We start from the raw sequence: 72,089 nt of genomic DNA on the forward strand, positions 1-72,089 counted from the left end.
GTGGCCTTCCTCTGTTTCTCCCTATATAAATACTGCTAGGATTTAAATATAAAAATACTGTTTGGAATAGAAATACTGTTTGAATTTTAAAAAATAAATAAAACCCTGACTAATGACAGCAATTAATATGGCAGCCTCCTGATACTTTTGGTCCACTCAGAGAAGCTCTGCCAGATATTTAAAAGAGCTGGGTATTCCAGATAAATAAAAATAAAAGGCCCTCTGGATAGACGGATGAATCTCTCATTTTTATATCATCCCTATTCAAATGCCACGTCACAGATCCATTTGGTGACAGAGCCTTCTCAGTGGCTGTTCCCACCCTGTCCAAGTCCCATCCACGGGTGGCTAGGTTAGGTTGGTCCCTTCTCTGCACTCCATCCATCAGCAGGCAAAGGCCTTCTTGTTCAAGCAGGCTTTTCATGAATAACTGCTTGCAAGGTGCTTTCTTCCGTGTGTATGGGGGGGGGGGGCATTTTAGTTTTAACTTTTGTACATTATAAATAATTTCATTTTGCTTAATGTATGATTTTAAAAATGGCAGTCTTTTCATTGTGTTTTTTATTTTGTTATCTTTTAACTAATTTTGTGTTATTGTTCATGAGTCTCCTTGGGTCCTACACTAGGAGAAAGGTAATAATAAATAAATGGAATAAATAAATAATCTTAAGTTTTTCCTGTGTTGTTCTGATAATATTAGCAAATTCTGATAAGGTCTTCTTAAAACAACACAAAACAAAGAAGCAAAATTCTCACCTAACTGTAGTGCCAATCAGCAACAAAGCAGAAAGCTGTCATTTACTAGGAAGGGCACAATTATGCCTTTCATATAAGCTGTTCAAATTGTAGCCTAACCACCCACTCCTTGAAAAAAAAATCAGTTCTGAAGACCACTCCAATTTGCTTCAATATTAAACAGGCTTATCCTATTTCATATTTTGTCTGCATGCTTACACCCATCAACAGGGTTTAGAATGCCCTCTCTATATGCAACCATGCATTGAATAAGACAGCAGAAAAATCACACTTGAATTCTTGACCAACACAGTTGTAGTTACTGAATGGCACTTATCAGGAGTGGCATCACCTAGAGCAGTGATGGTGAACCTTTGAGAGACCAAGTGCCCCAACTCAGTGTGTTCCCACACTGGGTGTCACCTGGTGTTGGGGGGAGGACTTCTGGGGATGGGACTTCCGGGGGGCAGGACTTCCCAGGAGTGGGACGTCTCCCAGCTTTCTGGGGTGGGAAGGGTGGAGAAATAGAGCGCTCCTTCTTCCTCGCTCCTCCTGGCCTCTGCCATTATAGGGGCGACGATGCACATGCCTTCAGAGAGGGTTCTGCATGCCCTCTCTGGCATGCATGACACTGGTTCGCCACCACAGACCTAGTGCAATAACTCATGGTGTCACCCCACCTTTGACTTCCTCCCATACCACACCATACAGAATCCCGAGCAATGTTTTTTGTACTAATATTACTCAGTTATTCCCGTATATCAATGAATACAATGGCAATAGTTGCAATATAAACAACTAGCAAAATTAAAATTATACCTTTAAATTACATTATCATGCGCACAGTCTAAATGTATTTACATGTTCATAGTTGCATGTAGGGGTTTTTTTGTTTAGTTTTTTTTAATGGAATAATTTTAACATATACACAAACAGTGTTACACATACCTGTGCCCCCTCCTGCACGTCTGAATAGAGATTAGAATCAAAACACTATTTACAATTAGAAATCTCTATATAGGACAAGGATTTAATTACATTATTGACCTCATTGAACACCTTATTCCCTTTGACCTTCGCAAGCAAAATTTCCCAAGTTCCAAACTCCTTCCCTCCTTTCTCCAGTACATTTTAATCTTCTGTCTCTAAAAGTTTCAAACAGCAAGTTGTCTGCATAGTTGCATGTGGTTAAAGTGAAAATTTGGTAAGATGTCATGTTTTAAATATTTTTTGTAGAAAAATAATAAAAAAGTGGAGCCTTTCCTTTCTCCTTCCACTGAGCCACATCCACTCACACCATATTTTCAGTTTTTTAAAGGAATGCAGGTAAACACCACACCACATTTCTTCCAAAAGGCAAATGTTGGAGAGCAGTGGTGTCATCCCCTAGTGACACCCCTGGCACTTATCAACTCTAAATGATCTTGTCTATGAATCTTCAGTGAAAAACACATTGCAAGTCCAGGTCTAAATGCCAATTTTTTCTCCTTTCTCACCAACAGCATCAACAACATGCCTATTATAAGCTGCCATGAAGTAGCAGAACAGCCAGGGCAATCTATTTCTTGGAGACTATTAATATTTAAAATTTATGTTAAAACTCATGGGGCTGCCAAGGATAGAAAATAACCATTCTTGCTTTTTGTTCAGTTGATATGAGGAGGCAGCTATACAACTGAATTCTCGACTCATTATAAAGTAACAGTCCAGATCTAGGAAGAACTTAATGACTATATTACAATGAAAGTGCATGAAGCACGTGAAGACAGAATTTTCCCTGATGATATTTCATTCTGAGAGCTAGTGAAAAGTAATTTCATTTCACTGCAAAGATGGTCTCCTGGGTGCTATCAAGCTTCAACATCCACTGCAAACCTCCCTCTCTCTGATTCTGTCTCCCCGCCACTCCCTCCCCAACAACTGCAGACGGATCACATTTTCTGGTTACAGTAAATCTAGCCTCCCAATCCCTTCACACATTTTGAGTCCAAAGACATTAATACAGATTGAGTATCTCTTATTGAATCGTAGAGTTGGAAGAGACCACAAGGGCCATCCAGTCCAACCCCATTCTGCCATGCAGGAAATCACAATCAACGCATCCCCCTCATCCACAATTCTGAAATCAAAAATACTCCAAAATCCAAAATTGTCCACACAGGTGGCTGAGATAAGCGACACCTTTGCTTTCTGATGTTTCACTGGACAGACACTTTCATGTAGAAACCTTATGTATAAAATGACCTTCAGGCTATGTGTATAAGGTGTATATGAAACATAAATGAGTTTCATGTTCAAACATGGGTCTCACATCCAAGTTATCTTATTACATACATGCCAGTGTCCCAGAATCCAAAACATTCATGGTCCCAAGCATTTTGGATAAAGGAGGCTGGTAATACACTTCTTTAAAGCTAAAATGGCTCCATCTATGGGCACAGACATAACATTACATGAATTGCTGTGGGCCTGCAACTCTATCATGGTAAAATTTGTTCAGAGATTTGCCATTGCCTTCCCCTGAGGCTGAGAGAGTGTGACCTGCCCAAGGCCACCAGTGGGTTTTATGGGAGAGCTGGGAATTGAACCCTGGCCTCCAGAGCCATTGTCCAATGCTCAAACCACTACACCACACTGGCTCTCTTTGAAGACCTTGTGAAATGACAAATCCCAGGATTCCATAGGTTGCAGCTACAGCACTTAAAACAGTTGTCCAAAACATACTGCAGAAATAATCCAGTTTGAGAGCGTTTTAACTGCCTTGGCTCAATGCTAGGAAATCCTGAGAACTGAGCTCTGGCTCCTTCTCTGATAGAAAAGGCTAAATGTCTCACAAAACTACAGTTCCCAGAATCCCCTAGCAGTAGACTGAGGTCTAGGAAAGCTCATGCTGCCCACTTCTTCCTTTCAGTGAGTCTTAAAGGTGTTACAAGATATTATATATATGTGTGTATATATATATGTGTGTGTGTGTGTGTATTATAATATCTATATCTATATAATATATTATTATAAAGCGTCTGAGGAAGCTGACTTAAGTCTAAGGAAAGCTCATGCTTCCTTTCACTGAGTCTAGTCAAGGGTGCTACAAGCTCCCTAACAAGAAGACACAGATAAGGACCCCTTTAGCTCCTCCCACAGCCGCCATCTTAACCCCTCTTTGAGGCCTGAAGGCTTTTTTGGCGGTTAAAACTGCCCTATGAGGCCTAAGAGGCGAGGGGGGAGGGGACGACGCGAGGAGGCGGGCCTTTCTTCAATTCTCCTCCAATGGGCTACTCTGAGGGCTGAAGGGGCGGGGTTAGGCTGCATGCGCCTGAACCAATCATGCAGGGCTGTGTTTTTCTGGTAGCCAATGGGAGCCGTCGGTGCGTCACTCGCCGTCAACGGAGGAGGGGAACTTTCTTTTTTCCCGCGAAAACGTCCTCGCAGCAGCACCCAGCGGAAGGAAGGGAGAGTGAGGCTCGCCTTTGAAAGGGGAAAGGTGGGTATGACGGCATTCCCGACTTTAAGGAGAGCCTATGATGGGGTTTTCTTGTTAAGTTTTGTTCAGAGGGGCTTTTGATATTATGGCCATCCTCTGAGGCCGAGAGAGTGTGACTCGCCCAAGGTCACCCAGTGGGTTTCTATGGCCAGGATTCGAACCCAGCTCTCCAGAGCCTCAGCCTCTAAACTGAAAACTCTGGGTTAAAGGCGGCTTGGCATGCTGAGTTCCTCTCTTTCTCTCTCTCTCTCCCCCAACCTTTTCCACCTTCTGGCCAAGCTGGTTGGGGATGATGGGAGTTACTGTCCCCCTACTAGGTTTAAATTTGAACTTTTGCTACGCTCAGGAGTTGGGAAATTATAGTACAGAAGTACTGAGAGCAAAGGTTGTTGTTGTTATTCAGGCCATCATGGCAAAATCCTTTTGTTTAGGGATGTAAGCAGTTTGGAAATGGCTCCTAACTTACTGTTCTAACCCAAATGAAAGGGAAGTGCTGCACATAAACAGTTTAAGGGCAGTGAAACAAAACGTATAGGTAAAAGGTTGACTGATTGATTTGATGGATGGATGGGTAACCCCAGGGAGGATAGAGACATGCGTTAGGTGTAATGTTTGAACACCCAACGGATATATAGGGGTGGGAATGTTTAATTCAGTTTAACCAATGAGAAAGTGATTTGTAGTTCTCTTTGTTCAAAATGATATAAGAAGCTTGGTTCGCTTTGGATTCGGGGTTCCCAGGATTTGGAATATGAATTTCCTCTGGAACACTGTTGCAGCTAAATAAACTATGGCCCCGTACAGACAGGCCAAAATAAAGCTGCTTTGGGTCACTTTGGAAGTATGCTGTTTAAATGACACACGCATCTTAAGAGGCCAGAAGCTGTGGCAAAACTGTGCTCCAGTCCTTAGGACACATGCATCATTGAAACACCATACCTCCAAAGTGACCCAAAGCAGCTTTATTTTGGCCTGTTTGTGCAGGCTCAATGTTTCCTTTTCAAACACGACTCCTGGGTCTCTCTAAGGAAAAGAAATCCACAACACTTGGAAAAAGACCAGGGTTCGATTCCCAGCTCGCCCATGAAACCCACTGGGTGACTTTGGGCAAATCATACACTCTCAGCCTTGGAGGACAGCAATAGCAAGCCTCCTCTGAACAAGAAAAACCCATGGTAGGGCCACCAGAAGTTAGAAACAACTTGAAGGCACACAACATACACATATGTGTACAAGGCGTATTCAAAACATAAATTGGTATCATATTTAGACTTGGGTCCCATCTCCAAGGTGTCCTATATATGTGTGTGTGTGTGTGTGTGTGTGTGTGTGTATACACACACACACACACACACACACACACACTTGTCGCTCCATATTCGCTAGGGTTAGGGGCACAAGACTCCCCATGAATATGGAAAAAACCACAAATAACAAAAACACCATGCTTTTACCCGAGAGGACACTAGGTGCAACTCTATGGTCACCATTAACTTTAGGTTACACATTGTAAACCGCTTAGGGAGTGCTTAAGTGCACTGATAAGCAGTATAGAAATGTACTTGCTATTGCTTGCTAAAGTTGCACTGAAAGACACATATGCCTCACATATGTGTATGTGTAGAGATTCCTAGAAAGAATACTCTACTAGGAATCTGTAGGTCCTTCAGAGCAAGTCTTCGGTCAACGTCCGACTGACACTGACCATAGAACTGCACTGGAGGAGCTACAAATGTTTAGTATTCTCTCTAGGAATCTCTACGTCTTCCAGTGCAACCTTTAGTTAAAGTTGACCATAGAGTTGCACTGGAGGTCCTAGATATCCCTAGAGGGAACATGTTAATCAAATCCATGAATAGTCAAAGCCGCAAATATGGAGGAGTGTGTGTGTGTATATATATAATAAATGCAAACATAGGGACTCCAAAATATTTTTTTTTAAAATATCTCAAATCCAAAACACTTCTGGTCCCAAGCATTTCAGGTAATGGAAACTCAACCTGTATACAGTGGGCCCTTGCTATTCTTTGGGGTTTGCTTCCAGGACACACACACCCCTCTGTGGATACCAAAATTCAAGGATGTTCAAGTCCCATTAAATACAATGGACAATAAAATGGTGTCCCTTATATAAAGCGGCAAAATCAAGTTTTGCTTTTTGAAATTTTTAAAAAATATATTTTCAAGCTGTAGACGGTTGAATCTGTGGATGAAGAATCCATGGATATGGAAAGCTGACCGTCCTCACTTAAGAGTTAGATCCGTATAATTAACTGGATTTATGGAAGTGCTGGTTTACTATCTGGTCTCTGCTCTGCTTGGGACTAGTAACTATATTTAGCCCTATTTATTGTCTAAGGCCTGTTCCGCACGGGCGTAATAGTACGGACTGGGTCTGTACTAGGGTTAGAAAGGGGCATCCCTTCCGGACGCCCCTAACCCTAGTACAGATCGAGTCCGTACAAAATGGCGACACCCGTTCCACACGGGGGCTGCCATTGCTACGTCACCACCACGCCACCTCCAAATGAGGCGGCGTGGTTGTGATGTAGTGGCGCCGTGCCAGGGCGCATAGAGCGCCCTTTCTGCGGCGCCAGAAGGAGCTCCGAAACGGAGCTCCTGGGATTTGCGTCGCTGGTGCAGGCTTTAGATGGCTGCGCCAGCGATGCAAAGCACCCTTTCTGCTTGTCCCTGCCGCCGTTGGGTGTCCTTGGGGCATGAAGCCCCAAGGACACCCCTTTCCAGGCTGCGGGGAAGCGGCCTTTTGCTGCTTCCCCGTGGCCTGGAAAGCGGCAGATCGGGGCCCCAGAGGCTGCTGTTCTGGCAGCTGAGGCCCCGATTCGGCGGGGAAAGGAGCACCTACAGGCCGCCCCAAAGGGGCGGTCTGTACACGCCTATGAAAACTTTTTGAAAAATTCATTGGAGTGGCCATAAGTCGACAGGTGACTTGAAGACACATACACATTCGAGAATTAAAATCAGGGCATTTGCGGATGATGTTGTTATTGTTGTAGAAGACCCGGTAAATAATATGACAAAAGTGATGGAAATTATCGACGAATTTGGTAGGTTATCAGGATGTGTAATAAACAAAGATAAATCAAATATCCTGACAAAAAATGTTAGCAAAAAAGAACAATCTATACTGAGTAACCTAACTAAAATAAAGGTGATAAATAAAATCAAATATTTAGGAATAAACATCACCAAGAAGTCTAATGAATTATTCGAAAATAATTACACAAAAACCTGGAAAGAGATAAAAAAAGACCTGATTAGATGGAACAAACTAAATATTTCTCTATTAGGTAGGATAGCGGCGATCAAAATGAATATTTTGCCAAGAATGTTATATCTCTTCCAGACAATTCCCATAATGACGACAAGGAAAATCTTCAAAAATTGGAATAAAGATATTTCTGATTTCATTTGGAGGGGGAAGAAGCCAAGAATCAAACTTAAGAATTTGCAGGATAACAGAGAAAAAGGCGGTCTGGGATTACCCTCTTTGCAACTTTATTATGAAGCATGCAGTTTAGTTTGGATAAGAGAGTGGATGCTACTAACAAACAAAACATTGTTAGCAGTAGAGGGAGAGGATTTAAATATGGGATGGCACAATTACTTGGTTTATGGGAATAACCCGCTCAACAAATCCTTCACAAATCATGTATTGAGAAAACCCCTTTTCGAAATATGGAACAAATATAAGAGACATATAATACCTAAGATCTGTGGTTGGGTCTCTCCGCATGAGGCCATCTGTAGGAAAGAATCGAGCCCGGGGACCGAATGGTTAAGATATGAAGATCTGTGGGTAAAAACGAGAGAAGGGGTGAGAGTGAAATCAAGAGAAGAGCTGATTAAAGAAAGGGAGGGAACAAACATTAATTGGTTCACACATAGGCAAATCTATGAGAGATTTAAAATGGATGAAAAGACAATTGGGTTTGAGTTGGATATGAAAAAAATAGAGTTGAGTAAAATCCTGTATTTAGAAAATGATAAATTAATTGGAAAAACCTACGCAACATTGTTAACTCTAGAAATGGAAGAAGAAACAATAAAAAACCAGATGATAAAATGGGCTAAGTGTGTAGGCCACCCAATTATGTTAAAACAATGGGAAAAGGTATGGAAAAACCAAAAGAAACTAACCATCTCTCAAAATATTAGAGAAAATTTCTTTAAAATGATGTACTTTTGGTATCTATCCCCCTTCAAAATGGCTAAGATCTACAAAACCAACAAAGACAAATGTTGGAAATGTAGAAAGAAAAAAGGAACTTTTTTCCATGCATGGTGGGAGTGCAGTAAAGCGAAACACTTTTGGAACTTGGTTAACAACTCAATCAATCAGATTATGGGAACAAAGTTAATACTAAAACCAGAACTGTATTTATTAGGAATGTTGGAGGAAGGAATTAGTAAAGAGGATGAGAGAGCAATCTTTCATATGATTGCCCTTGCAAGGATTTGCTACGCACAAAAATGGAAAAGCGAAATGACCCCGACTTGCGATGAATGGTTATCAAAATTATATGAAGTGATGGGGATGGATATCAGGACTCAAAATTTAAACAGTGTACACAGAGACAAAAAACTAGAACATTGGAAGAAGGTGATAGCATTTTATGAAAACGAGTGGGGCAAGGAATCAACTACAGGTTTAATGTAAGAACATTATAACTTGACTGAGCAGCTTACTGTTTACTTTTTGCTGGCAGAGGTAAGGTGAAAAGCAATGGTCTCCCTCTTTTAACCTGCAACGGTTTATTTCTTAAAAGAAGCATTAAAAGAAGACCATTGACCAATTGATAGACAATTAAGATCAATAAGGATGTATTTGGTAGTTAGGAAGTCAACTTGTCTGTTAGACGTGTTGATGTTTGTATATATGTTTTATGTGTTATGGAGTACATGTTTTGTAATTGTATGTAATTATATGTTTTTTAATCTAATAAAATTATTTAAATAGAAGACACATACACACACATTTATTGCATGTTTAAACAGTGAAATAATCAAATCTTTCTCCAGTATGTTTTGTGTTCTAAAACAGAAAATAATGCAATAAAACAATGTCTGGAGACACAGAATATGAAACTAAGATAAAAGCAACTGCAAGGAATAAAGCTGTATTAAAAGCAGCAGGATGATAAAAGGGTATAAATATCTCAGAGTTCCAAAACAGTTATTATACTCCTGGGAAATTAAAAATGCTGGTGGTTTACAATAGTAATATTTGGAGAGAGTGGAGAATAAAGATAAATTGTACTTACAGAATTGCAGCCACAACAATCTACAGTTCTCAGGATTCCCTAGCACTGAGCCAGGGCAGTTAAAGCAGTCTCAAACTGGATTATTTCTGCAATGTGCTTTGGACCTAAGTAAAGCAAGCCTTCATTCAGATGGGGGGAAGGGAATGGACACCCAAAGAAAGGAGAGAGAACAGACTTAAGCAAAGTTGGGTTGGTGATAAGAGGCACCCACTTTTATATGCTCAGAGACACTTTCAGGATCACAGGACTTTAAACCTTGGTTCAGTGTAGGTCCTGGGCATGTCTATTTGCACCCTTTCAGGTCCTTTGTGTTTCTGTTTCACTGCAGAGTGAGACACCATGTCTGGCTTTGATGATCCTGGCATCTTCTATAGTGACAGCTTTGGTGGAGACACAGGAGGAGATGAGGGGCAGATCCGAAAGTCTCAGTTGCAGAAGCGCTTCAAAGAGTTCTTGAGACAATATCGGGTTGGAACAGACCGGACTGGTTTCACTTTCAAATACAGGTACCCTTTCTTCCCCTGAATAAGATTACTCTTGCTATACTTAATAGATGTGTAAATGCACTGCTAGTTAGCAGTATGGCTGTGTTGGCATATTTTAGCTGACTTGATAAAATGTTCTAAGAAGTATGTACTCAGCTGTTCGCTGTTTTCAGTTCGATATATCCTCACTTGTCCTGCTGTTCTCACTACATCTTAGAGATGAGCTCAAACGACATTACAATCTGGGCCAATACTGGATTGAAGTGGAGATGGAGGACTTGGCAAGCTTTGATGAAGACCTGGCTGACTACCTGTACAAGCAGCCTGCAGAACACCTCCAGTTGGTATGTGTGGGATGGGATGAGAAATGGTGTCTGCATGAAATATATTGTGGATAGACTGCTGCTTTGGGAACACATGCAGAGCCCAGGCCTTTGTGTGTGTGTGGCCCTTGATCCTCCAAACTCCCTAGATGGACTCTGTTCCTCTTTAAGTCTCCATGAAAAGTAATTCATTTTTGTATGAGGTTGCTGTGCCCTTCTGTGCTGTTTAACATGTATTTTTCAACACCAAGAATTGGTTTCTGCCCCCTTTGGTTTTATTTTCCTTTTATTTGGCGACTTTATTTTCCTTCTGGCTCCCAGAGGCTCCCAGTAAAAGAAAATTGCCCACTAAACTAGAGATGTAGTTACAGCTGCTTGAATATCAGTGCTTGCATGTTGGGCCTGTAGTCTGGTGAGCTATATCCTCTTTCAAAAGCTTAATTTCATTCTCCTCAACCCTGGTCCAGTTTTCTGTTTGTATGTTTGTTTTTTTCTTTTTAAAGTGTGGTTAATATTCTGTTACTGTGGAGTCTTTGGGCAGATGGGGATAGAGCAGCCTGAGTTTCATTTTAGTTTTTAAAAATGATAGTAACTATGGATCTGAACAGACAGGCCAAAATAAAGCTGCTTTGGGTCTCTTTGGAGGTATGCTATTTAAATGACACACACATCTTAAGAGGCCAGAAGCTGCGCCAAAGCTGCGCTCTAGTGCTTAGGACTGGAGTGTGGCTTTGGTATGCCTTCTGGCCTCTTAGGACTCATGCAGCATTTAAACAGCATACATCCAAAGTGACCCAGAGCAGCTTTATTTTGGCTTGTCTGTTCAGGCCCTTAGTTGCCATTTAAAGACTAACAAGTTAAATGCTGCTCTTTTAAGATGTCATTACACCAGTGGTTTTCAGCCTTTCATTCTCCAGATGTTTTGGAATTCAAGTACCAGAATCCCTATCTGTTAACCACATTAGCTAGAGCTTATGGGAGTTGGTGTCTAGAACATCTGGGGGACCAAAAATTGAAAACAGCTGCACTAGCTTCTCTGTTGTAGCTGTTGTTTTCATGGATGTATTTTGCTGTGACAGACTAACAGTTTACATGTGCAGAAAATAAAAGTCTTTAATATTTATACATAACGTATTTTAGGGTCCCTTGAACATGCAGCTAAATTCTCCATTGCTACTTAGCCTCCTAAGTCTGCTATTAATGGAAATGATAACCATTGTCTTCTATGCCCAAATTGCTATCCTTCTTTTCTCAGCTAGAGGAAGCAGCAAAGGAGGTGGCTGATGAAATAACACGTCCTCGTCCAGTGGGAGAGGAGGATCTTCAAGATATTCAGGTTATGCTGAGATCAGATGGCAATCCATCCAACATCCGCAGCCTCAAGGTGAGCTGAGCCTGCTTTCGGGAAGGAAAGGGTAATGTACTTAAAAGTAGAGAAGACCTTTGGAAAGCCATTAAGTTTGCTTGATGCCTAGTAGTGAGTCATTAAAGTGGGAGGCAAGTTGCAGTTAAGCAAAGTTAATGTTTTCCCTTTGTATCCTTCTTATCACTGCAAAATGGTACAGTGAGCCCACCTCATATGCGGATGCACCATACGTGGCTTTCAGCATACGCTGAAAGCCACTAGGGAGCCCGCGGGGCGCAAGGGGCGGTGCGTCCCATTGAGAATAATGGGACGCATGCCCATGGCATGCATGCACCACCGTGTCATGCACAAGCCCCATTATTTTCAATGGGGCTCAAGCATACGCAGGTTTTTTTTACGCGGGGGGGTCCGGAACAGATCCCCCACGTAAAAAAAGTGTGCACTGTACTTAATTATTCACTGTTCATTTCTTCTGGGAGGTTTGATTCAGCTTTCTTGTTTTCAGCAGAAAAAGAGATGCAAAAGGGAGCCTAATCCTGAGAATGTATTTTAAAAGATTTGTTCCCTTGAATTAAGAAATATTTGTATAGCCTCCTTTAGGGGATGTTAAAAGAAAAGGCGCCAATACATATTCATTAATAACTGTTGGCAAGGCTTAGCCTAAGTAACTTGTGTGTGTGTGTGTGTGTGTGTGTATAAAATTGTATATAAAATATGTCAGTTAAGAAATTATATATTCAGACAGATAAAATTAAACTTACCAAGCAGTACCCTTTAAATTCTTACAAAGCAATTTGAAAATCGACCTGCAGGGATTTCTAAAATGTACCTAGAAAGGTATGCCTGGCAACTGATAGTACTTCGAGTAAGAGGCAAAGCACTATACTTTTTACGTGTTCTTGTTTTTTATGTATCACGGTACCAACACTACTCATCACAATTTGGCGACAGGGAGGGACCTGAAGAATATGTAAAAACCTCAACACGAAAGTAGATGATTAATCTTCATGTGTCCCTGCAGGTTTCCAATTTTTCAGTGTATTATCTCCACCCTCTCTTCTTTTAACAGCCCCTGGAAAAGACCACACAAATATTTCTGCTTTGGATTAATTTGAAGGATAAAATGTTTTTATATTTAACTTGAAATTCAGTTTCTCTCTTATATCTAATTAATTGGATGTTGCTGATTCATTCTGCCTTATGGAAAATAAGACATCAGACAGCAGTCCTGTGCATAGAAGCCTATCCTAAGAAGTCTTCATGCTTCTAGCAACTTGACATTTGAAAACAAAACTACCAGCAACATTATGCAATTGTACATGCTTGTGAAACACTTTATTTTGCACTCTTTAATGTATTCTGATACCCCTTATGAACTGGATCATGGTGTATCCAGAACAGATTTTGTTAGAGACTGGAGAAGAGAAGTGGGAATTTATGGATCTTGCATTTGGCTCTGAATGCATTATGTTTGGATACGCATCAGAGTTTTCTTTATAGTTCCTTACTAGCTGTGATTTCCTCCTCTTTGTTTTGCAGTCTGAGCAGATGTCACACCTTGTAAAGATTCCAGGAATCATTATTGCTGCAACTGCTGTGAGAGCCAAAGCTACCAAGATCACCATCCAGTGCCGCTCCTGCAGAAATGTCATTCCCAACATTGCCTTGCGCCCTGGTCTGGAAGGATATGCCCTCCCTCGGAAATGCACCACGTAAGAGAAGACACACAGTTCTGTTCCCAGTTTCACTTGCTCTGTGCTTATTAATTCCATCTGTATAAAGGTGATGAGTAGTTGTAACCCACTACTAAAGCACTTGTTTGGCATATAAAAAGGTCCCAGGCTTCATCCTGAACATCAAGCATGAAAGCTGTCTGAAATTCTGAAGAGATGCTGTCACTAGACATCTCAGCGGCTTTCGATACCATAGACCATGGTATCCTTCTGGAGCGCCTGGAAGAGTTGGGAATCGGGGGCACTGCGCTTCAGTGGTTCCGTTCCTACCTCTCCGGGAGGTTCCAGATGGTGCAGCTGGGGGACGTGTGTTCCGATAAGAGGGCGCTTACATCTGGTGTCCCTCAAGGAGCCATTCTGTCCCCCATGCTCTTTAACATTTACATGAAACCGCTGGGAGAGATCATCCGGAGGCATGGGGCGCGGGGTTATCAGTACGCTGATGACACCCAAATAGTCTTCTCTATGTCTCTGACTGATGCAGTGACCAAGGTTGGCATCTCTCCTCTCGTGGACTGCCTGGAATCGGTAATGGGCTGGATGAGGGAAAACAGACTCAGCCTGAATCCAGAGAAAACGGAAGTACTCGTGATAGGTTCTCCTGGCCCAGGGATGGCGGTGTTTCCACCTGTCCTGAACGGGATCACGCTTCCTGTGAAGGACTCAGTACGCAGTCTAGGGGTGCTCCTTGACTCGTCGCTCCACCTAACATCTCAGGTGGATGCAACGGTCAGGAGCACCTGTTATCAGCTTCGGCTGATACGCCAGCTGCGTCCCTACCTGGGCCGGGGGGACCTTGAAACAATAGTACATGCTCTGGTAACCTCTCGTTTGGATTTCTGCAATGCGCTCTACATGGGGCAACCCTTGTACCATACCCGGAAGCTGCAATTGGTGCAGAATATGGCAGCAAGACTGGTCACTGGCACATCCAGGGCCAGTCACATAACACCGGTCCTTAAAGACCTTCATTGGCTGCCTATTCGCTTCCGGGCACAATACAAGATGTTGGTTATCACCTATAAAGCCCTAAATGGCTTGGGCCCAGGGTACTTAGAGGACCGCCTCTCCCCATACAATCCGCCCCACACACTCAGATCTGCCGGGCAGCATTTATTGAAGGTTCCAGAGGTCAGATTGGCTACCACCACCCAGAGGGCCTTCTCCAGCTCGGCCCCAAAACTCTGGAACTCGCTTCCCGACGAGCTCCGCTCGGCCACCTCCTTAGACCGCTTCAAGAAGGGGTTGAAAACACACCTTTTCGAGCAGGCATACCCTGACTCCTGTGATGCTCCCCTTCTCCTCCAGACAGCATTGTTGAGCTGTCATGTGTTTTGGTTTTTATTGCTATTGATGTTATTGTTGCTTATGAGATGATGTAGATGTTTTTAATGTTTGATGTTGCTTTATTGTTGTGAATTGCACTTGTTGTTAACCACTTTGATTTTTTAGAAAAGCGGTATATAAATAAAAATTTTATTTATTTATTATTTTATTATTACTACTGAGGCAGATGAATTGAATTAGTACAGCACAGCTTCCTGTATTCCTGGGTGCTAGCCCCATTTGAGTTCACGTCCATGGGATTCCTCATTGGTGGTTTTGATAGCACAGTCCTATGACTATTTACTCACAAATAAGTTATAATGCATTTCATTTGGGTGGTTAATTGCAGCACGCATGGGGATCATATTTTTGCACAAGAGGCCCTTCTAGACTGACAGAAGTGCCAAACAATAGCAACAAACTAACAAAAAAAAATTCCACATTTTAGTTGTTATTTCATTATTAAAATATGTGTATCCCACCCAGTAGTATGATCTCAGGATGTTTTTGAGAAATGGTTACTTTTTAAATGTTAACTCATGAATTTAAAAGGTGATTTTGCTACTACTAGTTTTTAGGCGCGGTGATGCACCTTCTCTTTTTGCTAGGAAAAAAAAAGGGCTGCCTGAAGGGGTCAAGAGTGACAGAAACAGCCAGGAATAGTACGTGTCAGCCTGATTTAAATGGAGTTTTTTCTCAAGTCAGCAGACTTGAGACTGTGTTTCTAGCAAGATATAATTAAAATAAAATTTGTCTTTCAATATATATATACTGTTTCTCATCTATAGTTATGTACACTTAAAACAATAAAACAGCTGCATAAAAACATGCAAGTTAAGCACTTGCTAAAGTCAGCCCAGATCCTTTATAGCCTTGTAGACCAGATATAGTAAAAGGTTTACCAAAAACCCTCCATTAGCTGAGCTTGGTGGGATGGTACTAAAAAGGGCATCATTGCCTTGAATGTCCAAAAATGAGGGCTTCTTAATTCCTTATTTGTGGAAATGCAAATACCCCAAAGATCTCAATAATGGACTATGGAATCGAACACTACAAGGACTATGAACAGGAGGTCCTAGTCAGAAGAATACAAAGTGGGGTGGATAAAGCTTATCTAGATATGATAAACCTTCATGTCCTGTTCCATTTTAGAGCCCACATTTCTACATTCGTGAGTGGAAGGGAAACACTGGTATTGGGGTTGAACTATATTTGATGTGTCCCAGCTTCCCTTCTCTGCCTGCATCTCCACTGCAGAATTATGCAGTTCGATACCACTTCAACAGCCATGGCTCGGTGCTATGGATTTTGGGACTTGTAATTTTGTAAGATATTTAGCCTTCTCAGTCAGAGAGGTCTGGTGCCACAACAACCTAAAAATCCCAGGATTCCACAGAATGGAGCCGTGACAATTAAAGCGGGGTTGAATTGCATGAATTCTGCAGTGTAAAATTCTTGCAGTCTAAGTATACAAAGAACTGGATGGATGAAGCCTCCATAAGTTTGCCTTAAACTACATCAACTACAGCCCTTCTTGGCATATCTCAACAACATCTCCTCTTGGGTAATACAAGTTATCCAAGGCAATCTGTTGCATGTTTGCTGAGTAATGTAGTTTTTGGATTACTCTTTTCCAACATTGTGCAGGTAAAAACCTACCTTGCATACATTTTAGGCTGGCTGATAGTAGTAGAATTCTAAAATCCTTCTCCTTAACACTGTTGTGAGAGTGAAGCAGGCCCATTGGATCTTTGTGACTGCAAACATCAGAAGCTCAGGCACAGCATAATAAACTTGTGCACAAGTTTTGCTGTCTTGCATTTTGCTTTTCCTCAATCAGCAAAAGAAAGATTTTTGCAACCCTAAGGCCAAATGTGGGTAAACTAGGAAAGGACTGTGAAGGGCATACTGTTACACACGGATGGGAAACTTATCAATGTCCAGAGCTATGAGGTTTTGGCTTCCAGAATCTACAGCCAGTGCTGATGGGAGTTGTAGTCCCAAATGGGCAGGCCATAAGTTCCTTAGCACTGGTGGAGCATTCTTTAAAATTTGTGGTATTCCTCTTTCTTACCTGTATCCTACCCTCTGTCTTCCTTCACTTCATTTTAGGGAACAGAACGTTCTAGCAAAGTGCCCTTTGGACCCATATTTTATTGTTCCAGACAAGTGCAAATGTGTGGATTTCCAGACGCTGAAACTCCAGGAGTCACCTGATGCTGTCCCTCATGGGGAAATGCCCCGGCATATGCAACTGTACTGTGACAGGTAATTTCTTGCTATTTGTTGGAGTCGAAGGCTTTCATGGCCAGCATCCAAAGTTTTTTGTGAGGTTTTTGGGCTCTGTGGTCAAGTTCTAGAAGAGTTTTCTTCCTGATGTTTCACCAGAATCTGTGGCTGGCATCTTCAGAGAATGCTTGCCTGGAAAAGAGTTGGGTATATATTCCCAGGGTGACACAGTATATATACAGTATACCCAACTCTTTTCCAGGCAAGGATTCTTTGAACATGCCAGCCACAGATGCTGGCGAAACGTCAGGAAGAAAACTCTTCTAGAACATGGCCACATAGCCCAAAAACCCCACAAAAAACTATCCTTGCCATTTGTCCTTTCATCAGCTGGTTTTTAGATGGGAAACTTGATTAAGGTGGCCCTTTCATACTACACAGTTATAACACTATGCTTCCATTTTGACTGTGATGGTGTCATCCTATGGTATCCTGGGTTTAGCAGTTTAGAACTATTTAGAATTCATTCAGAAAGCTCTAGTGCCTCACCAGATTACAAACCCCAGAATTCCATTGGATTCAGCCATTGCTGTTAAATTGGAGTCTTAGTGCTAAAACTGTAATGTATAAGCATTACAGCAGCAGAATGTGCATCACATGCAGAAGGTCTGAATTTCAGAGCCTGGCTTTGCTATTAAAATTAAAATTGGAAGATGATTGATGTATTTTGTTGTTGTTGTGGGCAGCAATGTGTTGATGCTTGTAATATGCAAAACCTGCTACTCTTGAAAGCCTCCAGGAGTGGAAGAAACAATTTTTGCTTGGGAGGGAAAAAATCTAGCACAAGAACAGAAAAAATGGTATTGAGGTCTCAGTTAAAATGTCTGTGTTGCATGTGATGGGAAAGATCTCTCTGCCTGAGATTCTGCTAAAGTATGAGTCAGTAGAACAGTGAAACACTAAATGGGCCAGTGGGCTGGATTTTGTATAAACAGCACATCTAAGCCTGGTAACCTTTCTTTTTCTCTCTAAAACTGTAGACATGGGGGAAAGAAGGCACTGGGGCTTGGGCAGCTTTTGTTCTGATAGCTGTTTTCCTAATCTTGTAAAAGAATGTATGAGGCTGTGATTGTCTTTGGATTCATTTTTACTATGATGACAAATCATTTATACCATGGTGACAAGTCTTCTATCTGTCCTGGCTAATCTGACTTTTGATCAGGGATCATGGGACTTATAGTCCAGCAACATCTGGAGGACCATACTTTCCCTGCCTCTGGTTTATGATAAATCTATGTCAAGAGGTTTAGAAGGAGCCAAAATAACTTTCTTCCAGTCCCACTTCCATTCTGGATTGTTTTTACATCAGTAGTGCAATTAAGGCCTTGGCAATTGTGTTAATGAAACCAATCATAAAATTGTTTGCTTTTTATTAGTCCTGTTTTGCATTATAAATACATAAAATGGAACAGCAGGGGAGGAAATTGAAATAATGTTTTTGTTGTTTGTGCCTTCAAGTCCTTTCTGATTTATGGTGATCCTAAGGCAAACCTGTCACAGGGTTTTCTGGGTCTGAGAGTGCCCAAGGTCACCCAGGGAGCTTCCATGGCTGAGCAGGGAATTGATCTCCAGAATAATAGTCCAGTGCTCAAAAAACTACACCACACTGGTTCTCTTGAAATGTGTATTCCTGCGTGATAGAGGGTTGGGCTAGATGGCCCTTGTGGTCTCTTCCAACTCTGATTCCATTAAATAATTACAATATTTAATTTGTGTTTCCTATCCCAGACTTTCAGGGTTTGAAGGGGGTGAATGCTGACCTCTTGTCATCCAGTTTAAGTCATGTTTTGTTCCCTCACTCCCTGCATTGGCCCTGATTATGCTAAATATTTTTCAGGTATTTATGTGACAAGGTTGTTCCTGGGAACAGAGTTACTGTCATGGGCATCTACTCCATCAAGAAGGCTGGTGTCACTAAGAACAAGGGACGGGACAATATTGGAGTGGGTATCCGAAGTTCTTACATCCGTGTGGTGGGAATCCAAGTAGACACTGAAGGTTCAGGTAAGGCTATTCTTAGAAAAGTTGATCTTTCATTGGTGCCTTTTCACAGTCATCTTAATATTGATCACCTACTAGGGCAAGACTGGGGAATGGGTGGCCTTCCTGATGTTGTGGGTTTTCCTCTCTTAGCATTCTTCATCATTGTGTTGGTTAGGCCTGATGGGAGTCACAATTCAACATCATCAGAAGAGCCAAACAAACATTTTGCCTTGGTTTTGGAACTGTGGAAAAGAGGCAGCTTAATTTAAGCTTACCTGGATTTGTATGTATACTGTCTTAAATTAACTGAGGGAAAGATGGGATAGAAATATAGCAAATAATATAAATAATAATTACCAGTACTTGTAATCAAATGCCCCACCCAAGTGTCTCTATGGTTTAGCATTCCTGACTTCTTTTTCTTCACCCTTTTCAGGACGCAGCATCAGTGGCTCTGTGACTCCTCAGGAAGAAGAGGAATTCCGGCGTCTTGCTTCCATGCCTAATATTTATGAGACCATTGCCAAGAGCATTGCTCCCTCCATCTATGGCAGTACTGATATTAAGAAGGCTATTGCATGCATGCTCTTTGGAGGTTCTCGAAAGAGGTATCCACCCTAGACATGAAGAGAACTGAACAAAAAGGGACTACAACTCCTGGTATCCCACGCCAGCAGATCCAGTGAGGAGAAATCATAGAATCATAGAGCTGGAAGAGACCACAAGGGCCATCCAGTCCAACCCCCTGCCATGCAGGAACTCTCAATCAAAGCATACCCAACAGATGGCCATCCAGCCTCTGTTTAAAGACTTCCAAGGAGGCTTGGTTGATAGTAAGAAGAGCCCAGTGATAAAATATGATATATTTTGGTTTTATCCTGCAGTCCTCTTCACCATCCATCTGATGCCCCAGAGGTTCTGTGTACCTGAATTCAGTTCTTGGCTAAAAGAAATTGCCCATATTTGGGTTAGAGGAAGAAGGCATGTCTGGCAGGGATATTTACTTGGGCAGAATACTTAAAAATTAACAGGAGGGCCAGCATGATGTAGTTGTTTGAATGTTGGACTGGGACTCAGGGAGACCAGAGTTCAAATCCCTGCCTAGCCATGGAAACCCACTGGGAGATCTTGGGAAAGTTACATTCTCTGAGCCTTAGAGGAAGTCAATGGCCTGATACATACAGGCCCTTTGCTATGCCCTTGCCATGTGGTAGTTGCCTGGGGGTGCAGTGCCCACACCCCCCGCAACCCTAGCACATGACGAGGGCGTAACAATGGCGGCGCCCTGTATACATTGGCACTGCCATTGTTATGTAAGTGTCACACGGCGTCTGCACAACGCTTACATAACGAGTGCACCAGTGGTGCACTCGTTATGCTGCTGCCGTGGCTTTAGAAGAACCCGCTTTTCATGGGTTGTTTTTCCACCAACAGGAAGCCGCACGGTTTGGAGGCTGCGGCTTCCCTCTGGCGGAAAAACAGGCGTTGGGAGTCCGCCCTATTTGGGCGGTCAGTCCTGCGCCTATGACCAACCACCTCAAAGTAAATCTTGCCAAGGAAATGCCATGAAAGAATTCCCATAAGTTTGTATGAAGGCAGACAAAACCATTAAGGAGGAGGAAGTACTGTAATGTTAGTTTTTGCAGACTCTGTGTTTGCAAACTTATCACTGTTCTTTATGAACATGCGATGTTAAGGATAGGAAGAACAGGAGTTTTGGCTTCAAAGTTCTGTTAATGTTACAGTCGGCCCTTATTATACACGGATTTTTTATACACGGATTCAAGCATACACGGTTTGAAAATGTTCCAAAAAAGTATAAATTTACCTTGATTTTCCATTTTTTATAAGGGACACCATTTTTCTATGTCATTATATTTAATGAGACTTGAGCATACACGGATTTTGTTATACACGGAGGATCTTGGAACCAAACCCCAGCGTATAACAAGGGTCCACTGTACTCAGTATGTTCCCTTGACTTCTTAGGCATCCTTTGAGAGTGGGAGGCTAGCTTTCTGAACAAGAGGTCATACTCTTCTCTCTTCGGCTTACTCAACAGGCTTCCTGATGGCTTGACTCGCAGAGGGGATATTAATCTGCTCATGTTGGGGGATCCTGGCACAGCCAAGTCCCAGCTGCTAAAATTTGTAGAACGGTGTTCACCTATTGGGGTAAGTGTCCTGATGGGCAGTTGCATTTTACCACTTTGGGAATTTTCATATCAATCAGTATTCCTTTATTGCGTTGGAGAAAAACTGCCTTACTGTAAATTTGAATCCATAGAAATATAATCTGCAGATGCTTCAAAAACTTAAAACTATAGATCAGTGGTGATAATGACCTCAGTAACCTAAAAATGTGACAATCCCTATTTATGGTTTGAATATTAGCTGCATCTACTGTTAATAATAATGATTTCTCATACTGAAGTCTCATAATGTCTGGCTAGTCAATTTTTTATTTTTATTTTGTCTTTGAGAAAAAGATTTCCTGGAATTACTTCAATTGTTGCATCTGTTCTGTTCTTCCTCTAAGGTGCACAGGGCAGTGTACATAGTTCCTTCATCTTTGGGATCTTGGTAAAATAAATTAGGCTGGAAGATGGTAACTGCTCAGTTGAACAGGGATTAGAATCTGGGACTCCCCTGTTCTACTTGATTTTCTAACCACTATTATTAGAACTCAGCCTAGGAAACAGCAACAGAGTTCGCTGCACAGTAAAAAAAAAATAGCATATATTGTTTGTCCCTAAGCAAAGGAAAGAACAGATTTAGAATTAATTGATTGGATGGCAAGAAGGACATCACAGACTCCTTTAAGAACTCAGCCAACTTTGTATCAGCCTTGTAAGTAAAATGTTACTCCATCTGCTCAAATATAGATATTAGCAGCCTGAAAGAAAAGAAACCAGTAGCTTCCTTCTGTGTTTCCTTGGAGTCATTTTTTACTCAATCATTCACCTCACTGCCTGTGCTATTTACAAGCCTGCCATGCTCAAGCAGAATGCAATTTGTACATGTGGAGTGTATGCCACAGTAATAACAGTTTCCATTATGTCTTTTGAACAATTTGGCACAATATGCCTAGCATGCTTGTCACATTTATCACAGTAGAAGTTGGCTGTAGCTTGGAAGCAAGACCCATTTGTGAATGTATCCCAGGAAACCTTTTCCCATCTGACTCAATCTCTTCAGCACTTGTACAGATAGTAGTTGTCTGTAAGGGTCCAACAGAGTATGCCCGGAATGGGTAGCCACTAAGGGTCCAGAAGCATAGAATCATAAAATCGTAAAGTAGGAAGAGACCACAAGGGCCATCCAGTCCAACCCCCTCCCATGCAGTAACTCTCAATCAAAGCATACCCAACAGATGGCCATCCAGCCTCTGTTTAAAGACCTCCAAGGAAGGAGACTCCACCACACTCTGAGGGAGTTTGTTCCACTGTTGAACAGCCCTTACTGTCAGGACGTTCCTCCTAATGTTGAGGTGGAATCTCTTTTCCTGTAGCTTGCATCCATTGTTCTGGGTCGTGTTCTCTGGAGCAGCAGAAAACAAGCTTGCTCCCTCCTCAATGTGACACTCCTTCAAATATTTAACAGGGCTATCATATCACCTCTTAACCTTCTTTTCCCCAAGCTAAACATCCCCAGCTCCCTAAGTCTTTCCTCATAGGACATGGTTTCCAGTCCCTTCACCATTTTAGTCGCTCTCCTTTGGACACGCTCCATTTTCTCAATGTCCTTTTTGAATTGTGGTGCCCAGAACTGGACACAATATTCCAGGTGGGGCCTGACCAAAGTAGAATACAGTGGCACTATTCTCCTGATCTGGACACTATACTTTTATTGCTGCAGCCTAAAATTGCATTGGCCTTTTTAGCTGCCGCATCACACTGTTGACTCATGTGACTCGTGTTCAACTTGTGGTTTACTTGGACTCCTAGATCCCTTTCACACATAGTTTCATTCAGCCAGGTGTCACCCATCCTATATCTCTGCATTTCATTTTTCTGCCCTAAGTGCAGTACCTTACATTTCTCCGTGTTGAATTTCATTTTGTTAGCTTTGGCCCAGATTTCTAGTCTATTTAGGTCAGTGACTCTGTGGATGGTGTTAGACTGGATCACTTTGAGCTTGTGAATACTGATGAAGTGGACAAGCTGCTTGGAAGTGTAAGGAAGACGACTTGCCCTCTAGATCCCTGCCCATCTTGGCTGACCGCCCAGGGAGGGGATGCAGTAGTAACCTCACTTCAAATCAACATTAATGCATCTCTTAGGGAGGGGATATTTCCATCTAAACTTAAGCAAGCAGTGGTTAAACCACTCTTGAAAAAACCCTCCCTTGATCCCCTGATTAGAAACAACTACAAGCCAGTCTCTTTGTTACCATTTTTGGGCAAGGTGATTGAGAGGGCAGTTGCCTTCCAACTCCAGGTGGTCTTGGATGAAGCCGAATATCTAGACCCATTTCAAACTGGCTTCAGGGCAGGTTACGGAGTTGAGACTGCCATGGTCGCCTTGGTCGATGATCTCCATCTCGGCATCAACGGGGGAAATGTGACCCTGTTGGTGCTCTTGGACATCTCAATGGCCTTCGATACCATAGACCATGGTATCCTTCTGGAATGCCTGAGGGATTTAGGTATCGGGGGCACTGCGTTACAGTGGTTCAGATCCTATCAGGCAGATTCCAGATGGTGATGCTGGGAGACAGTTGCTCTCGTAAGCGGGAGTTGACATCGGGTGTCCCTCAAGGCGCCATTCTGTCTCCCATGCTGTTTAATATTTACATGAAGCCGCTGGGAGAGATCATCCGGAGACATGGGGTGCGGTGTTATCAGTACGCTGATGACACCCAACTCCATCTCTCCGTGTCCCCGACTGCTGCAGTGACCAAGGATGGCATCTCTCCTCTAAATGCCTGTCTTGAGTCGGTAATGGGCTGGATGAGGGAAAACAAGCTCAGGTTGAATCCAGAGAAAACGGAGGTACTTGCAATAGGAACCCCTGGGCCGGGTGGGGAGATTTGTCAACCTGTCCTGGACGGGGTCACACTTCCCCTAAAGGACGAAGTCTGCAGTTTGGGAGTGTTCCTGGACTTGTCTCTACAGTTAACATCACATGTGGTGGCAGTGGCCAGGAGTGCTTGGTACCAACTTCGGTTGATACGCCAGCTGCGCCCCTACCTGGCTCGGAGAGACCTTGAAGCAGTGGTGCATGCACTGGTAACCTCTCGTTTAGATTTCTGTAATGCGCTCTACATGGGGCTACCTTTGTACCAAGTTCGGAAGCTTCAGTTAATTCAAAGTGCTGCAGCCAGATTGGTTACGGGAACATCAAGATCGGACCATATTACGCCAATACTAAAATCTTTACACTGGCTACTGATTAGCTTCCGGGCACAATACAAAGTGTTGATCGTCACCTTTAAAGCCCTACATGGCTCGGGCCCGAGTTACTTAAGGGAACGCCTCTCCCTACACAATCCACCCTGCACACTCAGAACTTCAGGGAAGAAACTGCTGGAATACAAAAAAACCAGACTGGTCACTACTTCCCAAAAAGCATTTACAGCTGCGGTCCCAAAATTATGGAACAACTTGCCAGAAGAGATCCGTCTCATTACATCATTAGAAGCCTTTAAGAAGGCATTAAAGACAGATCTCTTTCAGCGGGCATATCCACCTGACCTGCTATAGTGAAGATTTCCACCCCGTTTAGATTATATGGAAAAACAGATGAATCAGATCCATTGTTTCCTCTACTGTAATATTGCTGGCTACTAGCATTGACTAGTATTGTATTGTATTGTATTGTACTGTATTTTACTGTATATAGTAGACTGTATTGCTGATATTGATGGGATCCCGCCTCGATCCGCAGGGAGAGGCGGGAAATAGAAAAATTATTATTATTATTATTATTATTATTATTATTATTATTATTATTTTGAATTTTGATCCTGTCCTCTGGAGTATTAGCTATTCCTCCTAATTTGGTGTCATCTGCAAATTTGATAAGTATGCACCCACTTCTGTCATCCAAGTCATTGATAAAGATGTTGAATAGCACTGGGCCCAGGACAGAGCCCCGTGGGACCCCACTGGTTACTTCTCTCCAGGATGAAAAGAAGCCATTGTTGAACACTCTTTGGGTTTGGCCAGTCGACTAATTACAATTCCATGTAAGAGTTACCTTGTCTAGCCCACATTTTACAAGCTTGTTTGCAAGAATGTCATGGTTAACCCTGTCAAAGGCCTTGCTGAAATCAAGATATACTATATCCACAGCATTCCCTTCATCTACCAAGCTGGTAATTTTATCAAATAAAGAGCTAAGATTTGTCTGACATGACTTGTTTCTCTGAAACCCATGTTGACTCTTTGTGATTATGGTATTGCCTTCTAAATTTTCACAGACTCTCTGTTTAATTATCTGCTCTAGAATTTTTCCTGGTATTGATGTCAGACTAACTGGATGATAATTTTTGGGACCCTTTCTTTTTCCCTTTTTGAAGATGGGGACAACGTTTGCCCTCTTCCAGTCTACTGGGACTTCTGTTCTCCAGGAGTTCTCAAAGATTATTGCCAATGGCTCTGATATTACATTTGCCAGTTCTTTTAATGCTCTGGGATGTAGTTCATCTGGTCCTGGAGACTTATATTCATTTAGATTAACAATGTATTCCTGTACTATCTCTTTGCTTATTCTCTGCTGAAATTCCCTTTTTCTGTCCTCTGCTCCATTATCCTCAGGTTGAGCACCCTTTTCCTTTTCTGAGAACACAGAGACAAGAAAGGTTTTGAGACCATGCTGATCGCATTTTGTCATCTTTCCCACCCCTGTCCAAGCCCTGACAGGTCTCAGTTTCCCTTTTTAAAAAACGGGTATGACCAGACAGTCACTTCTAGTTTCAGTAAAGGATCTGTTTTAGGCCTGAAAGAGATTCATGGGGGATGGTGAAATAGCCTTTGAGTTGCGAATTGTACCCTCTGGAGATTCTCCTTAAAACATGAATGACCGACCCCTTTATAGGCTGGGGGGGAAAATCAGCAATGTAGGGAAGGGAACTACAAGCCACAGTGCACTGCATGTAGTTCATAGGGTGCATACTTCCTAGCCCCAGGCCATGGCTTATGAAAGCTACCATACATTAAACCCGTGGTGAAAGCTATTCTAGAAACAAAGTGACCTGCCAATTTCTTGCAGTCCACTTTTGTGAAAGAGTAAGAATGAATGTGAAATATGGAACGAAGGGGTGAACTTCTAATTACAGGATTCCTTTGTTAGTTGAGGAATGCAAAGACTACTCACCCCTTAGATATCATATTTGTCACATTGGCCCTGGACAGATGGGCATTTTAGCATGTAACGAATATGTGCTAGGGTTGCCTCAGGGTGTATTCCATGTTAAGGAAAAAGCAGCATGGGATATACAGTGAAAGAAATAAAACATGTATGTGAGAGTCAGGATGACTCAGCAAAAGCAATTAGGAGCCACACAGGTGTAAATGGTAATGGAATTAGCAAGTCCTAAATGCCAAGGACAGAAATGCAAAGTGGATAATTGAACACACCTGAGAATAGTTAAAGGGGACAAGGTGAAATGATGAAATCATTAATTGTGGGATGAACCAAGAGAACCAATGAAAATGGATGTACACGCCCACTGGGTGGAAACTGACAAGAGTGGGTGGTGTTTTCCAATGACTATAATAATGGCTATGAATCCCAATGTATTTTGTCAGTAGTAGTAGTGGGTAGTTGTGGAGTATTGGATAGTTTTGGAGCTGTATATAGTAGAATAAAGTAGATCTTTTATATAAGACTACTGAGTTGTCTGGTGTCTTGAGTGAAGATACAAGAGCCAGCTGGATCCTGAAGAAGTGTGAAGACTTCTGTGGAAGCAAGAGTGAGAAGGCTTGGAGAGTTTGTCAGGGTCTTCAGCCTGTTCTCTGTAACTCTGCTGCTTTAGAGCAAAGCTTTAACCACTGGCCAAAACTGGTCAGCGCCGGTGCGTAACAAGGTGGTGAGTTTGAGCCAGAGGTGAAGAGCTACAACTCCCATCATCCCTGACATTCTGTACATCAAAATGGCGGCACCCTGTACAGACGACGTCATGGCCGTGCTGTGCCCAAAAGCCACAGTGCAGGTGTGATGTCTTTGCGGTGCGTCAGGCCACTTGTGGCGGCCTAACAGCGGCGCTGGAAGGAGCTCCGAAACGGAGCTCCTTCTTGGGGAGCACCTCATTGCCGCAGCCTCCAAACGGCTGCGGGAACGAAGCCAGGGGAAAGGGGCCAAGTGACCCCTTTCTCTCCTGGCAGCGGCTTTCCAGGGCGTCCTGGGGCATGAAGCCCCAAGGAGACCCCTTTTCAGGATCAGGGAGAAGCGGCATTTTGCCACTTCTCCCTAGTCCTGAAAAGCACCAGATTGGAGCCTTTGGGCTGCTGCTGTGGCTGCCCTGGCTCCAGTACGTGGTGCAAAGGGCCGATCTGTATCCCACCATAATTACATCCTACTGCTTTAGAATTTAACGTGTATTTGGCTGCATCCCTAAGTCAGACACTTTACAAGTCTTAAACTTGCCTGTCTGAATTGTTTCAGTTTGGGGTGAATACTCACGACTACTGAAATGGGTTTGTGTGAACTGCAAAATCCTTTGAATGACTCAGTGTGCAATTCATCATGTCCAGGAAAGCTTTTCTAAGAGATCAAACAGAAACCTGTTGAGTCATGATCTGGTTTGATGAACCATTTGCACAAACGTAATCTACCATTTGTGCTCCTGTACGCAGTGTCTGAAAGCCTTGTTAATATACCTGTCCTGCTCCCATTTCCTGTCTTTCTCTCCACTATCCAAGATTTAAGATAATCTAATTATAAAGTGGCTGTTCATTGTACCTTTCCTGTTCACTATCCTTTCCCTCCATTTTTTCTCATTTCCCATCCTTCTTCTGTTGCTCAGTGTAAGTTAGCTTACCTGTTTAAACAAAGGGTATATCTGCACTGCACAATTAAACCAGTTTTCTATCACATTAACCACCATGGCTCCCTCCTACAGAATCCTGGCATTTGTACATTATTGAGCTATTTGGAATTCTCTGCTGGAAAGCATTGGTGCTCCCTACAGAGAATTATCAGAACCTCAGTAAACTATAAATCACAGGATGGAGTCATGACAGCTGGTAGTATGAAACTGTTATAACTATGGTGTAGACAGTTGTGTAGCAATGAGTATAAGCTCCCATGGTCTCTCACAGCTGCCAAGTAGGCCATTCCTTGGGTAGCTGAATTACTTGATGTTTGCCCTGTCTCTGGAATAGGTCCTGAAGGATGTGGTTTTCAGTGCTTCAGGAAAAATCACATTTTTGGACTATAACACTCATAATTCAAAAGCTGTTGTCCTTAAAAAAAAACCCACTGTCCAAGCTCTGGTGGCATGAGATGTTCTTCCTTTTCTTTTTGCAGGTGTACACTTCTGGGAAAGGCAGCAGTGCAGCTGGCTTGACAGCCTCAGTCATCAGGGACCCATCTTCAAGGAGCTTCTTCATGGAAGGTGGAGCCATGGTGCTGGCTGATGGGGGAGTGGTTTGCATAGATGAGTTTGACAAGGTATGAATGGGATGGGGCAGCAAAAGTCTGGGCTGGTAAATTGCTAAAGAGTTACAGTAGAGGCAGGCCTCTTTCAAGACTTTTGGCAGTGGCATCAAAAGGGGAAGGCAGGAGAGATAAGTAATTAGCTGCATTTGATGTTACTGTCAAGTGGGTGGTTTGGCCATGGAAAACTCCACTGGGTGATCCTGGTCAAGTCATTCTCTCAGCCTCAGAGGAAGGCAAAGGCAAACCCCCTCTGAACAAATCTTGCAAAGAAAACCCCATGATAGGTTTGCCTGATGGTCACCGTAAGTCAGAAATTATTTGAAGGCACACAACAACAAATGAAAGTTAAGATATAATTAGACTAAACTTTTATTTAAATCACACAAGTTAAAAACAACATTACAAAGACATTTAAAATAAAACACTACACCTGACATTAAAAGCCCTATCTGCTGTAGCATACTATGTATAGTTAAAACCAAATGCCTTCTTAAATTTAAAAGGTTTTTCTTTACTTGCCTACAGAAAGACACCAGGGAAGGGGCTAACCACTAATGATAACAAGGAGTACACACAGCTGTTTTAAACCTCTGAACAGTAATAGGCAGGTATTTGCTGAAATTTTGCCTGAATAGAGAAAAGTCTTTGCCTGCTGGCAGAAGAAGAAGAGGGTTAGCTTAACCATCTTTGGAAGAGAGTTCCATCATTTGGGAGACATCACTGGGAAGACCCTGTTTTCTGTCTCCTTGTCTGTGCCAAAAGTACTTCTGGAGGTGACAGAGGAGTAGATCTCTGCAGTTCTCAATGACCAGGCAGGAATATATGAGAAAACACAATTTTTCATACAACCTGGACCCAAGCGGTATAGGGATTCATAACCTGCATTCTGAATTGTAATGAAAAATTGATCAGCAGCTGTTGAATAAATACAGGCATACCTCAGTAAACAAAGACTTGGACAAAGAAGCTTCTTTTAACAAAGTCGTTTTGTGCCCAGCCAGTCTCCACTTCTCCTCCTTGTTCTCTGACTAGCTAGAAGTTTTCCAGCTACTTTGGAACTGAGAGGATGGTGAAGGAGGACTTGTGAACTAGACTTTTCGTCCTGGGTTTCAATATTATATGTACAGCAAATGCATATTGGAAGAAGCCTCTGGTTAGTCTCCATGAGTTTCAAAAAGATTTTGTTTTGTTATGAAAGGCTTACCAGTCCTGATTATTTCACACATGAATATGGCTAGTTTTGAATAAAAAGTCTGCTGAAAATGTGCTGAACTCTTCTTTTTTTTTGTGGTGCAGGGACCTATCCCTATTCTTTCCATGTTACTCCTATCCCTTGATACCAATTTTCTGTTAAAATAATGCCCAGGAATGCATCTACTTAATTATCGATATACACCTGTAAATATGCCTACAGCTTTTATTTAAATATCCAAGCACAGGGATGCCTAAGTTGACCAGCAATTCAAAACTGCTGTGTTGAGCATGCATGCCCCTTTTCCTGTGGAATATCACATTACAAACACTCTGGATTGGATAGAATGGTATGAATGTATTTTCTTTTCTGTTCTTTGTTTTTGGACATGAAAATACTGCAATTATTGGAATGCCAGGAACCTGGGAAGCTTAGTGCTGAGCACCATCTGGCTGTCTCTGATAGAGTAGGAAACATTGTAGACTGTGATTGATGCTTTAATCTTCTACCATTCACATTCCCACATGGGAGGCCTGGCTCTGATTGTTTGGCTTATGTTTTTATGTCCTTTTAAAAGATGCGTGAGGATGACAGGGTAGCTATTCATGAAGCTATGGAACAGCAGACCATCTCTATTGCTAAGGTGAGTTTGTGAAGTTGCTCCAGCCTCTGAGGAAGGTTTTTCTCCTTTACTTCAGCCATCTACAGTAGGAGTGAGCAAAGGTGCCTGGGGTGGTGGGAGGCCCATTAGGGACAGTTTTGTGGCCACCAATTTAAAAAAAGCCTTCTATGGAACATGGGAGCACTTTCACCACATTTTTGTGCCTCCAGACCACTTGCCCAGGAGATACTTTTTTTCCTCATTGAATAAGATGTTACTTCCACTCATTTCCTGTTGTTAAAAAAAAGGGACTAAAATGACTGGGGCGGAGACTAAAACATGGTGTTGGGGTAAAATATTAATCTTTTTGTAGGAGGGTGAGTAGGGGTATACAACCCTCCAGGGTTTCCTTGGGCTGATGTAGCTCCTTAGTATTCCACAATTGTCCACCCCTGATCTACAAGAGGGATTTGTGATTTACTTGTCAGTGGGTTTTGATTTTTGGGGGGGGGGGATTATTAAGAGGCTAAACAGACCAGCGTTGAACTCTGGCATTGGGGTGGAATTGGGCCGTCGTGTTTTGACACCATACACCCTGATGCTGGCATCGGGGGCATCACAGCACTCTTGTTGGTGCAGCGTTTAGACACGCTGTGGCAACGGAGCTCAAAAAAATTGCTGCTGCGGTAACAATGGCAACTTTTCCCCAGTCCTAAAAGGAGCTGCATTTTGCCTTTCTTTTTCACGCAAAGTGCTGCAATGGGCCCATGGCCTCGACCCAGTGAGGAAAGGAGCAGCAGGATGCCCCTCCAAAGGGTGGTCTGTATAGCCCCCAAGTCCCAATCTGGTGTAGTGGTTAGTATTGGATTGAGTTCGGGAAGTCAAGATTCAAATTCCCATTCAGCTCTTGAGTTCTCTGAGTGACCTTGGGCCAATTACTCCCTCTCAGTTTGATTTATCACAGAGGATTATGGTGAAGATAAAAGGAGGAGGAGGAAGAGACAACACATACACCTCCTTGAACTCATTGAAGGATAAGTAGGATGTAAATAAAATGATTGTTTCTGTCAATAGTCATAAAGTTGGCTTTGACCTATGACAACTTTATAGAATGAGAGACCTCCAAGTAACAAATGATGCATAAATATATTGTAAATACCTCCTCAGTGGCATGAAGAAGGGGGTGGTAGATTTCTCAGCTTGTTTCAAGCATAGTATTGTGGTAACTTAGATCTGGTATACATTGTGTAATAGTTCAGGCAAGGCCTTGCACATGGACTTATTGTTCTGCTATTGAGTATAATATTGATTCCTATAAACATGAGATTCTTTTCATCCTTATGTAGGCTGGTATCACAACCACTCTAAACTCACGCTGCTCCGTGTTAGCAGCTGCCAACTCTGTTTTTGGGCGCTGGGATGAGACTAAAGGTGAAGAGAACATAGACTTCATGCCCACCATTCTGTCCAGATTTGATATGATCTTCATTGTCAAGGATGAACACAATGAAGAAAGAGACATGGTAGGTGACCTGGGTAAAGCAGTGCAAAGGGAGTTAAGGTGCATAAACTGTAAAAATAAAAGAAAGGCACTCTTTCAATATTGCCCTACTTTTTATCTGTTTCATATGGTACAGCACCTCTAGAGGAAAGATAATCATGAATCAAGTTATCTGGCATGTTGCAAACAGTCTGTGGTACCTGATTGACTTTATCTTTTAACTAATGAAGCATCTTGGACAAAATTTAGCCTTTCTTGAAAGTGGCAGTCTGATACCCAAAAAGCCCCTATGATCCAGTAATTAGTCTTGGATTTGACTCAGACCTCTTGCGTCTATAAAGAAATTCTTTATCTACCTGTAAGTTTCCATTTTGGATGAGCCTATAGGCATATATGTCTCTATTATTTTTGTTTGAGTGGCTCAAGTATATTTAAAAGAAAAAAAATAAATGAGAAAATGATGCCATTTGTGTTCGGAAAGAACCTGATTGGATGCCAAGACATTAGAATGTTCTGGCCTCTAAACGATCCTGATATCTTAAATTTGTTCACCTGAGCTATGGCAATTTTTTCATACAAAACTGAGCATAGCTCTTTCTCCTTTGTCCTCCTGGATTCTCTATTTTGTCTGTGTGGATACTATGGTCTTGAAATTTACTTTGCTAAGTGATCCATGCTTATGCATTTAGTGTGCATGAGAACTAAAGTTTTTATCTTTCTCATTTTTGCCTGTTATATAGATATTTTGATGGTTCTGTTTCTTAACGGTTGTGTTTGCATGGCCTTTCATACTAGTCTGTTTTCTAAATATTTAAACCTTTATCGAATGTATTAGTAGTGTGCATATTTTATTAGGTATGGCCTTAACCTAGCTCCTGGCTGTACAGTTATTACTGAATTCTTCAGTAAGATCTGGATTTCTCTTCATTCAGGCTGAATTGGCAAGGAGAGGTAGTGCCAGTTTCACCTTGCAAGATTGTTGTTGATCCTGGCTAATTTACTTAAGTGGTTTAAACCACAAAGTCCAACTTCTACCCTAGAATTATTTCTTTGCTCTTTGTCAAGACCATGTTGTCTCTGAACCTGGGAATATTGGTGGTCAGCTGCAACAAGTGATTTCTTCTAAAGATCACTGAACATTTGATATATGAAAATGCTTCTTAAAAGATAAGTAATTGTAGTGGAATAATTGTAGGGGAAATCCAAACAGAGCCATTGTTAAAGAGGCTGATGGCTATTCATTTAAATGAACACTGTGACAAGGGGCTCTCTTGTAAAGGTCAAATCTGGTTCAATGTGCTGCTGCTTTTCAACCCTCCTGCTTTGTGCTGTATCCATAGACTCTGGCCAGGCATGTGATGTCCCTGCATGTGAGTGCCCTGACACAGACCCAGGCTGTTGAGGGAGAGATTGAGCTCAACAAACTGAAGAAGATGATTGCCTATTGCCGCACGTGAGTTGGACAATTGCCGTGGTGATCAGCCAAGGAACCTTTAGGCAGGTTGTAAGGTGGGATTGACTTCATTAGGCTTGTATCTATCCAGTTATAGCACTTCACTACCACTTTCACTGCTGTGACTCCATCCTGTGGACTCCTAGCATTTGTAGTTTGCTGAGGTATTTAGTATTCTCTGCTAGATAGAATTCTAGTCCATAATGTTCTACCTAAACATTAGGAAGAACTTCCTGACAGTAAGAGCTGTTTGGCAATGGAATACGCTGCCTTAGAGGCACCATCTTTGGAGGTTTTTAAACAAGCTGGATGGCCATCTGTCAGGAGTGCTTTGGTTGTATATTTCTACATGACAGGAGGTAGGGCTGGATAATCCATGTGGTCTCTTCCAACTCTTTAATTCTGTGATTCATTCCCCTTTGTAGCACTAGAGCTTTCTATAATGTATCGGCAACTGGTGGGAGTTAGCGAGCTACTGTCCTGCCAGGGGACCATGGAGGGCCATACTCCAGAAGTATCTAGTCAAACCACAAATTCTAGGTTTCCATAGGATGGAACAACAACTTTACAAATAGTCTATTGCTATAACTGTGTAATGCAGATACACTCTGAGATGCAGCTTTCTCTGGACTGATGAGAGAAGAAAGCTACACAAAGTGGGTTTCACCCTGTCACTGCTCTGAACAGGTGAGGAAATATCATTAAAAACAAATGGCTGTCAGGCAGAGGCCATCTATCTTTGTCAGTTTTTCCCATCTGTGACCAGTGCAGAGCTCTTTTCTCTTTCTTCTATACTTTATTGTTGTTCGTGTGTGTGTGTGTGTGTGTGTGTTTTGCCCTCCCTCTCCAGCCCATTTACTTTTAAAGTGAAAGAAGTTTGAACAGGTGATGAATTTCAGCAAAGGAACCACCAACAAGTTGGGAGATGGGCTGCTTTCCTATGGTTATTTTAGCCTTTTTGTGGTTTTTTTGGCCCTCATTCGTTATTGAATTGAGTAGCTGTAGTACTGAGATACTACTGAAAAAATTGAATTCTTTCTCTAAAACTCTGCTGTGATGTATACAGGCTTTAAGATGCTCTGCCACAGAGCTTGGAAAAGTAACTTTCCAGCATTTGATCTGTGGCAGGGCTAGTTGGAGACAAGACTTAGCTCTGTGACTCCTCCTGCAGGAAGTGTGGCCCTCGTCTTTCTGCAGAGGCTGCAGAGAAACTGAAGAACCGCTACATCCTCATGCGCAGTGGCGCCCGCCAACATGAGAGGGAGACTGACCATCGATCCAACATTCCCATTACTGTCAGGTATGGTGGATAACAGAGTGCTGGCATTGTATAGTGGACTAGGACTAGGACTCTGGAGACCAAGTTTCAAATCCTGGCTCTGCCATGTAAACTCACTGGGTGACCTTGGGCAAGTAACACACTCTTAGCCTCAGAGGATGGCAATGGCAAACCCCCTCCGAAGAAACTTGAGAAAACCCTATGATAGGGTCACCTTAGGACCGCCATAAGGTGGAAATGACATGAAGGCATACAATGACAATAGCAAGGGAGATAACGGGTCTCTAGTTGATAGCAACATCATATGGAAGACTTCTGATACTTAGTAGGCATTTCTGTTATAAACATCTTTCTGCTGTTTATATTTTTTATTTTTGGCTTTCAGTTTCTTTTGTGCTATTTCCTTTTCCTCCTCTCATTTCATTTCATTTTTCCTTTCTGCTGTTTTTTTTAAAAATGGGTCTCTTCATTTGTGTCTTTTAGACAGCTAGAGGCCATTGTGAGGATTGCTGAATCTATCAGCAAGATGAAGCTCCAGCCTTTTGCTACTGAAACAGATGTGGAGGAAGCTTTGCGCCTCTTCCAAGTCTCAACGCTTGATGCTGCCATGTCAGGCAACCTTTCAGGTGAGCTAGGCCTTAGGAACATAGCCAGCTTAACTCTCAGAGCGTTTGTTGACCTGAGTTCATGGTACTCATTGTGATGCTGGGCAGAATATGGCTGGTGTGTTCTCTGGTGTGTTTTGCTTATGTGGGGACAGTGTTCTTGCTTGACTCTAAAACCAGCTACTTGATGCTTAGAATAGACTTTGCAGAGGTAGCATAGTATTGTGCAGCCTTTCCCAACCTGGTGTCCTGTAGATTATTACACTAAAACTCCAATCATCCTTAGATATCATTGCCTGAGGATAATGGAATTGGAGTCCAACATTTCTATGGGATGCCAGCTGGGGAAAGGCTGATGCCATAGCTGAGGATGAATTAAGAAGCCTCTTCTCCATTTCCTGCCTCTGCTGTGAACTTAAGTCAAAGTGTAACCTTATACACAGTGTTCCTCAGGCCTGGCTAGTGCTGATGAGAGTTGCAGTCTTAACAGTATTTGGAGAACTAAAACATTTTTCTCTCTCATCCACCTCAGCAATTGGATTGTAATGCTGATTTTACCTACCTTACAGTGTTGTGTGGAGAAACACTGAGATAATATAGGTGCAGTGTACTTTTAACACTTTACAATACTATAAAATTGCTTTTGTTTTTGCGGGTGTCGTAAATGCTGGATTCACTTGAAATATAAGTTAGGAATGTGAGCTGGTCCCCTTGCTCAAGATGGCCAAGATGAACAGTGACTGTGGAAGACTTTGTTTCTTTTGTTTTTAGCATATTAGTATAGTATTTTAGGATTTTATAGTGTGGTATTTTATTGTTCTTTTTTTGTATATGTCTTGATGTACTACCCTTTGGTGGAAAGGGCATTATAAATAAATGTTGTTGTTGTTATCATCATTGCTAATGTCTTTTGTTTACCTACTTGGAATGACACAATGGTTCAACACTGGATCAATTTAACAAGGCAGGGTGTTTCCACACACTGAATGAAACTGTAGTAGTGTTAAACCAGTTCATCCATTCCATTTGGTCTGAATGTGTATGCTAATTAGCGATCTCCTCATGTAAACACAAAAACATACTGTGTAAATTGGGAAGTGCTGTGGATCCCTGGGATCCTCATAGTAAATGTCCATTGAGGATTGCATGTGTCTAAAATGCTGTTTCTTCTCCTTAGGAGTGGAAGGATTCACTACTCAGGAGGACCAGGAGATGTTGTCTCGTATTGAAAAACAACTCAAGCGTCGCTTTGCCATTGGCTCCCAAGTGTCAGAACACAGTATCATCCAGGATTTTGTGAAACAAGTAAGTTAAGTGGATTAGATGATGTGGGGGAGGACCACACCTCATGGTAGTGATGCCTAATAGCTTCCCATTCAGTGGAGCAACGAATTCACTCCAGGTATTACTGCAGATTTTACAGGTGCTATATATAGTTTTGAACCCTATGGTTGCTATGTTCCACACCTAAGATAACTTATTTAATATTGTGCAGGTCACTTAGATTCTCATCAACTGAAGATAATAATAAGGTGCATAATAATTATCTAAAGGCACATGGCTCTGTTGTATTGCTGAAGTGTAGCAGGACTGTTATGCCACTTGGATGGGAAATCAGCTGGGAATGGTTCATAAGTAGCTCTGTATTCTTTTCAAGGGAGGGAGGAGGATATAGCCACCTCCTTGACATTGGGCTATAGCAGCTGCATGCAGAGAGATGGATTTCATTAGGAAGGAGGTTTCCCCTCTTCTCTTCCCTCCTCTTGGTCAGAGAGAGTGTGCTGATGACTTGAGAAGTGAGATCTCTGCACCTGCTTTCTCTATCCACATCTACGTTTAGCTGTGTCCTTGAGATAGGCAACCTCTGGCCTTTCAGATGTTGTTGAATTTCAGCTCTTTTATCGCTCATCATTGACTATGCTGTCTAGAGCTACTAGAACTTAGAGTTCAGCAATATCAGAGGACCACTATGCAACCTTATTTGGTTCCTCAGTTTGACTTCTAGTTTTCTGTTCTCCTTGAATGGCTTTTAGCATGCAGCATGGGAAGAAAGAAGAGATCCTTCTGCATGGGTATTTTACATTGGGAAGGATCATGCCCTGTAATATACTATGAACCTAGAATGTTTAATACAGAATTAAAGTAAAAAAAGAAGCTGTGTCTTTCCTTCTCCCCCACGTACTTTGGAGCCAAAGCTACTCAGCAGAGGAGAAACTAATTCACCACAACGTATGGTATATTATCCATGGGACTAACATCTTTACTTACTCACCATTCCTTTCCCAAGGTCAGCAGTTGCTTTTTGACATAATATCTTTTGCCCTTTTGTGACTCCTTCTCAGAAATATCCTGAGCATGCCATCTACAGGGTACTGCAGCTCATGATGCGCCGGGGGGAGATACAACATCGCTTGCAACGCAAGGTCCTATACCGTGTGAAGTAACGGGCCCAATTCTCTCCTGTGAACCGAAAAAAGATTGGCTTTCCCTGTCATCATCAGTAAAGGTCCAGGAGTCCCTTTATGCTACTTGTCTCCTTTGCCGTGCTTAACTTCTGCAGCAAAGTCCTTCAGAACAGAGAGGATGAAGAACGTGAGAGAGTTACATCCTGACTTACATAGGCTCTTCCTGGCATGGAAGTTAACAGAAGCCAGAGATAATAATAGATCATGTTTGTTGTTTGTTCAGCCTCCCCATTAAAATGTTGCCTTGATCTTTTGTTAGAACATTAAAAGCCTTTTAACTGCATTAAAACTTAAATAAGTAATGTTACATTTGTCATGGATGGAAGGTTCTGTTTGAAAACCTGGGGGAAAGGATAAAAGGGGGTCTCGTGTGGAGGTAATCTGCTTCAACTTGTTTCTTTCTGTTCATATCCTTCAGAAGCTTAGTCACTTAGGTGTACTCAGTTCTGTTGTGATCTCTATGGCCTGCATTGAAGGTGCTGGTAGTGGCCCAGAGGCAAAGCATTTTCTGAAAACAAAGCTCCTTCCCTTGACAGAACCAAGTTCCAAGGCACGTTTATGCAACCTGACTCTAACACACAGTGGTGACACATCAATAAGTAATTAGCCTGTCATTGGAGAGCTAATTTGTGTGTGTTATCCAGTGCTAGAGGCAGGGAAGCAAATGTGCTGGGGCATGTGGAGGGTGTTGTAGGATAAATTGTTCTTTGGGGGAATGAAATGCTTCTATGTTGCTCATCAGTGCCATGGCAAAGGTAACAGAATGACTTCAGTCGTCATGCTTTCTTCGAATGAAAGAAAAATGGTTTCACAAGAAAGAGACCAAAACATATCCATTCACCTGGCCTGTTGGCCTCTCTATGTAGGCAGCAAATACAGATGAGTGGGTTACACATTTGTACAGGCATACAATATGCAAGTATGCTCCATTTTTTGGGACCAGCAGTATGTGATTATAGTGTGTGCCTCAAAACAAAAATGTCCATTTTGCATTCTTCCTTAGGAAAAAGATAGTATGATTATTTCCCACAAAGCACATTAAACAATGTAATAAATAATGATGAATAAGCCATTTAAAACATTATTATTATTATTGTTATTATTATTAACCTTTATTTATGAAGCACTGTAAATTTACACAGCGCTGTACATGCAATCTTTTTAGTTAGACGGATCCCTGCCCTCGGGCTTACAATCTAAAAAGACATGACACAGAAGGAGAAGGGAGTGGTGGAGGGAAAGGGTAAGAGGTCCAGCAGTTCCTCTCTACCTCCAAGGCCTGGACCAAGGCAGATGGACTGGAGGGAGGGCTTGGCTTCATAATGGATGATTAATCATTTTCCAGGGAAAATACATACTTATTTCCCATTGTTCTATAGGACAGGTAGTAACAACTATAACAAAGTAAAATTTAACAAGGTTAATGCTAAACTAGCAGCATGTTAAAGCGCAACAGAATTGTGTCCTAGGAACCTAGGAACAATCAGACAAGAAGAATGTGGATAGTTGACACACTTACTAAATACTGGCCTATTACAGATGGGCAAAATGTGGTGTGGCGGCAGCGGTACTAGGGTTAAGGAGCGTGCACCATGCAGACGCTCCCTAACCCTAGTACGTATTCAGTACGTCAAAATGGCAGCGCCCTGTACACACGGGTGCTGCCATTTTGACGCAATGGATGCTTAGCGCCTGCACGTCATGGCACGCTTGTGACGTCATGAGCACCATTGGCGCACTCAGGCGTCAGAAGTACGCCACAAAAAAGCCCGCTTTTTTCAGGTTCTTTTTTGCTGGTGGGAAACCGCAGGGTTTATCCGCTGCGGCTTCCCGCTGGCAGAAAAGGAGGAGCTGGCAGACCGCTCTTTTTGGGCAGTCTGTATCCCTTCACTCTTCCAAAGGGTTGATGAAACTGTACAACCTTCACCGGTTGCCATATGAACCAGAGCTCCCTGGTTAGTGAAATCCCCAATTCCCTGAGAATTGCTGTGTCATCACTGAGAAGAGCTGTATGCAAAATAAAAATCAACTGACATAAAAGCCCATGGGTTTTGCATGCAAAATAAAATCCCAGGTTCAGTTCCAGGCATCCTTAGCTAAGACTGAACAATGGGAAATAATTATATGTGACAGCCTAAAGAAACATTGTCAGTTAGTGCAGAACAGGGGTGACCAGCTGTTTTTGGACTATAGCTCCCATTAGCTCTAGGCAGCTCAGCTGGTGGTGAAGGGTTATGAGAATTGCTGTCCAAAACCCTGTCTAGATCAGGAATGGGAACTGTGCAGTCCTCCAGATCTTACTGGTCTGCAGCTCTAGCCAGTATTGGCAATAGTGAGGAGTGATAGGAATTGCAATCTAACAACAGCTGTAGGGCCATGTGATTCAAGCCCCTGACCTAGATAGTACTGAGGTAGATGAACCAGTGGCCTGGTGCTCTAAATCAAGGATAGATAGTTGGCTCTAGATATATCAACTGGTAGATGCCCAGGTATTTTGTAGATCAGCCAAAATTTTGTATATGTATCTCTCTCTGTTACTGAACAGCAGTGACAAAAGAGGCTTGCTGTTCTAAGTCACGTCATTAGCCTTCTATTTATGAATTTGAAGACAACTTCTCGCTTTTAGGGGGGAGGAGGTCTAGTTTTGCATTTTCTTTGAAATGCAAACACTTTGAAATGTATTGGAAATCTGTTTTCTCAGCATCTTTCCCCTGCCCTGTAAAATAGCTCCCCTGTTGAAAATTAAAATGTTCCATAAATGAATGCCACAAAATGATATGAATTTTATATATTTAATATAGCCAGCAGAGGGTGCTGGTAATTTGGGAACTAAGAAACAGAGCTGCACAAGCTGAGGCAGCAGCGTGTAGAGATACTGTTGTTTAACCAAAATAAAAGAAGTGAATCAGTTTGAGATGAGAGACTGCTTAGAAGCGCCAAGCATCTGTGCTTCTCAGCTGGAAAGACACTGGCCAGGCTTTACGTGGGCATTTGCAAAAACTCCCACTACAGTGTCAGTCCCATGGAGTCATACTGCAGATCCATTTAAAGATATAAAGAGTATCACCACTTCTTAATTATATCCAATGACTTGATGGGTGAGACTTGGAGCTGACTCTGCCATTGGGCAGAGTGTGCCAACTGACTGACAATGGATCTGGCACATCTTAATGGGGCAGCAAGTCACTAGTAACTGAATTTATTTTACTGCCAGAGATGGGGAAAGATGCCTGTGGGATCCTTTGGCTCATGTGACTGGTGCAACCATTGCAGCAGACCTGAGGTTGTCAACACTTTTCTGTAAGAACTGTGAAGTATTAAGAATGAAATGTTTAATCTCACCCATCTGCTAAAATCATGTGACAGGAGCAATCAATTGCAAGGAAATCTGTTTATCCTACTGAATTAACTGACTGAATCATTTTTTGAATTAGATCCCTTTTATAGTTGGCACTCTGTATTGGTGGGCTAGTCATCCATCCTGCCCCATTGTCAGCACATGCATGAGGTCCCACAGGTTTTTTTTTATCCACAGAGGAGTCCAGAACCAAGCCCCTGACATTACAGAGGGCAAAATGTGTTATCGTTATTATATTACAGCCTGCATTTTTCTCTAAATTGGGGCTCAAAGTGTTTCACAATTTAAAAGAAGAATACAATTAAAAACATACAAAACAGAATATTAAAATAGAAAAGATTAAAGGTCTTAAAACAGTTCGGTTAAAACAATACTGCACCCCTAACCTGATCTTTAAAAACTTTCTGTTTTAAAATTAGTTTGAATAAAAAGGTTTTGACCTGCTGACAGAAGGACAAAAAGGAAGGGGCCATTCTAGCATCCTGGAAAGGGAATTATAGAATCTAGGGGAGCCACCAAGAGGTGTTCCCATCAATTGTGCTTGTGGTAGTGGTGGGGCTGAGACAAGGGCCTCTCCTGATGAACTTAGAGCCCGGGGCAGCTCATAGCCTGGACCTGAGCTACATAGGGCTTTATAGGTCATAACTGAATAAATTTCCCATGGGTGCCTTGTTGCAACTAAAATCTTTCAATGAATAGAACTGCTTTGGCAATTTTAATTCAGGCAAGACTATGCCAGAGTGAGTATTTGATGTTGTGTATCTGGAGATGAGCACGTGCTAGTTGTGGTCGTGTGATATTTGATTTAAGAGATAGTTATATCTTTGCTAGCCTGACAGACTTGTAGGAAAAAATGCTAGCAATATAAAAAGAAATGGTATGTGTTAACTTAAAAAAGAGAGAGACCTAGAAAGCCATTTAACAGTCAATTACAGCAGTTGGTTTACACACATGGAAAGTTTTGAATACCCCATCTCATCATTTTCTCAGACAGGTAAGTAGTTGATTTATGATATCCGATGAGATTATCCATCCAACCCAGTACTATCTACTGGTGACTAGCATTAGATATCCTATATTGTGCTACCTAATTCTTGCAACGAGATGCCAAGGGTTGAACTTGATCTTTTTCAGGTAAGCATTGCTTTATGGGTTTATGCTTTATATGGGTTTTTTTTATGGATTATGGGTCCTTTCCCAAAATATCCAGTTAGCAGAGTAGCCAATGAACACTTATTTCCACAAGGTCTTTAAAGACAGCTTGACGTTCTCCTATACTCTGATTGCCTCAACACAGACCATGTCTTGCCCTCTCTCTTTCCCCAGCTGTGACCAGGGTGGGATGAGGAAGGAATCAGCAAAACAGAAGATCTTTCACCTGTTCCTTTCAAATAAAAATGGAAGGTCTTATGAACATTGTGCAAAAGCCTGCACAATGGGCTGCATGCGTAGCTGATAGAATCTGTACAGCCTGATAGTATTGTGAACCTTCTCAGAAATTATGGTGACAGATCAAACAAAGCAGTGTTGAATATGCCAGTTCCTCATGACAGCATCCAGGTTACTGTTGGAATAAACATTGGTTGGTAGCATAGGCTGTAGCACACTGAAAACAAGCTGTACAGTGGAAGAAAGAACAGGTTTGGAACAAAGCATCTTCCTTTACTACAAGGGCCTGTTAGTGCTGAATTATCTTGCCTACCCATCACCATCATAGCAAGTGGCATGGTTTCACTGCGGGGACTAGGTGGTCAACTGCTCTGATTTTCATGGAATTGGCACTCATGCCATTTAGCCCAATTAAATATGCTCGAGCCTTGCTGACATTTCCCAAATAGCAGACTGCAGAGTTTTTGGGTTCTGAGGAAATAACCACTGTTAATTGGCCTGACATTCAAAGCGTATGTGTGTATGGATGCAATTAAAGTGCCTTTAACTGCTTCTCTGCTCCCATTTTATATAAGAGCAAGAGGACAAATGTAGTTAAAGCCCAGGCTCAGGTTATCTAGTTTCCCATTTGAGAACTATAATTACTTCATGCATCATTATGTGGAAAAGTTTGAGCAGAATTTAGAAGTAACTAGTTAGCTATAATAGTCTCTAATTCCTTCCCCAATAGCAAAGGCATAATTAAGTTACAGTATGATTTTAATGAAAAAGGGGCATGTGGCCAATTAACATTGGGGTGTGGTTAAGATAGCAAGTATTAATGAAGAACACACAAGCAAGAAGAGGCTGCAGCAATTTGCATTTGATTGAGCCAACTGGGCAGGACAAGATTTTTCCTCTCTTTCCCTTTCTTTGCTGCTGAGTTAACAGAGTGCAAACTACTTTTGCATTTGAACTCATCTGGCAGCAGATGAAATAATCTGAGGACCAAGTGGGAGAGGGCGAAAGAAATTGGAATATTTTAAAAACAGCTGATTTTTTTTTAGTCTGCACTGTCTCTGCAGAATTGGGGCCATTAGAGGCTGTGAGCAGACTGAAGGAATGTGGACTGTCCCACCTTGCAAGAAATAATTGAAGGCCCTTTCACACTACACAATGATAGTGTTATGTGTTATCATTGCACTTTAACTAACGTGATTCTGCCTTATCGAATCCTTGGAGAGGTATTTAGGATTTTCATCCAGAGAGCTCTTGTGCCTCCCCAAACTACAACACATCCCCAAACTACAACATAGGATCAGTGGTGCCACTAGGTTTGATGACACCCCCTTTCCCCTGCCTTATTTACCTGCCACCCTTGCCAGTGCCTTGACTCTCTTCCCAGAAATAGAGCCAGGGTGGTGGCAAAGCCACAAGAGGCACATTCACCCCTCTGCCTCAGCAAGTGTCACCTGGTGTGGTCCGCATCCTTGCACCTGCCTAGTGACACCATATATAGGATAGAGCCAGGGTAGTTCAAGTGGAATCATAATACTATAACTGTGTAGTGTGAAAAGGCACTTAATGAAACCAGGGGTAGGCAAATACCAATATCAGTAGATTAACATGTTTTCTTCCTCTGTGATTCATCAGGCAAAAACTTAGTTTTCCCCACTCAAGAACTGAATGTGGAAGGAAGGCATACAGATAAAATTAAGTACAGTGAACCCTTGGTATCCACCAAGGCTTGGTTCCAGTACCCTCTGTGGCTACTAAGATCTGTGAATGCTAAAGTCCCATTAAATAAAATGGCATAGTGAAATGGTAAAATCATGGTTTGCTTTTTGGAGTTCATATATTCTTTAAATATTTTCAAGCCATTGATATTTGAATCCATGGATTAAAAATCCATGGATATGAACGGCTGACTGTAATGGAAGTGTCTCTTAACATGTGCTCAGCCCAAGAATTTGCTTTAGTGCCTACAATGAGATAGCAGTATAAATGTGGGCAACTTGTTAACCTCTGAAGTTGGACTGCAGCTCTGAGAATCTGAGAATCCCAGCATACCTAGAGGTGAAGAAAGATGAGAATTTTTCTTCAACAGCATCTGCAGGGCTTCAAATTGCTCACCCCTGCAGTAGTCTTGATATGCAAATTCACTGCTATTATTTCCTTTCCTGATCCCTTTCTATTTCAGTGATCTAACTTTGCCTCTCCTGTACCTCCCTTGCTGATCGCCTGCAAATCACCCAGAGATCCACAGGTACATTTGATCTACTTTCTGTGTACAGCTGTGGGCAAGATGGCTTGTCAGTATGCTTCAGTCTGATGCTTCTCTGACAGCGATCTGTGTGACAGCAACATTGTAAGGCAGCAACAGGCAGGGATGACAGGCAGAGCTCCCCACCCAGCTGGGATGAATGAGTCCTGAATATGGAAGCAAACAGCCTATTGTCAGGACCTGCACGTGCTGGAGAGTGACAGGACTCCACGCACGGTTGGGAGTTCAAGTGTACAAAGGAGTTTTCTGTGCCAATTCAATAGTTTCCATGGGGACCTGGAGGTGCATTTGCTCTTCCATTCTCTCATTTCTCTTCCTTTATTGTCAAACGTCAGATACTGCAAAGTCTTTGGAGCAGTCTGTTTTCAGTTCTTTGGTTGTTACTTATCATTCTTTTGCTTTCAGAAGCCCACTGGGTTGGTCGTTTGAATGACAGGCTGCCATCAGGGCAATGAACACTTTGCACACACAGAGAGAAAAAGGGAAGGGAAGGGGAAAGATGGAGCCACAGATCTTCATATATAATGGCTGAGGAACCTTTCACCCTCTAGTTCTCCAATAGTAACTCCCAGAAGCACCAGTCGTCATAACAATGGATTATGAGGACTGTAGTCTGAAATCCCATGATAGGTTTACCTTAGATCACCATAAGTCAGAAAACACACAGGTCTGAAATACTGTGAAGATGAACGGTTCCTTCTAGGACAGTTTGGGGAAAGTAGCTCCATGGCACCATCTAGCCCTCCAAGACTATTTTTACAATTCCAAACTGCCTCAACAACATTTAATCCTCTGAAAAAGCCCCTCTGGCTGTTTCTTCTGGAACTCTCTTAAGGGCAGCAATTCCCCTTTTTAATAAGCTGCATGCCTACCTCCCATCTTGCTTTGTTTTTCTTTGGTTTTTCTCCTTTTCCATCTCAGCAGTTTTTATAATTCAGAGGGTCTCAGAGCAGAAAATTGGACTGCAGAGTTGCTGAAGGTTCTAACCCTGCCACAGAAGGAGATTGAATAGATTTTGCCAGCAGGTTTGGGTGCTCATTTACAATTTTAACTTATTTTTCAGTTAATTTACTGGAAAGACAGAGATGGAAAGTGCCTAGAAAACTGAGAGAGAAATATGTTGAGACAGGAACAGGAAGAGATGAGTAGTGATAGATTAGTAATGGGGTTTTGTTGTTATGTGCCTGATTTAAATAGAAATGCATGTGACATCTCATCATAGTGGGGAAAACGAAAATTTGTATGTATACCATTGAACATTAAGAAAACAAAAATAATCATCAAAGAAGAGAAACAGGAACTCCGTATGAATGAGAAAATTGAAATATTTAAAAGATTTCCAATACTGTACCTTGGATCAATCCTTGATAAGAATGGGGATTGGAGATAAGAAATAAAATGATGACTAGGATTCGGAAGGGCAGCTATGAAAGTGCTATATAAGATCTTAAAGTGCAAAGATATCAAGCTGAATACCAAAGTTAGTGTTGAGGGTTAAAGTCAGCACACTGGGAAATGCTTTGATGTGTGTGTGTGTGTCTGACCATGAGCATCCAGCACTGGAAGGACAAGGCTGATCAAGCACAGCTGATGCTCATAGCCTCAAGGACAATCTGGTGCCTGCATGCACTAAGCCTGGATGATGAAACATCTAGCTGGATCGCACAGGGGGACACTTTAGAATGTAACACAGGAAGTCACTGGGTTTGGGAGACCACATGGTCTCAAGGGCCCTATACAGACAGGCCAAAATAAAGCTGCTTCGGGTCACTTTGGAGGTATGCTGTTTAAATGATGCCTGTATCCTAAGAGTCCAGAAGCTACACCAAAGCTGCACTCTAGTCCTTAGGACTGGATCGTGGCTTTGGCACTGCTTCCGGACTCTTAGTACGCATGCATCATTTAAACTGAATACCTCCAAAGTGACCCGAAGCAGCTTTATTTTGGCCTGTCTGTATGGGGCCTAGGCTATATAAGCTCAGGAGCTTCCAGTGATTGCTTTGTGGGTTGTAGTAGGAGTTGGTATTCGTTCGTGATCTGTATTATAGCACCGTAAATAAAGCACTTCAGGAGACTTGGCTTGTCTGGTCATTTATCAGCTGAAGCCTGGCATCGGTTGCTGAGAGTCCTGAATGGATTTTCCTGAAATTAGCCAGTTTCTCTATTTTATGGAGAAACAATTAACTACAGATTCTCTTTCATTATAGTGTTCTCTCCCTGCCCCCCACCCCCACCCAAGTTCTAGTCTGGCATTTCTAGATTTCTGCTTTTATAAGAAAAATGCGAGAGATCCATTGACAGATTACCTTTTCTCTTGCTTCTTTGCACCTAAATCACAGTAATTTACATAATGAAATGTAATTATCCTAGAGAACCACTCTTGTTTTCTGTACTGGCCTCCTTGAAAACTTCTCAAAGATCAGAAAGTTCCCCTCAGTAATACCATGGCTTAGGTGCCCAAGGCTTGTTTGAATGAAAGAGTTCTTTGCCTGTTTCTCCATATAACACAACACAGAAGCAACGTGTTGCATTCTTACACAGGGGGAAATGAAAATATTGGTAGCTTACCCAACACTAAAAGCATAGTGTTCCATACAATGGCAGATTTCATGTCTTTGCTAATGATTAGACTGTTTAAAAGAATGTCTGCCTCTGTGTTCCTTTATATAATTGCTTTTGAAGGTATAGAGTCAGAAACAGAATGAGGCACGTGGATTAGACTGGAATGCTACACAGCAGAGATGAGAAACCTGTGGCCCTTCACATGTGGTTAGAATCCAGTTCTCATGAGCCTTAGCCAGCACAGAATTTCAGAGCTGGAAGAGACCACAAGGGCAATCTAGTACCACCCCCTGCCATGCAAGTAATGTGCTCCTTAAAGATACTCATCTAGGGTTGCCATATCCCGCCTGGGGGCGGGACTTTTCCGGTTTGGGGTGGGTCCGCATGGTCCCGCCCCGGTTTGGCCCCGCCCCCGGGATTCCCCTCCCCCCGTGACGGACGCCAGGCAGGGAAAGAAGCCTCGCCTCAGCTAGGCCCGTTCCCTGCTTGGCCTCCTCCGCCAGTGACGGAGGTGCCCAGGCAGGGCCAAAGGGCCTCGCCTCAGCGAGGACCCTATCCCCTGCCTTGCCGCCTCCTCCGCCGGCGAGGGAGGCGGCCAGGCAGGGGAAATGGGCCTCGCCTCAGCGAGGCCCCCTTTCCCCTGCCTTGCTGCCTCTTCTGCCGGCAAGGGAGGCGGCCAGGCAGGGGAAAGAGCCTTTCCTCTTCTTTCTCCTCCTCCTCTTCTTCTTCCTCCTCTCCTCCTCCTCTTCTTTTTACTCTCCTCCTCCTCCTCCTCTTCCTCCCCTTCTTCTTCATCTTCTTCCTCCTCCTCTTCTTCTTACTCTCCTCCTCCTCTCCTCCTCCTCCTCCTCTTCCTCCCCTTCTTCTTCATCTTCTTCCTCCTCCTCCTTTTCCCCTCTTCCTCCTCCTCTTCTTCCTCCTTTTCTTCTTCTCCTCTTCCTCCTCCTGTGCTTCTTCCACTCTTCCTCCTCTTCTTCTGGTTTTTGGCCAGAAAGGGAAGCACATTTCTGCCATCTGTCTAGGAATAATGCCAAATGTCCTCCATTTTGATCATGGCTAAGAAACATGCATTTATATGAAAAAATTTTTTAAAAAATCATCAATTTTTTTTTGGGGTGTCCTCCATTTTAAAAAAATGTGCCTGACATTTGAAAATGTTGTCCTACATTTGTCCCAGTTTGGAAGTCCTGACTTATGGCAACCCTATACTCATCCAGTTTCCAAAAGAGAGTCCACCACCCTCTGAGACTATCTATTCCACTGCTGAATAGCTTTTGCAGTTAAAAAGCAACAACCTTCTTCATAATGTTTAGGTGGGATCACTTTTTTTGTAATTTGAATCTATTGGTTAGTGTAATAGTCTCTGGAGCAACAGAAAACAATCTGGCTCCATCTTCTACATGACATCTCTTCAGATGTTTAAAAAATGGTATCTTAGTCTTCTCTTCTCCAGGTTAAACATACTCATCTCCCTAGGTTGCTGTAGCCTCTCCTAGCTTGTGTGATCTTTCTCATTAATAACTTATGCCATCTTGACCACACTCTGATGTTGCTTAGCCCCATGTGTTCCATTTTTCATCTGTGAAACATCAGAGGGTATGCAGGCCTTCAAGTGGGCCCCAAATACTGTTTACTTTGGCCCCTAATTGAGTCAAGACTTTATTGGGAACCCTTTTGTATACAGTGCTACCTGCTATTAATCACTGATTTTCATTTTCTTGTGGTATTGAACAGTTGTTTTATCATGTTTTGTGGTTTTACACTTGGCTGCATACAACTTTTTGGGAGACAGAGGTTACCCTAAAAGCCAGCTAATGAAATTTTAAAATAAATAACATACATTAAGTGCACCTTCTCCCAAGTGTTGCAGATCTCATAACACCAAAGTGAATGCCCTATTTTTGGCAAAATGTGGGGTGAAGCCCACAAATGGGGCACTTATTTATGCCTGTTTCCAAGGCATGTTTATTTCTTACATATAGTACTAGAATAATCTCTCTGGATACAGCTCAGCTGCATACATTAGCTGCTAAACAATAGCACTCATTTGCAAGCCTTACACATACTTATATAACTTTCCACACCATATAATCAACACATTTTGTAATGACAAAAGATGTCAGTCATTCTGCCAATAATTGTCAGTATCCTTTGCCAACACATCATGGTTCTAGAATTTATAGGAAATTTTGAAGAAAGTTATATTCCTTCCCTCTATCCCCCCAGTCCTTGCTTTCAAAAAGAAAAATGAGCATCTCTCCCCAGCTCAGAGAACAATGCCAATATGGGTGAATTATGTGTTTCTGTGAATGTGTCTATATGTATACATGTGTGTGTGTTGGGGAGGATAGGTTGGAAGATTGTGAGGAAAAGCCTGAGAAAAATCGCCAGAAGGACAGCCTTATTTGGTAAAGCGCCATATTAACCTAAGCCCAGGATCTTGCATCTGTCAGTAGTCAGTTCTGCATGATTCAGATCTAGGATTGCCCCCATTGCCTTGCTGGGACCAAAACAGACACAGTGTTGAACATGTGAATATGTTTCCTGTGTCAGTGTTTTCCTTTAATGATAGTAGCAGTGGAATTAAAAACAAGACATTTATTATGGGAGAACCTAAGAAGATCTCTGTTGGATGATTTCAAAGGCCTACCTAACTCAGCATTCTGTGTACAGTGTGGCCAATCTGTGGTCTATGAAGAATGTGCAAGAAGGAGAACATGAGCACAGCTGCTTATGCTCTCCAGCACCTGATACACAAAACCATAATGCCTCTGGCACTGGATTAATAATTGTGTAACTTGTGACCATAGTCCTTACAAAATTCCACACCCACCCACCCTCCCTGGCTGTTGTTAGACAGGGAAGCTTTTGTGGGCTGTTTCTATACACTCTGCAAGGGCCACAATAATTTTTTGTTTTTTTTTTATTTATATACCGCTATTCCAAAGATCATAGCGGTGAACAGCAAGTAAGCTAATTAGCAAGTAAGCTAATTTGCTCCCAAGCAGTGTACAATGTGTAAGTTAATTGCCCCTAACAAGCTGGGTATTCATTTTAGCAAATTAAGCCCTTGGCTGGTATTGAACTCGCAACCATGCAGTTCGTGAGTGAGTGGCTGCAGTACAGGCATTTAACCACTGCACCACCAGGACTCCTAAATAAGGTACATGTAACATAACTCATGGTAGAGATATCAGAATTTAAGAAGACTTTCAGCCAGTAATAGTTTTAAAACAATCTTGGCCATCTGTATCAGAGATGAGGAACCTGTCACTCTTCAGTGACTGCTGAATTACAGTCATTATCATTTGTGACAGTTGGCAAATTTGTAAATTGGTTGACAGACCAAACCGAGAGAGTACTCACCATTGGTTCACTTTCATTCTAGAGAAGAGACCAGTGGGGTGCCTCAAGATTCTGACCTGGACCCAATGTGTTTCAATATCTTTATAAATTATTTAGAATAGTTGATGGAATAGAAACCATGCTTATCAAATTTTGCAGACAATACCAAAATGGGATGGGGGTAGTCAACACCCCAGAGAACAATATCAGAATCCAAAATGACCTTAATATATTGGAGAGCTAGGCCAAAGCTAAGAGAATGAATTTCAACAATGGAAGATTCTGACTCTAGGAAAGAAAAGGAAATGTGCAAATTTAGGATGACTTGAAAGCAGTTCATGTGAAAAGAATGTAGGGCTTTTAGTAGATGCTAAGCTAAATATGAGTCAACACAAGGATGGAGACATTGGATTGCAGAGGAAATATCTTTTGTGTGTGTGTGTGTGTGTGTGTGTGTGTGTGTAAATTGTGTTGCAAATGGATGTGCAAATGGTGGCGCAGTGGTTAAATGCATGTACTGCAGCCATTCACTCAAAACCACAAGGTTGCGAGTTCAAGACCAGCAAAAGGGCCCAAGCTCGACTCAGGCTTGCATCTTTCCGAGGTCGCTAAAATGAGTACCCAGACTGTTGGAGGCAAATTAGCTTACTTGCTAATTAGCTTACTTGCTGTTCACCGCTATGATCTTTGGAATAGCGGTATATAAATAAAACAAATTAATTAATTAATTAAATTTCCTAGAATCTCCCAGCAGCTACATGGCCAGAAGGAGGAGGTGCAAGCCTGCAAGTAATCTACAATCAGAGAGTTGGAAGAGACCTCAAGGGTTAACCAGCCCAAACCCATTCTGCTATGCAAGAAGACACAATCAAAGCACCTTGCCATATCATTTGAACTGAGAACAGAAACAGCTAAATGCAGGCCTATGACTAACATCTTCTATTTTTTCTTCCTGTGTGGTTTTTAAGACCTTGCCTGATAAAGAAGCCCATGGAGCTTTGAAAGCTTGCACCATGTATATTGTGCATTTTGGGTGACCAATAAAGGTATCACTGTTTAGTGGATTTTTGATGTTATTGAATTTGCTATACAGCCAACAAAGTTATCCCTGGATGTTTTATGGTGAGGACATGGTTTTCTTCCATCCTTTCCATGCCCAGCATGAACTCAATGACTTGTCCCATTCCACCCTCAGTATTGCTTATCTTGCACATTTAAAGAAAAAACAGTTAATACTGCTAAAGTGTTATACCAGTTTAGAGCAGAGGTTCCCACCCTTTTTGACTCAGGGAGCTTTTATTTCTATGGCAGAGCCCCTAAGAGGCCTACCCAATGTCTTACAAGTTAATAGTGTTTAGGAATATATATAAGAATATATTCTTATTCTTTAATTTTGTTTAATTTTTATTTCTTTCATTTTCCTGGAGTGTCCACAGTGCACCTGGAAAGTGCATGTGGAGCCCTAAGGATTTCTAGGAGCATAGGTTGGGAACCCCTGGTCTAGAGCCATGTCCACACTGATGGGAAACTCTGGCTTACTGTCAGGGCCTCCAGATCTGTGGAGAGGATGAGCTGCCTGCACAACTGGCATCCACAAAGGATCGATAGTGACAGCACTGTCTGCACATTTCCCTGCGTCAGTGGTTTGTCCAGTCCAGGGCACTTCCTCTTGGCCCCTTCTGCTTGTTTGCCAACGTTTCTCACCTCTACCTTCACCAATAATAATAATAATAATAATAATAATAATAATAATAATAATAATAATAATAAATTTATACTTCACTCTTCAGCCAAAAGGCTATCAGAGTGGCTTACAAATTGTTAATTAGATATTTCTCTGCCCTCAGGCTTATAATCTAATACACAGTATGCATGCCCAGGTGATTCTCCAGCATTTGTATCCCAATTTGGGGCCAACAGAGACTGTTTTTACTATAGAAATTCAACTTGGAGCACAGATTGGACCCACGTTCCACCCGTTTTGGCCCTGTGCATCATCTAAATAAGTCATTGTAGGAACAGAGTGGGAGTGTTTCTTTTGCTCCATGTGGATACAGCCTAAAATAAAGAGGATGAAGAAATATTAAATCTCATAACTTGAAATGTAAGGAAGAAAGAAAGGTCAGCTGAAAATCTCCATGGCAAAGGTCATACCACCATTATAAACATTATCATTGGGCCTGCCCAACAGTATAACAGGAGGAACCAATGGATTCAGATGTAAGACATTTTTTGTTGCTGTGTGCCTTCAAGTAGTTTCTGATTTATGGCGATCCTAAGGCAAACCTATCATTGGGTTTTCTTGGTAACTTTCTTCAGAGGAGCTTTGCCACTGCCATCCTCTGAGGATGAGAGAGTGTGACTTGCCCAAGGCTACCCAGTGGATTTTCATGGCCAAGCTAGGATTTGAACCCTGGTCTCCCAGTGTCCTAGTTCAACGCACAAACCATTGCACCACACTACCCTGGCCCATATTGGAAATTCCTGGGGGGGGGGACACCCCCAAAAACTGGGTTTTAAAAGTTATGGTTAACTCCAGAAATTCACAAGAAAAATACTGAGATAACAATGCCATGTGAATATCAGAAAAATACCCTGTTAACTACCATAAATCCCACCCAATCCACAGGGTTTGGGTCAATCTGGAGGGGCCCTTAGATAACTCCAGCATTGTCAATGCTCTTTTTTAGGTTGGACAAAATGGAAGAGAGAGCAAGAGAGTCTGTGAGTATCTGGAACCTGCAAAACATGCAACTGGTGTACCGCACATTGTCCACCTACATTTTAGTTGCTGGGGAAGCAATCCAGATTATGACCCTAGAATGGAGCGGGTTGGGATTAGCCTCAACTTTAATGACATTGCCCACCCAAGGCTTTGAATTATGGTCTCGATCCCTCACATCTGGAATTTTTATTGTTAAAATAAAAACTGGGGAGGAAGCTGTTCCCTTTATGGAGTAAAAGACTTTTGGATCGTCTTTTGAATTAGCAGCCTCATCTCTGACAATTAAAGGAAATGGAACACATTCCAAGCATGACTCCAAAGCAGCCATTTCAGAGCAGAATGAGGCAGGAAGGTGTGCACAGTCTGTGTCTACTTTGCTGCATGGATTGATAATCCCTTTTAACCCTGACACACAGAGATCATCTCCCTCTTGTTGACAGTGTCCCTGCTCTAGCACTGAAGACTGGAAAGTGAGTCCAATATAAAATTATTAGCAACTGAAAGAAGTGAAATTGACTTTCAGGTACTTTCAAGGACAATGTGTTGATTTATATGCAAAAGCACATTTCTGCAAGTGTATTATTTGGTGTTGAGTATCTCTTTGCGTGTGTTTGCATATGTGTGTGCTTTCAAGTTGCTTGTTGACTTACGGTGGCCTCATGAATTTCATAGGGGTTTCTTAGAGAAGGAACACTCAGAGGTGGTTTTGACAGTTCCTTTCTCTGAAATATAGCCTACAGCACCTGGTATTTCTCGGCAGTCTCCCATCCAACTACCAAGCAGGACTGATCCTGCTTAGCTTCCAAGATCGGATAGGTTTTGATGCCTTCCAGATGTTTAGGCATGTAACTGACTACAGACTGTAGTGTGAAAAGTAGTTTTAAGCAAGAAATTGATTCTATCATTTTCTTTGCCTTTGTTTTTATAAAACAATAATACAGTCTGCCCTCCCCATATACGGGGGATCCATTCTGGACCCCCTCCCCCCACGTATGGGGAAAAGAGTGTATGCTCAAGGCCATAGAAAATAATGGGGTATGTTTTTGTGGCAGTGCACAGTGTGCACAGTGCAGGTATGCGCTCCATTATTTCTGCCAGGGCTTGCCTTTCACATAAGCTCAAAGCTGCAGAAGGCAAGCTTGCCTATGGGGAGGGCTGACTGTACTAACATGGCATATGAGATGGCAGCAATGCTAAAAAATGTCAAGAGGAAGAATGCAAATGAAAAAAACAACAACTCATTACTTTTGTTTCCCCAACATGTCCAATGATTTCTCGGCCCATTTATCTAAGTTTGTCAAGGGGCAGCTTGTGTTTTTCATCTCAGAGGAAAAAAGATGCTGGGTAATTTTTTAAATTAAGTGCAACCAATTTTAGTCAGTTATATGCAGCTAAAATCGATATTACCTCTTGCCCTCTGGCTCACAGGATATTTCCTGAGCAACCCATTATACAGAAAATGCTTTTTCCATGGTACAGCAGGAAAGATTGACCTCAGGCTTTTCATTGCAACAGGAGGAAAATGTTAAGTACCTTCATGCCACTACTGGATAACTGCTTCCTCTACTCTTCAGGATAAAATCTGCAATCCTTAAAGGCTGTCTATTACCTTAGGGCAGAACTGCTCCTCTAATACCATACCCTCCAACATTTCACAGATGAAAACTGGATGTGTGCTGCCAAACAACATCACAGTGAGGAAGAGAGGCTGGGGAATTTTGGTTTTGCCTGAGCCTACTGGGAAATGCAAGATTCTGTTCCCTTTTGCCCTACTATGTTAATGGGGTGCAAGCCAATTTTGTATTTTGAGCTCAATTTGTAGTGGTTGAAGCAAGATGAGGAGAAAAGGTTTAAGTGAGAAGAGAACAAAACTGAACCATTTGAAAAGTATCTGAAAAAGTGGGATGACAGAGGCTTAATCAACTGTTGGCATGTATGCAGTATTACACCTATTTCCATCATGGCAAAATGAAGGACTGTATGTAACAGCAGTCAGCACTCCATATCCATAGGTTCAGCATCAGTGAATTCATCCATTCACAGCTTGAAAATATTACCCCCCCCCCCAAAAAAAAAAATCCCAAAAGCAAACCTTGATTTCATTGTATATAATGGGATTTGAGCATCCATGGATTTTGCTACAGACAGGGTGTTCCTGGAACCAAACTCCATCAGATACCAAGAGTGCAGTATAGTTACTTGCAATACACTGATTTCCTCAACCAAGACATAAGCAAGCATGGTACTTTCCAAGTGATAAAGGGATAACTCCATTCTCTTTGTGATGTAACTTTTCATATACTTTTATAGTTATGCTTAGGAATATGTATGGGGCATTTGTTTCTGTTCAGATCCTGGTTAGACTGGGGCCACTTTAATCTGATTGATGAAGACCAAAAACAAATTGAGAAATGGAAACCCAGATTGCCTATCCTCCCACACTGACTTGCATTGGTGAACTATAATTGTCATAACTGTTTTGCTTTTCAGAAGTCTGCACAAAATCTGAAGACAATAGAGGAGTGAACCAGTCAAATTTTAGATAGTTAGCTTCAGGAGGGGTTTATTAGTTTGCCAAGTGTCAAAAAAAGCTGTTGATTCCTCCATCTAATTGACTGATTGATTGAATATTCCACTTTTCTCCAAATTCAGCATCCAAGGAGGATGGCAACATAGGTTCCTACAGAATACAGCTAAAATCAGTTGTAACAGTAAAAAAAGCAACAATTAAACTAACCATTGCATACTGAGTTACAAACAGTTTAAAATAATTCAAAATGTGACAGATAAAAAAAGCACAGCATTTCCAATTAAAAACCTTATGGAAGAAGCAGACAATGTCCCATAGCAAGTTTAAACAAAAAGGTCTTTTCCCACAGGTGAAAGGAGAACAGAGAGGGGGCCAATTTTGCTTCCCAAGGGAGGGATTTCCAGAGCCTGGGAGCAGCCATCAAAAAAGACTTTTCTCAATTAGATGTTCATGGTGTTTTTGTCATGGCACATTTTCCTACTGACTTTCTTCTCCTATTTCTGATGCAGTAGGGAGGGCTGGAGTGTTAGTGTGGCATAGTGGATTTGAGTGTTGGATTATGACTCAGCTCAGCCATGAAGCCTACTGGGTGACTCTGGGCAAATCACACACTCTCAGCCTCAAGGGAAGGCTATAGCAAGCCTCCTCTGAACAAATCTTGCCAAGAAATTCCTGTAATAGGGTTGCCATGAGTCAGAAACTACTTGAAGACACACAAGAGGAGAAGGCTGACAGGGTCCCTGCTGGAGCGTATATAGATGTTATCAGGCAAGGGAAATTGAAAGTATAATCCAATGGCAATCTGAACGCAATCATGGGGCTTAACATTATTGCATGATAGACTACCACACGCAATTTCGGGCAATGGGAAGTTGGTCCAAATGCAATAATGGGGTTTCATGTTATTGCATGAGAGGTGATCACACGCAATTTCGGGCAATGGCAAGCTATTTTCAGGCAATGGGAAGTCAGTTTGAATGCAATTCGAATTCACGTAAATTCGCTGAACTAGCAAATTCACATGAATGCATTCTTGCCCCACTTTCTTTTCATTCGAAATTAAGAGAAATTCCTCCCATGTGATAAACTCCTATGTGACAAATTTATTCAACATGGAAGATGAATACAGGGACATCCGTCTTCCCCAACCAGTTTCCCTCCAAATGGGTTAGACTCCAACTTTCATCACCCCAACCAGCATCAAGTACACATCTGACAGGTAGTCCTGTTAGTAAATTGATCCATCACAGCAAATGGGTAAGAAGTATCACTAGGGAGGACAGTTTCAGACAGACTGTGCCTAATGGTACCACTCAAGTGTCACAGACTTTGCAGCTATTCCACCTTTTGTTCCTTAATTGATTTTTAAGGGAAAAAAGAAATGGTGAGGCAAGATGGGAGGGCTACAAATAGAACAGAATGATTTCTAGGCCATCTGTAAAATTCAGTAAGTGAAACGGGGCAACTGCACAATCAAAGCCTTTTCTGGAGGCACTGCTGGTTTTTGATTTTGTCCTCTCTGAGTACAGAAAATAGCAGCTTGAAGTCTGAAATCTGAAGCAGAACAGACCAGGATCACAGTCTAACTTTTTATCAGGTTGCTCAAGGTGTGGCATACATATTTCTGCCTCCATTTTATCCTCACAACAACCTTAGGAGATGGGATAGGCTGTGCATCTACACTGAAGAAATCATGCAGTTTGATACCACTTTATGTGCTGTAGCTCCATCCTACAGAATCCTGAATCAGAAAGCTCTCCTACCCCAGGAAAAAATAATGTAAGACTGTTCTCATTTATATTTTTGTGGAGGTGGCATCTGTGTTTGTGTGCCAAACTAGGAAATGAGGTGGAGATAAAGTTTTGGAGGAGGTACTGGGTGGTACTGGATGAACAATCCTAAATTCCTGTATGATAAGGTTTAGCACGGATGAAGGTTGCAATCCTGGAAGGTTCCAGGTGCAAAAGGACAGAGAGCAATCCCACTTGCATTGTGTTTTTAAGAAGGAACACTGTTTTAACAGTAGAAACCCTGGTGTGATAGTCTCATAAATTTTCCTAGTCCTAATCCATGCCTCTAATACACAGGCTGGAGAAGTTACTTTTTGAATTTGCAATTCTCAGAATCCATGGCCGTATGTTCATATTTTGGGCATCTTGCCAAGAAAACCCTGTGGTAGGTTTGAGTTAGGGTCATCATTAAATCAGAAATGCCTTCAACACACAACAACAACAACAACAGCCCCCCAAATAACTGTTTTGAACTCTGTTTTAATCACTGAAATACAAGTGACTTTTGGATTGGGATGAGTATAGAAGAAGACTGGTGTCAATGAAGAGAGGGATTTCTTAACACCTTCAGCCACTGCTTTTATCTTTGTGAGAGAAAATATACAGATAACTCCATATTTTGCCAGCAGAGCCAAAAGTTCCTCCACAGAGCTTGCTTTCAGCTGGAAAATGGTATAAAAACAAAGGCTTACGAAGTCACAAACTCTGTAACATTTTACAGATGAAGGCTGGTACATTGTGACCAAGCAATATCAGAGTATTTGTCAAGATGGCAAAAGTTTTAATTAGGAAGAACACACAATCTAGGAAAGGCTGCAGCAGCTTGCTTTTGCCTATTCCTACTGGACAGGGTAGGATTCTACCCCCTCCTCTCCTTTCCCCTATGCCCTATGTTTGTGCTTTGAACTATTTGCAGCAATTGGAGTAAGATGGTGAGGGGAGAAGTGGGGAAAGGATTTAAAAACAGCTGAAGCAGCTGTAAAAATGGGATTACAGTAGAAGATTAATCAGGCCTCTCTGCTAAAACATGACCATTGGAGGTATGAAGTCCATGTTCTCATCCCACTTGTAATCCTAGATTCAAAAGTGAAGTGTTAGTGGCTACATGTGTGAGTAGCGGAGGTGATGAACCTAATTTAAAAAGGAACAATGAAACTTCATATAGCATTTAATCCCACCCTGAGAGTGCATCCATGGAATCCTAGGATTTGTAGTTTTACAAGGTCTTTATCCTTTTTTGCCAAAAATTGCTGGTGCCTCACAAAACTATAAATCCTAGGATTCTGTAGGATGGAGCCATGGCAGTTAAAGTGGTGTCAAACTGCATTATTTCTATAGTGTAGATGCACCCTCAATCTCACCAAGGCCTAGTTCACATAAGCAATTGATGATGTTGCAAAATCATTTCTGGAATGTGCCAATGCAGGCTGTAGGCTGGGATGAATCACTATCACTAGCCCCTTTCCAGTGAGGACAGGTGTGTGGATGGACAGGGATCATGCCAACTGAAAAATTAGCACGAAAGAGAGGACTAAAATGCGACATTTCCTTCACCACTACTGGAATGTCTAGTTTTTTAAACTGGTCACAAGCCAGAGATGATATAGGAAAGATAACTGAACCACTTAGACTGGATGTAAGCTGCCAAAGGTTACTTCTCAAATGTGTCTGCAGAGCTGAGGCTAGGACACGAGCAAATTAGTTCTCAGTTGACTCCTCCTAGTTGTGAATTTAATGTTGCTGTGGAAACCATAAAGGATATATTTGCTAGCGTCCTTCTGCATGTAATTGCTGGAGTTGGGCAATTCAGACTTCATGGTTTCCACAGCAACATTAACATCAACATGGTGCACCTTCTGATAATCTACTGTTCTGCACTCAGGCACAAGCAAAGCACTTTATATGGTAACCTGGAAACAAGGTGCCCATTTCCCCAAGCAATGGGTTAACTCTAAGACTGACTTGAAGAGTAAGAAGGGAGCTTGAACACCAGGAAGGATGAAAGGGGCTGAGCAAGCCATCAAGTACCTCTGGCCCATTTAGAGAGACTATTGTGAATATAGATGCCTATGAGTCATTTCCTAACAATCACACTATCTTTCTGCGATGGTGGGATGACATGCTCCTATGAGGTGAGAACAGGCTATGCTGACGGCAGCACTGCTACTGGTAGGATATCCCATATCTTTTGTTGAGGAACCAAACTAAATATGCCAAACAGCTACTGGGCAGCAGCAGTAGTGGAGAGTGACACTGGCAGAGGATCTCTCAGAGATAACAGCAGTGCCAACAGAGCTAACAATTGTTAGTACTGACTAGAAGGAGGCACAGTAAACCTTTTTTGAATGTCTCTTACCACAAAAACCCTATGATGTAACAGTCCAAAATGAAACAAGAGATAGTGCCAGAAGATAAAACTCCCAGGTTGAATGGCACTCAGTGAGCTACGAGGGTACAGCAGAGGACAACTACAAGTAGTGATTTAGCTAATGATATAACTGAACTAAGCTAATGATATAACTCAAGACAAAAGGATGATGAGCTAAGAAGAAATGGGGTGGCATTAATATTGAGGGGAGATGTAGCAAAAGCAGTAAACAGATATGATGCAAAGTCTGACCAAATCATATCATCAATAAGACTTCAGGGAAAATCCCTGAAGTAACTATAAACCAAATTTATGCTCGAACTACAGCATCAGAAGAAGAGAAAATTAAAGATTCTGTACTGGAATCCAGAAGGAAATTGATCATGCGCCACCAATACTAAAGGGTCCATAACATTTCAAGGTGAAAGGCTCAGTAGCATGTGCTCTTCAATCATGGATGGAAGAGAGAGAGAGAACTACAGAGTACAAAATGGAAGATGAACAAACTCATACTAATTGATACAAGAAAAGAGTAGCTAAGATTAACAAATTGGACACAACATGAATATGTTAATTAATTAATCACATTTATTGTACATGACCATAGGCTGTCACAAAAAAAGTATTGGTGTGTTATAAAAATAAGAAATAAATGACACATTCAAATTAGAAATAAATACTTCTCAAGATCCTTACAAGTTAAGATTCCTGGCCAGCAAGTTGAATATATGCTATCCTTAAACTCTTGGCATGACATGCAGACTAGCAACTACTGGGGAATAAACATGATCAGATTATTCCTGTAATGATTTAATTTTTGGAATCCCCCAATATTATTTTATTGACTTTGTTGTCACCTGATCACTCACTGTGAGCAAGCTGCTTTTGCACATTTTGTTGTCCTTTGAAGAATTTTCCTTCCTTCATACAAATATATGTATGTTATCTGATGAACGTTGGAGATTATGGGAATGCACAGACATTACACAGCCTTTTAAATTTTAGATCTACAAACCATGTAGAGAAACAAAGCCTGTTGTTCTGGTTCACATTGCATGAGGACAGTCAGAATAAGTGACTCCTTACCCCTTTGCTCCTCAGAGAATAAGGGCAGTTTCCTGTTTATTTGAAAACAACAGCTATGGCTCCTGCTGCAGCCATTGGCTAGTAGTATTATTCTTGGTCCCATGCCTATGACAGAGCTTCTGTTTCTTTGAGTGGATTGAAGTGCCTTCATTTGTCCTCACAGGCCTTTTGCAGTTACTCAGAAAAGGATGAAAGTTACTCAGAAAAGGATGAAAAACTCCCTGGCATCACTGGAATGGAAGCCTTACTCTGGGAAAGAATACTCTTGCGTTATCTAGAACTGATGCCATTTATTGATATGGTTGCAAAAGAGAATCCAGACAAAAGTCTGGTCATGTAATCACATTCCAGTGTCATCCTTCTTGGCTTTCATATCCTTTTAAAGTCCATACATCTGCAATTTCCATTTTATAGTGATTTTTTTTAAATCCCCCAAAATGAAGCCATGTTAGTCTGTTACAGCAGCCATAATGAATTGTTTAGTCTTTGAAGTGCTGTAAGGCTCCTTTGTTGGTTTCTCACATTCAGCATGATTCCAGCACCTGCCTTTCCAGTATGCACTAGGAAAATGCTATTTTTTTAAAAAAATTATTTAACAATAGTAAAATCTCAGTTTTACAATAATTCACCCCCTTTGTTACAGACTCATATATTTCCATCCCTCCTGTAATTTCATAGTACATAATAGAAATACTGCTCTGTCAAAAACTCATACATCTGCAATTTCCATTTTATTTCATTACATCCTATTCATCTAATTATTGATCCAAAACTTAACTTAGTTGTTTGGTTTTTTAAATTCACCATTACTTTGACACATTAAAGTAACAAATAGCTTCTTTTATATCTCCTTTTGCTTGTCTTAATTCATAGCTTAACTTCTCTGATAGGGCTATAGTACATATCTTAACCGACAAATTCTCTAAGTTTTCCCCCACGTTTTGACAATTTCTAGCCTTGCATCACATAACATAATATGACGTCTTTATGCATTAAATCCTTATTCTCCCCTTCAAATAGAGATATCATTAGTAATGCTCCTCTAAAATAGACTCTCCCCCTTCACCTATTTGACTTATCCACGAGAGAACCCCATCCCAGAATCTTCACATTAGCCACATGCTATTTATTTTCTGATGTACCTGTTGAAAAGGATGGCCACTGAAAAAGCTGGGGATGTACTTGCCCTGCATTTCATGCTTGCATTGCCCCCCCCCCCCCTTTATCATAATAAAATCAGAAAAGTTAAAACCTTCTGCTGGTTAAGAGAAGGACCCTGCTCCCTTCCCCTTCCCAACCAAAAAAATCCTGGGTGGGATTTTACCTGTCATTGTCTCCATGCATCTCCCCCATTGCCATTATTATCTGCTGTTTTTATTCTGTGCCTGCAAGTTGACTCCAATTTATGGTGACCGTAAATTTATTTATTCAGGATTTATTCAGAGTGGGTGTACCTTTGCCTTCCTCCAAGGCTGAGAGATTGTGACTTGTCCATAACTCAAAATGTATTTTTGCAAAAATTCTGGGGAAAGATGACCAAATACCCAGATATGTTTCCGTATGAAGCCAACATTTAGATTCCCATTATTCAAATGTTGATAAAGTAAAGAGATTCCCTGTTCACTGAATAACAGAATGTGGACGTTTGTCTTTCCACTTGCAATAGAAGTTTTTAATGTAAAGTTGAAGGCTTTCATGGCCAGCATCCATAGCTTTTTGTGGGTTTTTCAGGCTATGTGGCCATGTTCTATCAGAGTTTCTTTCTGACGTTTCTCCAGCATCTGTATATATACTGTGTGAGCCTGGGAATGCAGGGCACAGAACAATACACATGCAAATCACTCCTGCATTCCCAGGCTCACACAGTATATATACACCCAATTTTTCCAGGCAAAGCATTCTCTGAAGATGCCAGCCACTGATGCTGGCGAAACGTCAGAAAGAAACTCTGCTAGAACATGGCCACATAGCCCGAAAAACCCACAAAAAACTATAGAAGTTTTTAATTTTAAAAAACTTTTTAACTAAAAGAACCTAAAGGATCCATTCACATTAACTAAAAGTTAAGTTGCACAGTGTGGATAAAGACTTCAAGAGCAGATGTGAGATGACCAAGACATGACTAGTTTCAGGGGGCTACTGCTAAGAAAAGTAGGATTACTGGGGAGGTCAATGTGCAGCTGCTACAGAATTCTGACTTAAGTAGCAACCCCCAAAGCAATTCAGTATGAATGACAAATTATTATTATCATAATATTTATTTATATCCCACCCGTTTCCCAGGGCGGCTCACAACTTTAAACACAGTACAATTAAAAGCACACATACAAAAAATTAAAATAGAATTAGAAATTCCAGCATCTAGTACAGTGGATCCTTGTTATACGCTGGGGTTTGGTTCCAAGATCCCCCGTGTATAACAAAATCCGTGTATGCTCAAGTCCCATTAAGTATAATGACATAGCAAAATGGTGTCCCTAATAAAAAATGGAACATCAAGGTAAATTTATACTTTTTTGGAACATTTTCAAACCGTGTATGCTTAAATCCGTGTATAAAAAATCCATGTATAAGAAGGGCCGACTGTAATGCCAATAAATAGGCCCAACTATCCTAAAGCAATTTAGTAGCACACTAACCTTTCTTGTGCGTTTACTTTACAAATGGTGGGAAATTGTGTTATATGGCACTCTGATACCTTTTATTTATGTTATTTGCTAGATAATTAGAATCCATATGATATAATTAAGGTAGTTAAATTCTGTTATGTCATATGTAAGTTATGTTTGCAATTGGTCGACGATAGAGTTTGACTCTGCTGTATGCTCCTTGATTTGAATTTTAATAATAGTTAGTAATTGTGCTGTACAATTATTATTTTATTGGTTTTTATTATTTTATATTGGTCAATGACTGAATAAACAGATTGATTGATTGATTGATTGATTGGCCCAATGGTACAGACTTGAACTAGATTGAGTTGTGTATTACCTTTATTAGACCATGATAAAATTATTTTAAAGGTGAGCTTTTGAGTCCTCTGGGACTTTTTGTCAGGTTCAAAGTTGAAATGAGATCGGAAAGAAAAGTAATAATAATAATAACAATAATAATAATTCCAATTAAATGTTGAAGCCACAGTTAGACTCAAGTCCCCAAAGTAGTCTGCAAAAATGAAAATGTAGCTTGAGGTGTATTGTTGACAGTTTTTACTTCAAGATATAAGGAACAATTGGCTCTGTTCATCTTCCAACCATAAGTTGGACAACGGTAGCTACTCACTCACTCAGTGAACCATCCACTGCCTTTATGAGCAGAAGCACCAAGAAACATGGTAATTCCTCTGTCAACAAAAGCTTGGTAGCACAATGGATGGCTCTTCAAACAGAAACTGCCCTCTGTGAAATTGGACCCATGGCTACCTTAACATTAGTGAGACATGAACCTGAAGGGTTCTTTTGTATCTTTTGTATCTTTTGTATCTGGCCACTGTATTCTCAAAGGAGTTACTATTTGCAGATCATAATTCCAAATTATGGAAGTGACCTCTTGCAATTGTAACAGTTTCTGCAGATGGTCTGATCAACATGGGCATAAAAGTTTAGAGTCTAACCTAACTGAATCCTGAGATTGTAACTGAGATAATGTATTGGCATTGGTAGAACATAATTCTTCACCAATGTACTTACCCTTTGCGTTGGATGTATGGGGTATCAATGGCTGCAGAACATAATTTGCCAGCACTTAGATGCACCCGCCTTCCAATCCATGGCTGGAGGAGTTGTAGACACTATCTAGCTGCAGTTTTACAGATGAGACAGAAGAAGAGCCATCACCCTCTTGGATTCCTAGGGCAAAAGGAGCACAAGGGGTAAGCACAAGGAGGTATTGAATGTCTCATTCTGCAAAAAACAAGAAGGCCATACAGTGGTGTAACAGCAGTCATACCAGCATATGTCATCAGCAGGATTCTGGCCTATGAATGCAATCTATGTACTCTTACTTAGTAATAAGTCTCATTAAACTTACTGGGACTTGTTTCAAAGTAAGTAACATCTAAATCACCTAAGCACTTACAAAAAATGCAGAATGTTGCAGAATTGTTTTATTTTTAGTTATTTAGAGTGTTAATACCTCACCCTTTAGCCATAAAGGCTCTCAGAGTGGTTTACAGATTGCTAATTTGAAAAAGAAACTGTGGAAAAAATTTGGACTATATCTCCCAGAATCATGGTGATTTGGGCTACTGGGATCTGACATCCATTACATAACTTTCCCATCCTCTGACGACATGGAGATACAGAACTTTATAGATACAAGACCACCTTTAAGAGCAATGGAGTAATTATTGTACAGACACAATAATGTCCAATTCACTTCAGGCATGTGGAGCACAATGCTTCACACAAACAGTCCCATGACCTTCCCTCCAGGCAGCACTCAAATCCTATGGGACACTGCTACAGCCATTAAATGGCTGGGGGGAACAAACAAATGGGAACTGCTGCTTGTCCCGTCTATTTATCCAGCCAGAGGATGAAAAATGAGGCAAACATTTTTCTTCCTTTGGCTGAATAGCTGAAATCTGAGTGGATCACTATTCTCCCTCCCTCCCTCCCTCCCTCCCTCCCTCCCTCCCTCCCTTAGCTATCAAGTGCCTATAGCAGTATCTACCAGGGTTTGCCAACTACTTAGGGAGGGTGATTTGGGATGTTGTTCCAGGGGGAGTGAATAGTCTCTGGTGTACTATCCAGAACAAGACATGTGCACACATAGCCTCCAACTGGCCTGACTTGGCAGGAATAGTCCCAATTCATTCCCTGCCTTCACTTATTTTTCTACTGCTTTTAAAAGTCCCAGATTATTTCTCCTTCTCCCATTTCCCTTTTGGCTTCAATTTAATTTAATTTAATTCAAAGTGCAAAAGCATTTTGCATTCAGTTAATTCAGGAAGAGAGGAGAGGAGAGGAGCGAGACAGAATTAAGCCCTTCACAATAGTCTCAGGCAAAAGCAAACTGTAATGCTTTAGTCTCTCCTACCTTGTCTATTCTTCTTCAGTAACTTTTGTCATCTTGATCACACTCTGAGGTTGCCTGTCCACATTTGTCCTAGTTTTCATCTGTGAAATGTTGGAAGGTATGGAACACATATAACTGCACATCATATGCACATGTCATCAACAGGATTCTAGCCAATATGAATTTTCTGTCATAATCAATTCATTGTATCCTTAGAGCTTTATCAATAGCAATAGCAACAGCAATAGCAATAGCAAGTACATTTCTATACCGCTTATCAGTGCACTTAAGCACTCCCTAAGCAGTTGGGATCAAACTCACAACCTTGTGGCTGTGAATGGCTGCAGTACCAGCATTTAAACATTGTGCCACCAGGGCTCCTATCACATGAGCAAACAAAGCCAAAATGGAGCCGAAGAGTAGTGGCTTTCTTTGTGCCTTACCGCATGACATCGTAGCACTTCTGTTCTCTTCCCTCAGGAGACAGTCATCAAAGCAAGTCTTTTTTTTTCTAGTTGGAAAATCCATGCAATAAGACACACTTTGATGACCGTTACCTGCGGGAAGAGAACTGAAGCACTGCAATGTCATGCAGTAAGGCACAGAGAAAACTGTAACTCTCTGGCTAAGTTTCAGATTTGTTTTTTCATGTGATAAGGCTCTTAGTCATTGTACTATATGTGTTTTCAACCATTCGTGTAAAAAGAGCTCTGTTCAATTTGTCTTCTTGTGGGGAATATTACCAGAAGAGACATAGGCAGTAAATCTTTTTCTAAAGATCTCTCTCTATACCTTTATGTATCTGTCTCCAAGCATATTCAATGTTGTAATTGGGCTTGTTTGTTTCCAATGGCCTTCTTTTGCTCACTTTCTTCATTAAGGTATCTCTTGCAGGCAGATAAATTGTCTGAAAAACCTGGTCTGGGATTTATTTCCATTCATCTTATTTATTTCTATTCAAATGCCACACTGACCTACTTTTTGAATGGTGGCAGCAGTCTGTGCTCAAAGAGGAAGGCTCTTCTGAGAAGTCTTCATTTGTTGGTATAAATAAAAGTAGGGCTTGGTGATGAAATAGATATAAAAACCAGAAGCCCTAGTGACCCTCATCTCTCCCCAGTTCCTCCACCACATTTGTCAATAACCTTTAATTATAAGGCATGGCAACAAGAACTTGAAAATTAAGACTTGCATTGCTATTTAAATCAAGCAATTTCACCTTAAAAGCAGAAAATAGGTCTGTTTTACAATCTCTTATTCAGCTGTTATTTCCAGCATTTCTGTTCTCATTTCCTATAAAATAGCACCTTATATCCTTTAATGTAGGGTAAATAGATTATTTACTGAATTTGTCCTAGACCCTAGCAGAAAAAAAAATTCTAGCCATATTTCGTGTTGATTCATGTCAACATGTGTTGGCTTCCACAAAGTGGACCCATTTATGAATTGGATTAGTTCTGTGAATGTGTCACCATACATCTACAATGGACCCTTATATCCACGGGCATTTGGTTTCAGGACCCCCCATGGATATCAAAAACCATAGATGCTCAAGTCCATGGCACAGTAAAATAGTGTCACTTATATAAAATAGCAAAATCAAAGTTTACTTTTTGGAATTTATATATTTTAAAAATATTTTCAAGCTGTGGATGATGAATCCATGGACATGAAGTGTTGTCTATGCTATCACATCAAGTCAATTCTTTGTCTGATGCATGGCTCAGAGACATTTCCTATGCTATTCCAGAATGCATCAGAATAGGTATTACTGGGATAAGAAATATGAGGCTGATACAGATGCCCTCACATAATAAATTTTATGGTTCAGCATACTGCATTTTGAGCACATGTTGACAATGAGATATCTCTCATCTTTAGAAATAGGCTGGAATTCTTTGGGGCATTATGTCCTGGTTACACCAGGTGGCATTATTTCCATATTTGGATAAGTAGGCATCCATATCATCAAAGGCAAATGGCTCCCCACTCACCGGTAGCTCAACGAACCAGTTAAAACATCTTAAAAGTCCAGATCTTTATTGTCTCATTCAGATCTCAGCCATTGGGTTAAGTGTGGCATACCACCATCCAATTTACATTTTGAATAGATTGTAAAACAGACTAAAATCTCACTTCTGCACCTGCCCAAAGCAATGCCACAATCACCTTTGCACAAACTAAATGACATTTATTACATACTGGAGTATTTATGTTCATCTAATTGTTGCTAATTTTCATACAACATTTTTCAAGCATGCATGTAGTTTACACTACTACCCCCAGTCACCAGATGGCGGAATTTCGTAATTTCTTGCAATTAGTATTGTGGAAAGAAGACACACACACACACCCTTGTCATGCCCCTCCTTGAGAGTTTGGCTTCTGAGGATGAAGCAGATCCACGCAGCAGCCCCCCCCCTCCCACTGGAACTTCAAACTCTGCAGATGACCCTGACTTACCACAGCCAGGCCCTCTTCCAATTCTGTCTGACAGCCACTTGGTTGATCCACAGGATAACCACAGGTAGAAGAGATAACACCCCAAGAAAGAAGAAGCCTTCATTGTCTGGAATAGACCCAGTCCCTCACCACAGAAGAGGTGAGAGGCTTTGTGAATGCTGCAAGGAGGGTGGGGCTGAGACAAAAAGCTTTATAAGGCTCTCTTTCAATTGTTGGAAACAACTGATTTGCTTCCTGAAGCCTGTATTTACAATAAGACTTAACTACGATTTATGAACCTCGACTGCTCATTGACCTTGCTTTCTGTGAACTGAGCACAGGATTACCTTTGAAGTGATTGACATTGGATTCTCCTCACTCTTTTGACTTCTGGATTCCTGGCACCATGCTTGCTTGTGCAGGGTGAGGACAGAACACCCCTATGCATATGTTGCTGTGGTTACATTGCCCCAAATCAGTGACTACACTTCTTGTAAGAAACACCTCACAAGAAAGCAGGAGGCATCTTGGTAAGGGTCTCACAATCCATGGCTCCACTCACAATGGAAACTATGGTTGGAATCTTCTTGATGACACATGCTAGCTTACAGCAAGTAATTTTTTAGACAGTGAATCAAGAGGCACCCGGTACTTGTTTGCACAATGTTTTCTCCTAACTATGTAACTGGTATTGCTTGGTTTCAGGTCTTGACTCTGCCCTCTGACTAGAGCAGCACTGATTGCCGTGTGTGTGTGTGTGGGGGGGGGATGGTCAAAGAACTCCCTGGCATCATCTCCTAGCTGGCAGAAGTCACTTCTCAGATTTCCTGAGCCTCTGAAGTTGTTCATCTCTGAGGAGTTTATCACACGTGAGGAATTTCTCTCTCATTCACGTAAAGTCGCTACTTTAGCGAAATTACATGAATGCTCATTTCATTCGAACTGGCTCCCCATTGCCCAAAAATAGCATGCCATTGCTCAAATTTGCGTGTGGCAGTCTATCACGCAATAACATGAAACCCCATGATTACGCTTGGTCTGACTTCCCATTGCCCGACTTTGCGTGTAGTGGGTTATCACACAATAACGTTAAATCCCATGATTGCGTTCAGATTGCCATTGGATTATACTTCCAGTTTCCCTTGTCTGATAAACTCCTGACACAAGGGTTGAATTCACACAATTCACTGGATGGACAGAAGTTGAAGTGGCCCCAAGAGATGTGATCCTACTCTCCTGCATGCATACAGTGAAAACATCTTGAACTTATGGACATAGCATGGTATGGGCTGATCTCAGTCTACATCTAAAACTCTTACATTCCCCCACCCCAGTCCTTGAACCAAATGCTGAGTCTAGGGCCAAACTAATGAATAGCTGTGCATTTTACTTGGCTTTAAAAATGTCACAGTAAATGTTAAGAATGAAGCTGCAGCCAGCCACACTGCAGAATCAATGCAGATTGACAACACTTTACCTGCCATGGCCTCATCCTATGGACTCCTGGGATTTGTAGTTTGTTGTGGTACCAGAGCTCTCTGACAGAGAAGGCTAAATATCTTGAGCCATGGCAATTAAAGTGGTGTCCAACTGCATAAAGCCTGCAGTGTAGATGCAGCCTAAGAAGCATATTTCTCCAGTGTTTTCATGTCTTCACAGCTGCTACACACATAGTATTTTCCCTTTTCTTTTTGCCATGGCATAAGGTAGCATAGTTATGTTGGAGTAGTGCTGGAGCAACATTCCAACTTCTGTTCCATCCCTAGTTCTCAATTTTGTAATATATCCTTTATTCCATATTGAATTGTCTCCCCAATTGTTGTTGTGTGTCTTCAAATTGTTTCCAACTTATGGCAATCCTAGGGTGAACCTATAACAGGGCTTTATTGGCAAGATTTGTTCAGAGGGGCTTTTGTGTGGTGCAGTGGTTTTAGTGTTGGACTTGGACTCTGGGACCCCAATATTCAAATCCTCACTCAGCCATGGCAACCATTGGGCACGTCACACTCTCTCAGCCTCAGAGGTAGGCAATGAACAAATCCCACCAGGCAAACCTTCAAATAAATTGAAAATTATTTGAAGGCACACAACAACCAGTATAAGAAAAGAGACAATTTTTAGTCTAGGACTGCCAACCATCTAGTACACAGAAAATGAAATCAAGAACCTAAGGCTATAGTCAGATACTTGAACTCAGAAGGCTTCTGGGAGCCAGACTCATTCCATTAGCCATTAGTAATTGTTTCAGTGGTTTCAAAAACAGTAAGTAGCAGGTATAGTGTGGATTGGGACCTTGTTATAGAGAGGAACCTTTAACACTTTGTCTCCCACTAACAACACAGCTTTGATTAGATTCCCTATAGGAGCCAGCATGGCGTATTGGTTTGAGCATTGGACTATGACTCTGGAGACTAGGGTTCAATTCCTGCTTGGCCGTGAGCGACCCTGGGCAAGTTACATGCTCTCCGCCTCAGAGGAAGCTAATGGCAAACCTCCTCTGGACAAATCTTGCTAAGAAAACCTCATGATAGGTTTGCCTTAGGATCACCACGAGTCGAAAAAAATTGAAGGCACACAACACACATACACCAATAATTTTGCATTGGTACCCTTTGTACCAATGGGACCTCTCTTTTTTGCAGTGCAAAGAACAGGTGTGGTTGGGAGGACACTTTGCTGATGGCTTGCTTCCTTTGGTGAAATTGCCATGGAAACACTTGACTGTCCTTTGGAGGTGCCCCTGTAAAGTGTTCTACCATCTAAATATGAGTAACTATTCATATTATATTTAATATGTTTCACTCTAATATATGAGGATTTTTTTAAAAAAATTGTCTTCAGTGCTACCTTTTTGAACCTAGACACTAATGCCTGTTAACAGTAATTGTTATAATAATGTAAATGCAGGAAAGAACTTGATGTCATTCTCCACATAACTATGAGAAGTATATATATATTTAAATAGTCTGTTGCTCCACCTGCCCCTCCACCTCCATTTTGAAGGACTGTATTGGAAATGACACAGGAGAATATTCCCAGTTGCTATGGCAGCCAGAATAATTTGAAGACGAACTTGGTGCATTTAACCTAGAAAAAGATCCTCCATTTTAAGCCAGTTAGATCTAAGTATCCTATGTCTGCTGTAGGGCTTATAAGAACACCCAGTCACCCAAAATGCATTGTTAAGGGTCCTTTCACTCTGAACAGTTATAGAACTGTGGTTCCACTTTAACTGCAACAGCAAATTCCTACAAAATCCTGTGTTTTCTAATTTAGGGAGGACTATTCATCATGCTCAGCCAGAACTGCCCAGGGCTTCACCAAACTAGAAATCCAAGAATTCCACAGGATATTATCATAGCAGTTAAAGTGGAATCATAGGGTCATTTACACGCTGTTGTTTTTAGCTTGACTATGTGGATAATCTCACTAATGCCTTCCAGGTTTGTTGTTCACACTATATGGAACTGCATCTATGTGCATCTGTGTGAGTTTGGTTACTCACATGT

At 41.7% G+C, this 72,089-nt stretch overlaps 2 protein-coding genes across 2 annotated transcripts in view; both read left to right on the plus strand.

Annotated features, from left to right (window-relative positions):
• The window catches only part of HMOX1 (heme oxygenase 1), a 15,070-nt gene extending 14,395 nt beyond the window's left edge, over positions 1 to 675 (plus strand). The window contains exon 5 of the mRNA XM_089528076.1: positions 1 to 675. This exon is cut by the window's left edge and continues 1,855 nt beyond it. The gene's annotated coding sequence lies outside the window, so the exon portion shown is untranslated.
• A 3,420-nt stretch (positions 676 to 4,095) lies between these two features.
• Positions 4,096 to 38,741, plus strand: LOC149311864 (DNA replication licensing factor MCM5). The gene is made up of 17 exons (XM_089528077.1): positions 4,096 to 4,216; positions 9,827 to 10,004; positions 10,201 to 10,327; positions 11,562 to 11,690; positions 13,212 to 13,384; positions 16,844 to 16,999; positions 18,858 to 19,024; positions 19,440 to 19,611; positions 21,066 to 21,177; positions 28,476 to 28,619; positions 30,377 to 30,442; positions 31,747 to 31,923; positions 33,242 to 33,354; positions 34,526 to 34,654; positions 35,117 to 35,259; positions 36,416 to 36,543; positions 37,581 to 38,741. The coding sequence occupies exons 2-17, from the start codon at positions 9,838 to 9,840 to the stop codon at positions 37,680 to 37,682; spliced, it is 2,205 nt and encodes a 734-aa protein (XP_089384203.1). The 5' UTR covers positions 4,096 to 4,216; positions 9,827 to 9,837; the 3' UTR covers positions 37,683 to 38,741.
• The last annotated feature ends 33,348 nt before the right edge of the window (positions 38,742 to 72,089 follow it).

Source organism: Sceloporus occidentalis, unplaced genomic scaffold (assembly GCF_023333645.1).
Source record: "Sceloporus occidentalis isolate IW3139 unplaced genomic scaffold, rSceOcc1.0.p SCAF_5, whole genome shotgun sequence".
NCBI classification, from domain to species: Eukaryota; Metazoa; Chordata; class Lepidosauria; order Squamata; family Phrynosomatidae; genus Sceloporus; species Sceloporus occidentalis.

Excerpts from the sequence above, each read along its gene's own strand:
- LOC149311864 (XM_089528077.1), top strand. The coding sequence starts at position 9,838 with ATGTCTGGCTTTGATGATCCTGGCATCTTCTATAGTGACAGCTTTGGT. Across the intron at positions 28,620-30,376 it reads GCATAGATGAGTTTGACAAG|ATGCGTGAGGATGACAGGGT; the intron begins GTATGAATGGGA and ends TCCTTTTAAAAG. Across the intron at positions 30,443-31,746 it reads AGACCATCTCTATTGCTAAG|GCTGGTATCACAACCACTCT; the intron begins GTGAGTTTGTGA and ends ATCCTTATGTAG.